General features: G+C 31.2%; 2 protein-coding genes across 4 annotated transcripts; one reads left to right on the top strand and one right to left on the bottom strand.

Moving 5' to 3' along the window:
- Positions 1-977: 977 nt before the first annotated feature.
- On the bottom strand, positions 978-14333 carry LOC145311879 (uncharacterized). Of its 2 annotated transcripts, XM_080150901.1 has the most exons (9): positions 14126-14316; positions 13120-13211; positions 6223-6301; positions 4725-4778; positions 4638-4694; positions 4402-4416; positions 4062-4144; positions 3604-3676; positions 978-2053 (listed from the first exon to the last, which is right to left on the bottom strand). In XM_080150901.1, exons 2-9 carry the CDS (start codon positions 13164-13166, stop codon positions 1913-1915), a joined length of 549 nt encoding a protein of 182 aa, XP_080007027.1. In that variant the 5' UTR covers positions 13167-13211; positions 14126-14316; the 3' UTR covers positions 978-1912. The 2 variants fall into 2 exon arrangements, with proteins under 2 accessions (XP_080007027.1, XP_080007026.1); XM_080150900.1 differs by having other exon boundaries at positions 4638-4778; positions 14126-14333.
- Positions 14334-34277: 19944 nt separating this feature from the next.
- LOC145312807 (uncharacterized) lies at positions 34278-62700 on the top strand. Of its 2 annotated transcripts, none has more exons than XM_080152045.1 (8): positions 34278-34324; positions 34934-35026; positions 44082-44133; positions 47128-47166; positions 57621-57648; positions 58397-58480; positions 59432-59493; positions 62532-62700. In XM_080152045.1, exons 1-8 carry the CDS (start codon positions 34287-34289, stop codon positions 62538-62540), a joined length of 405 nt encoding a protein of 134 aa, XP_080008171.1. In that variant the 5' UTR covers positions 34278-34286; the 3' UTR covers positions 62541-62700. The 2 variants fall into 2 exon arrangements, with proteins under 2 accessions (XP_080008171.1, XP_080008170.1); XM_080152044.1 differs by having other exon boundaries at positions 62547-62698.
- Positions 62701-72089: the final 9389 nt, after the last annotated feature.

Genomic DNA, 72089 nt, shown 5'->3' with positions numbered 1-72089 from the left:
TTATTTTACAGATATAAGGTTCAAACAAAAAACTTTGCTTTCATACAATGCAAAAATTGATTTATTAATGATTAATTTATGTCTTTAATTGAGGATGTGCTGATAGGTAATATATGTAGTTACAGGGAAGCTTTGTATTGAAAACAATAACAATAAACATGCTATATTTACCATCAATTTAGGCAAATCAATTATTTAGGCGAAGCCAATGGAGACTAGAGGCAAAGTACAAAGTAGTCAGGTTTTTTTAAAGGATTTCGGCAAACAATTGGTGGTTAAAATTGGCAATTCAGGGAAGTTTAGATAGCCCCTGGGGTTGTTTTAGGCAAATGGCCACGCAATAGATAAGCCCCTAGAGGCTACAGGTGCACCATTGCATTAAAAGACAGACTAATTATGCTTATCTGTTGCAGTTTCACAAAAGTAAACCTTGACAATTTTAGGTCATTTTTTATCATAATCTATAAACACATGGCAATGGATTTATTTTTACTTGGATCTTACACCAGATTATCATGTACTTTAGAAATTGAAACTTGTAGCAGGCTACATCCACTTCATAACCCGCCTTTACCCAATTCCCTCCCCTCCTAATGGATAAACGAACTGATCAATAAATGAGATGGGAAATTTCAACCTAAATTGGCGACAATTTTTCCCCTGTCATAATATCCATGTATATTTTGCATCCATTCATACGGGTGACTTACATATCAGGGATATACGTATAGGACAATAGACGATAGAGTAACCTCATTTAAGGTTCCATGTGTAATATTCTGCCTTTGGTAACAAATAAATATTTGGGGAGGAAGAGGGGTCGTAGATTTATTTTAGTAGACACTCTCGACTCTCCCTCCATGCTTGTAAATTTAATTTCACTTTCTTGTGAAATTCACAAATTTGTTAAAGAAAATATACACACATAAAAATATAATTTGTACTTTTAAACTTAAAAATAAAAAATATACAATGTATTATAGAAAATGTCTTTATTTAAAATTATTAAACATACTTATTATTACATTTAATAAAAAAAATTGTTACATTACAAATATAAATAATATCAATATTTAACCTAAGATTCATTTATTCAAAAACAATTTTTAAATGCTAAACTTTAACGAACTTAAACTTTTTTGGTGAAAACTATTTTGTGTTAAGAGAAAAAAAAAATTTTACTTTAGTTTGAATAGATGTAATTTTGACATCACGATTTGATTAAGGGTGACCATATTAATGTCGAGATCTCGTAACCAAAGTATTTAGTGACTTTAGAAACACCTTAGAAACCTTGAAATTCAAATATAGCTTCAATTATCAGGTGTTGGAAAATTCCATTAAAATTAATATTGAAAAAAGACTCTAATATTGATTTTTGTCTGAAATTATATTGACAATCAAGATTTATATCTAGTTTCTTAGTTCAATTGGCTTTATAATAAATGTTTATTGAAAGCTTTTTTAGCTTATTATGATGTTTCTAAATATACAAGGTACTATGATTACGAGATGTTCAAAATAACCATGTCACGTATTTACCTTTGTTTACAATAATGAATAAATAAATAATTGTACAATAAACAAGGTTGACAAAATCCATAAAAGCAAAGCTCTAGAACAAAATTTTAGGACAAACGACTAGAACACTTGTAAAGTGTCAAAACTTAAAGGCAGAATATTAATTTATAAGTCTTAATAAAAGTGTATGAATATTTGTTGAAAATTGCTTAAACGCAGAATATTGTTTGATAATTGTTCTTAATTGTACCTTACTGTTACAAGAATCATCATACAAAGTTTGAAATCGATCGGACAATTCTAACATGCTTAAGTTAAAGAAACCCATCACGTACAAACGGACGGACGTACATATCGTCTTTAATTATAGAAAAGCTTCGCTTTTAGAAATTTAACAATCTTGTTCACAGAAGGTCATAAGGTCTTCTTCATTAATCCTAATTCTTTTCTCGTGGATTTGTTGAGTTCCATTTTGGGTGGTGAGGAGCCCAACTCTCTCCTGGATGATTAACCACTCGCCCATGCGGGAAACCTAAAAAAGGTTAGGTTGTATATTTGATTTGTATTTTAGATAAATAAGCATAAGAATGTAGTCTTAATATCATTTGAATATTATTATATAAACTAGCGGCTACGCCCCTAGAGGCCTCTAGGGGCACTTGAGGAGGAGAGAGTCGAATTTAATGATTCAATTTCTTATTTTAGATTTAAAAAAAAAAAGTAAAAAAAATTAACAAAAAAAATTTGGGGGGGGGGTTGGGGGTGTCCCACCCCCCAAGAAAATAGTTATAAACCTCTCCGGGACCTATGATAAGCTACCCTGTTAAGGAGAACCCGATCGGTTCAGCGGTTAGCGAGATCCTTCGGTACAAACATACAAACACACAAACATCCTGTTACTTTATTATAAGGACTAGCGGATGCGGCCCTAGGATCTAGGGGATCTTTATTCATTATAGACCTAAAGAATATAAGAGGGCTGAAGAATATCATAAAACCATACCTAGACTTATTTATGCAAATAGAATAGCCTAAAACCATCTCAGGGCTAATACGAAGCTTCCCTTTGAAGGAGAACCATATCGGTTCAGCAGTTAGCGAGATCCTTCGCTACAAACAAAAAAGCTTAGTGCTTTATATAATAGGATAATACACATATCCCCTTTTCTTAGGAACTGTATAGATGCCACTAGCGGCTGCGCTCCTAGCATCTAGGACCTCTGGATTCGAAGAAGTAATGAATGTAGGATAATAGCCTCAAACCAAACTATAGAAATGAAATTTACATAGCCTAAAACCACTCAGGGACCTAAAAAAAGCTTCCATAAAACGAAGAACTTAATCAGTTAAGTAGTCATCGAAATCTTAAGCTACAGAAAAAAAATTACTACTTCATAGAATAGGATAAATATTATATCCAACCTGTAAAAGCTATTATTTATCATTAATCTCATAACATTTTTTATTAAGCCTAATGTATCTTACCCTATTTTGGATGACATTTAATATGCAATTAATACATGATAATCAAGGAAAGGGACAATTAATCCTTTAATTGAATGATTCTTGACTGATGTTCCAAACTCAGCAGCAGTAAGTATAAATTTTAACGTCTTTAGTTATGACCGGATTAGGGCCGAGATTCGAAATCTACACCTTCTCGACGACGAGTTGATATGGTACGTGTTACGCTACACGAAGGTTTCTAAGTTTGTCTAAATCATTATTATCCTACAAAATCATGCCTGTCTCTGTAAGTGGTAACAAGGATGACAACATCCATAAAAGCGAAGCTCTGAAACGGTAGGACAACCGAACATTACATAAAAATTTGTTGTTAAAAAGTTAAAAGTCATTATGTTTAAAATGAATGTACGGACATTCCGGTAACTATTATAGAGTTCCTACACTCTCTAAATCATAGCTAATTACTACAGGAATAAACACGCAAAGTTTGAAAAAGAGTTGATAATTCAAGCATGCCCAAAAAACGGAAAAAAGCTATCCTTTCCAGACGTACGGACGGACCTACCCTAATTATAGAAAAGCTCCGCTTTCAAAGGATACAAAATGTAATTGAACCTTTCTTGATGATTTCCTCATGGCCATTCTGACGAGCTCTTCCTCCCTCTCCAGTTTACTTTGCTTTCTTACTCTGAATCAGAAATAATCTTTGTACAAATAAATCCATTTTTCAATGTTTTATCAATGTCATTTTATCCTCTTTTCCGCATTTCAGGCCTATTGTAACTTTTATCTATTTAAAAATCTAAATTTTGTATAAAAAAAACACGCATTCTAGTCTGACAGTGTATTATTCAGCTGATTCATTTTTCCTATATTACAATTTAAAAATCTTTCTGTCTTTTATTGGCTTTTATTATTTATCAGCAGCTGAAAAATGGCAGCTCCGGCCCGAAGTTAAAAATTCGTTTCTTTTGATCAGACGCTTCAACGGACTTCAGCTCAAGCGATAAAAGCAGATTGAGCCTCGGCTACAGCTGCATATAGCTAGTATCTATGAAAAGTGTATAATATACCTAGAATCTGTATCCATCTCAGCAACGCTCTTTCTCTTCAGCCTGTCCTCTTCATTGTTCTTTTCACTTAAAGATTTGGGCTGATGAACAAGAGAGGGCATATTCATAAGATAAAAAAAATTATGGATTTTGTGAGATAAAGGTCATTAGAACCTAAATCCATTAAATCCCTTCATTTTTCTTTATAATTACAAGTTATTAAAGGCAAAAAGTTATAAAGGGTTTTAGTGCGAAAAAAAATTGGTTTATAAAAATACATTGATTGTGGGGGGAAGGCAATTGTTCTCGTGGGTAAGGGAGAAGCCATTGCTTTATTTCTAAAGAATATGCTTTTTTCCTGCATTGAATGTTTTCTACAATTATTTACCAATAGAATTTAATTCAAATGACAAAAATTACGTTGAATTTTTTTGTTATTGTTGTAGAATAATTAAATATATATCAAAAAAGTTCTTTTCCTTAGAGGCAAAAAGAATATCCCAAACGTTGAAGCTGGTATAGAGATATTAGTTGACAGACATCTATTTACTGAGTATAACAAAATACAAATAAGGTAAATTTTCTTGGTAAGTTCCTTTGTGTAGGTTCCACAATGCCAACAACCTTCTTTACTGGCTCTACAATGCCAACAGCTTTCTTAACTGGTTCAACAATGCCGACAGCCTTCTTTACAGGCTCAATTATACCAACTTTCTTCGTTGGTAATCCTTCATTCTCCTAAAAAAACGTTTATTGACAAACTTAAATTAAGTTAAATCTTTAAAATAAGTAACTTAATTTTTTTTATTAATCTTGGTCAAATTAAATATCCTGTTACTTAAATTATTATTTCTATAAACACAAAATAATTTTTCTCATTTTTATTTATGGAGTTTTTGTCTGTAGCTTAAGATTTCTTTAATTACTGAACCGATTGAGTTCTCTATTTAAGGGAAGTTTCATATAGGTCCCCAGATGATTTTAATAGAGTTGATTTTTAGTTATAAAACTTGTGATAGTTTTAAGCTATTTTTGTCCTAGCTATTTATAATATAAAATTACTTATACATATGTAGAGCATGTGTATATTAGTATACATAATATAGAGAAAATTATCATTAAGGAGCACAATTAAGTATAGAACATCGATGGCGGTAGGACCTCTTTTTAGCAGGTTTTAGGCTATTTTTGTATTTTTCACATTTTTCTCCATATGTTCATTGTTTATGATGCGATTTTCAAAATCTATTCAGTTATAGATATCAAAATCAAATTTCCAGTCGTTTAAAGAAAACAACTATGACGGTCAGACTGCCTTTAAGCAGGTTTTAGGCTATTTTTGTATTTTCACATTTTTCTCCATATCTTTGGTGTTTATGGTCCGATTTCCAAAATTTTTTTAGTTTTAGATATCAAAATTAAATTTCCTGTCCTTTCAAGGAAACAACTATGACGGTCAGACTGTCTTTCAGCAGGTTTTAGGCTATTTTTGTATTTTTCACATTTTTCTCCATATCTTTGGTGTTTATGGTACGATTTCCAATTTTTTTTCAGTTATACATATCAAAATTAAATTTCCGGTTGTTTAAAGAAAACAACCATGACGGTCAGACTTCCCTTTTGCAGGATTTTGGCTATTTTTTGAAAAATTTTCCATATCTCTGATGTATATAGTCCGATTTTCCAAATTTTTAAGTTAAGGATTTAAAAATTAAATTTCCTGTCGTTTTAAGAAAACAGGCATGGCGGTCAGACTGCCTTCTAGCAGGTTTTTGATTTTTTTTATATGTTTTACATATTTTCCCATAACTTTGGTGTTTTTGGTCCAAATTTAAAACCTTTTTTTGGATAGGTATCAGTATCAAAATAATTTTTCCCATTGTTATGAGCATCTTTTATGTAATTTACTTTGACCATCATCATTATACAAAATAAAACAGGGTTTTGTGTTTATTTTCTCCGATAAATCAATTAATAAATACACTTTAAATCTACTTTTACGTTTTACCATCGATGATTTTATTTTTTGTGCTTCGCTACTTATGGATGTTGTCATACTTGTTTATATTTAGAGGGTTAGTAATAAAAATCAGATAATCCTAGAATTACCGATAAACAGAGAGAAATACAGACTGACAGACAAAAACACTACAGCCTTCCTACTACAAATGAAATTATTTACCTTTTCTGCCAGTGACTGGTGAATGTCTACTTTGATATTCCATGTCAACTGTCTTATGGATGGACTTTCTGTACCAGCCCTAAAATAATTACAATTTTATATGGACGTTCGTCGTACATAACCTTGAGATTTTGGGACTATTAAGCTTATCATCATTGTAACAATAATGACAACATCCATAAAATTGAATATCATAAAATCAGACGGACTGCATGCCTAAATTCGCGATCTGAGCCATGAGTTAATGAAGGACAGACCGACTCTATTTATAAAAAAAACAAGGATGACAACATCCATAAAAGCGAAGCTCTGAAACGGAAGGACAAACGGACATTAACACTTGTATAATGTCAGAACTTGTATAATCAGAATGCGAATGTATAATAGTCAGAGCAAAATTGTAAGTAAATTTGTTGAAAAATTGCTTGATACAGGATAATGATTATGGACATACTTACATTTTTAGGACTTGCTTATAGAGTTGCTTCGCTTATAATATTGTACTTTGTTGTCCCAGGAATCAGTATACCAAAAATCAGACCAATCGGATAATTAGGTCACATACAAATTTGTTGTTAAAAATGTAAAAAAATTAACATGTTTAAAATGGACGTACGGACATTCTGGTAATGATTATAGAGTTGCTACGCTTTCTAACTCGTACCTAACTATTACAGGAATCACCATGCAAAATTTGAAATCGATAGGACAATTCTAACATGCCTAAATTAACGAAAAAAGCTATTTAAAAAAGTAAAAAAATCAACATGTTTAAAATGGACGTACGGACATTTTGGTAATGATTATAGAGTTGCTACGCTTTCTAAATCGTACCTAACTACTAAAGGATTCACCATGCAAAATTTGAAATCGATAGGACAATTCTAACATGTCTAAATTAACGAAAAAAGCTATCCGTGACGGACGGACGTACGGACGGACGGACCGACCCTAATTATAGAAAAGCTTCGCTTTTAAAAACTTATCTAGTTGAATTCTTTTTTTGTGAAGCTAGTAAAAGTGGCTGACTCAGATTATAACGTCAAAAAAATTACCCAATGAGAGGCCAGTATACACTGTAATTGACCAATGGTAAAATTTCTAGTGGCCTCTCATTGGTTAATTTTTTGAGTCAGCCACTTTTACTAGCTTCTTTTTTTGTATTTAAGAATTCTAAATAACTAGCTCAAACAAAGATTTAAATTTTCAAAGAAATGCATTTACAAATTTTGTAAAATTGATAAGTTTAATCAGATCCTTGGAAAAAAGAAAATTATCTTGCAAATTAAATTTAAATTTGCAGAAAAAAAACTCTGTTTTCAGTCCTTAGTTTTTCTTCAATGTAGCAAATAATTAAATTCAAAACAGCCGCCTTACTTTAAATATTAGCACAGTTGCTACTGTTTATGAATTTCAATAAACCATAGTGTAGTTGATAGTAAATAATTCTTTCTAATTATATCTTAAAATTTTAATTCAATTTTAACTTCCATAGCAAAAACACCAGTTTCCAAGTCTCGCCAAATATATCAAGGGTGGAATCAGGACATTTTAAACACAGTTTCTTTTGCAATTTTTCTAACACGTGGAGAAGGGTTGGAAAATTCATGAGCAAAGCTACTTATAAGCTGAATTAACTGTTTATTTGTTAGAGCAAATGCTTATATATTCAATGAAATCCTTGTAATAAAGTAACAGGATGTTTGTTTGTTTGTACCCAAGGATCTCACTCACCGTTGAATCGATATGGTTCTTCTTTTCTTACTACTGTAAATGCCATGCAAGTTTTACTGCCGCCATAATATAATGTTAAAAATAATAAAATTAATAAAACAAGTTCAATAATCAAAATTAATATTTTAAAAATGACATCATTATTAATATAAAGCCTATATATTTGGCATTTAAGTTTACACCAGGGCTCGGCAGCCGAAAGAGCCTCCGTGAAATAATCGATTTATAACTTTAAAATTCAGCTGGATGTCTTAATCTGTTTTTAAACAGACATTTAAGACAATCCAACTTTTCGGAGTTTCTTTTTTTGCACACAAGCGGATTTTAATTTGAGGATTATGCGCGGCCGAGACGCGACTGCCGAGCCCTAGTTTTCACTGTCAACAGGTCTAAATAATATCTAAATATAAACTCCAACTCATGTGCTCTGTTTAATTTCAAGGTCGACAACTTAGGCCGGCTTTTGTTTTCATCAGTATTTTAGTTTCAAAATAAGCAACATAATATCTATAATAAAAACTAGAACTATGTCTGTTTGTCCGCCTCAAACTGAAGATCTTAAAAACCGCTGAACTGATTGGATTCTACTCTTCAATGAAATATAGCTACTAGTCCTGCAGTTGTTTTAAGCTATTTTCCTGTGAGGGTTGGCTCCCCCTCCATAAAAGAAAAAGTTCCTCCCTTCCCCTCGAATTTCAGAGGGGGGGATGCTACCATTCCCCACCTTTTTTCTATGAACTTCAGAATTCTTTTTTTCATTCTTCAATCAAATGAAATGTAGGGTGGACTTTTCTAATTTTTAAAGATTTTCATTTTTTAAAAGACTAGGAATATGCTATCAATTGTTAATAAAAACTTAATTATTCTGTCTAAATATAGAAAAAAAAGATAATTTTCCTGTTGCAGTTAAGAAATTAAGTAAGTTTTTGTTTTGGGTCAACCTTTTCTTTGCTTGACAAATAAATAAAAAAGTCCGTATTGAAGAATGTATTTACAATATTTTCTCAGTACAATTAAAAAGAGTCAGGGAAAATATAACAAAATGTTGCTAAAAAATACTTTAATTAATATTCATATTTTAATCTATGTATATAATTTTTATGAATTACATTTATGCAAGAATGCTATTTAAAACCAGGGATCGGAAGCCTCACGTAAGCCGCGCATAAGCCTCAGTTTTAAACCTGCTTGTGAGCAGAAAAAAAAAATTTCAGAAAGAAGGATTGTCTGCTAAAGAGCCGTTTTATACATCCAGCTGAATTTTATAGTGATAAAATCACGATTTCACTGAGGCTTACACGCGGCTTACGTGAGGCTTCCGATCCCTGTTTAAAACTTTTATTTAATTGATTTGAAATGCAGTTACAGTTTTATTGACATAGCGTCAGCCGCGTGTAAGCCTCAGTGAAAACGTCATATTATAATTTTTAAATTCAGCTGGACGTCTAAACCTGTTCCTGAACAGACAATCCATATCTTTAAAATTTGTTTGTCATACTAGCGGGTTTAAATTTGAGGCTTTCTATCGGCTGCAAACTCTATGTCCTATGAACAACAGCTACGAGTTAAAATAGAGATTGATTACTTTAAAAATATAATAATTATGTATCGCATCGTAGTATAGACAGCTTTCTGCAGATATTAAAATAAAAAATATAAGATTAAAACCAGCTTTGTTAGGTTGATAATTTTATCAGTATAGCTGAGGGCTGGTTTTAATCCAGCACATTCGGTGTCGAAGCCATAATAAAATATATGTTATTGAATATCCTTATGTCCCTGAAGCGTACTTGTCAAAAGCCGGCTTTTTGTGCTTTTAAAAAGAAATTAGTCTTTTATTGTGAAAGGGTAAACTTTGTTTATTTTTACAACGAAAATAGGTGAAAGGAAAGAATATCTTTCAACGTCTGAATAAATTGCTGGCAATTCCCCTTAAAAGGACTCTCCACAGAAAAATCAACTTTGGATTTTTGAAAATCTAACCTGAAACTATTATTCTCTGTTCAATTTTAGGCATTTTTTGTTTTTGTGGCATTGCGATCGAAGCCCTTTGAAATTTTTGACCGCCTTTAAGTGAATCCTCCCGCCATTAAATTTGTGCTGCTTAGTGATTTTTAGCTTCTATGTTGCCGCATTCATCGCCCTTCTCCGCCGCTACTCCGCTATTCATTGCTGTATGTCGCGGTTCAATACATGCTCCCCTCTCCCTTGTTCAGAAATTAAATGGAGGCTGGGGGTGTTGTGTAGAGCGACGTAAGCAATGTATAGCGGAGTAGCGGCGGAGAAGGGCGATGAATGCGGCAACTGCGGCAAAAGATGGTTATATTTGGCGGAGGCGAACACAAAATGGAGGCGGCAGGATTGTCCAGTCAAGGAAGAGGATAAATCGTAGAGCGGCCGGTTGCAATGGAGCAAATGTTCTTTAGCGGCGAACATATATTGAGTGGAGGTGAAGTGTTGTACATAATGTTATAGTGGCAGTACAAATAGGCGGCGGACAAAATTTTCAAAGGGCTTCGATCGCGATGCCACAAAAACAAAAAATGCCTAAAATTGAACAGAGAATAATAGTTTCAGGTTAGATTTTCAAAAATCCAAAGTTGATTTTTCTGTGGAGAGTCCTTTTAAATTGTATATGGGAGAAAAAAGTACCCCATCACCCAATATTTATTTTTTTATTTTTGAAGAAGACAAAAACTTTTTGTGATGCCTATAAAAAGTTAGGTAAAGAAAGGTTATATCCCCCTAGAAAAATTTCTTTTCAATGTTAAAATAAAATGTGAAGGTGGGATTGTTTGCTTCATTTATTGAAAGTGGAATTTGCCAATTCTTTTGAATAAAATTTATTGTAGTAATAACATAAATACTTTTATAGGGCCAGGTACAAGGCGATTGAATTGTGTAAAAATTTATTTTTCACTGTACCTTATTAGACATCGGATAAGGGTAGAATCTGAAAAATTTTATTCTTTAACGTGCACAATGATTCACCTTGGGGGGGGGGGGGGAGCATGGCCTTCATAATTTTAATTTTAAGGAGGTGCTCAAATCCTACAACCCCACGCCAATGGTTTAATTTCATAACACTTCATAGTTTTATGCGATGTCTATGGGTTTATTGTTTGTATGGGTTTGTCTTTTGATTGCATGACAAACTGAAAAATAATAAGTTGCGTATGCTTATGAGCCAAGACATGCATTTCAAGCGCCGAACATAGAATCATGGGGAACCCATTTTTAATTTTCTGATAATAAACAGTTTTTCCGAGTTTTTACCATATAAGTCGTTATCCCGACTTCAACATTTGATTTGACAGCAACCGACAATTTTGACACATCCTTGCAATGTTTTTTGGGGGGGTAACTTAATACCTTGACACGCTCCTAGACTGTTTTAAGGGGGTGTATAAACCAACCTTCTGGTCGATGCAGTTCATAAAGACGTATTAACGCCAAAAGTTAACAAAAACACCAATGATTTGTAATTTATGTAAATGTTTAAATTACTGTCAAGCCTCTATTACAAAAGCCTCGCTTTAGAATATAAAAATGAAATGATTTAAATTTTACTATTATGAGTTTAGCTTCATTAAAATTGGTTATGGGAACATTAGTGAAACACTTTAGTCGTCATGGCATGTTAATATCAACTAGATTAGTTTTGCAGATAAAGGAAAAGTTAAATATACTCTTTTTTATGTAATTAGCGTTTGCGACCGTCCCATCTATTTTTAGGAGTAAGGATGAGGGGGGCATGCAAATAACCAAAATCCTTCGCACGGCAAATGTAAAGCTTTACAAAATGGAAAACTCAATCGGGTCAGTCGCAATTAAAATGTTAAGCTGCAGACTATTTTACATAATAAGATAGATCAGCACTAAATATTTTTTGAGCGAAGCAAACTTTTAAGCCTTGTGTATTTGTCTTATGGTTTTATTGTAAGTTAAAGAAAGGAATAGAAAACCCCATTCAATACTTTTGCATCCAACTTTTTCGTTTATGAGTTTCCTTGTGCGCTAAATTTCTAAATTTCTTAGAATTATTATTTTTACATTTCCATTGGGCTTACAATGTTGAATTTAAGTTTTTTCAAAGTATAGTCATACAATGAATTACAATAAATTTACCTATCTTTCAGCTATGTCTTATTAAATTACACTATTTTCATTTAAATGTTTGTTAAACAGAGATTAATGTCTTTTACACCTCTAACATTCTTTTATTTTAATTCGTGGCCTAGTTTTCTTATTGTCAAATTTATTAAGATTTTGGCGGTTTCCCTCAAAGTGTCTAGTTAAAGGAAGGAGAGATGGAAAATTTCATTATTATTTTAGGTCGGGTTAGGTTAGGTTATACTGGGATTAGGGTCCGCCAGCAGGTGTAGGCAAAAGGAAAAAAATAAATTACTTTATATATTTTTTTTATAGGGGAGCGTGGGGAATTGCATTGAGGAAAAGCAAAAAATTTTGTTTTTAAACAAAAAGTGGTAATTTAATGTTATTAAAAGACAAAGCCGAACCGAAAACATTTCTTTCATCATATCTCTCTTTTAAGTTTGTATAAATCTTTTTTTAAAAGTATACCCTAATATCTATACAGCCTAAATTTGATTACTCATGACACATGGAAAAAAATTATAGATGACGCATGCTATATGTCTTCTAAATTCTAAATTTCTAATTTGCTGTGTTATTCATATTTAAACAAGAAAAATTATATCCATAAATACATTAAAAATAACAAAATAACAACATTTCTGAAAGATGATTAAAGTCCCACCACAGATTATGACATCATACGATAAAATAACCAATGAGAGGCCAGCATAAATCTAACCATTTGTTAATTACAGTGTATACTGGCCTCTCATTGGCTATTCTATCGTATAACGTCATAATCTGTGGAGGGACTTTAATCATCTTCACATTTCTGAATAATTTTCTGTAATTTGTAACCTAAACCGGATGATATTTCTAGCCCTTAATGGGAGGTCGGATATAATAGGTTGTCTTCTTACTTAACCTAACTCATAACTTATACATCAAATAAAATTTAACCCCAGAAAAATCCGTAAGGACGGGAAATACTTTCAATTCACATAGTTGCAGACTTGCGAAATGAAAGAGAAGCTTCGCTACACAAAATAAGAAAAGTATATTCACCTATCATACTTTTTACAGTCAGTCTCCACTTCTACTGAAAACTTCATTTTTATGAACAGCTATGTTGTCTCACTAAGTACTTCTAATGACTCCTAAATAATAGATAAAAATATTATTTACATTAGTTTTATAGTAGCACACTATGTTCGAGCGTAAATTCGTTTGTACCTTGGTGTTTAATAATTGTTAAGAAAGACCATTCTACTATTATATCATACATTATAGAAAAAATGTATTCAAAAAAGCTACATTTGACAATTTCTACGCAGTCTAACTCTTATGAAATATTGTCAACTTTAATATTGTGATTATATCTTATCCTTTTATACAATGTTGGTAAGTTTTTATTTTATGTCTCGCCACTCGTTTTTTATGAAGCTACACTTTGGTTATGGAATGGTTTCAGGTTTCTAGATTCGAATAATGGGTTGGTACTTGGTTTTAAGCTATTTTCTGCCTCTTTTTTCCTTATTAAATGTAGATAAACTAGGTGCTAGCGCAGGAACTAGTATGCGCATCTAATAAACACGTACATATATTCTTTTCAACAGCCTTTTTCACTTGCTTTAATTAATCTAATTTCAATGAAAAATGAACGTTAACAGTTACGTCTTGAGAAACAACATATAACCCATCTCTTTCAGTGTTCTAATTTACATTGAACGTATAGCCGACCAACCAACTGTCAAACACTTAAGTTTAACGGAGTAGCCACATTTATATTAAAACTATATATTAAGCTAGTGTTATATTATATATCTATAACTATAACCTTGTTTTAATGTCAAAATAATCATTGTTCATTTTTGCTTGTACTAAAATTTTCCAAGATAATAAATATTATTTGAGGGGCAGATAATATTAAATCAATTCTACTGAGTGTTGCCTCCCTACGGCAAATGAAAATCACGTATAGTTTTCGTGATTTTTTTCAAATTAATTCAATGTTGGTATAAGCTAAAAATTTCCATGCTTACTAAAATAATATAATAAATAATAAACTTACTAATGTTTATGTCATTTATTGCCACTTGATGGTTCAAGACAATATGTTCTTACTATCTTTCTTTTCTGAAATATTTTCACTTTATTATAGAATGTATAAAGAATTTTTTTCTTGTAAAAGAAATTCAAAATCACTTTGAGGCTTTACGTTAAAAATTTACTGCATCACTTGAAAAATGCTACTTTCCGACTGACTACAACACTTCGTCCTTACTACATTCTTCCCCACACGCACATAGCGCATTTTCTCCCACTTAAAAATACGCCGTGCGCTTCAAAAGTGCTTTCTCGTAAGAAAACCTTCACATCCTTCGGAGGGGACAAAAAATTGAAAGGCGATAGCACTTTTGCGGCTTTGTTTCTAATTAGGGCGTGTCACTTTCTAGAAAAACTCTTGCAAATATTGTTTTTATAAAAAAAATTAATGTCCTTTTATGTAAAGTAGTAAGGATTTGGATGGCTAACAACTGGCCGTTTGATGCCATATTAGATAAGTTTCACTATAGGTTCAACGGTTGTTTAAGACTAGAATGGATGTAGAATGTATGTGGATATTATGACAAAGTGGAATTTAGTCGTCAATTTCGGTTGCCATTTCTCCTGTCATTTATCGGTCAAATCTTTCATCCAGTAGAAGGGGAGGAAGTAAAGGGCGAAGTTAGGGGGGGGGGGTCGTCAATCGTCATACATTTTTCACTTTATTAGAGTACATGATAATCTGTTGTAAGATCCAAGTAATAATAAATCCATTATTCTACAGCCTTCCCTTCTTTAGAGTGAAGCTAGTTGTGTATATTTACCTGTTTAAGATAGAGTTTGCGTTATTTAATAACAGTTTGACTTTAGGAAAAGGTTTGATAGAAATTAAATAATTACTAAATCATATTTTATATTATTACCTATTACCTCTTTGGGGCGGGATTCTCCTTTGATTTCAAGTTATCTTAAAGGGAACCCAGATCTTCCGCTGGTAATGAGATGCAATACACTAACGCCCACTATTGAATATTAGGTTAAATAACATCCAACAGACAACCAAACCTTTGAGAGCACGACCTTCTTGTCTAAGAAGTCCTTATTGTGCATGCTAATGAGTTGAGCCTATTTAAGGGCCAAGGTATTCTCCCTACTCTAAACATGTCGCGCACCTGATATAGCTGCAGTAAGAACCCTGTTTAATGTCTTTAGTTATGACGCGGTATCTTAATTAACTGTATAGTTAAAAATTTTCCTCTCTGTAAGCATTAATAACAAAATATAACCTAAAAGGAAAATTCAAATAAAGGATAAAATTACTGAACATCTAACGCAGTTTCTGGCATTAACTTGCTCTTAATTTATACATTTTCACATTACAGTAGTGATTAGATTGTTGTCAATGATCAAACTTCTTTTAAAAATGTTAAAAGATTGTAAATTCAAACGCACAGTCAAACGTAATGTCTCAAAAATGTTTGACATTTCCATTTGTTTCGACCCACTTTCACACTTTAGAGAAAAAATGGCATTGAAAATACAAGGATAAGAATATTAAATGTTCAATTGCTGTACAACATAGCAAGTATTAGTTTTTTTGTCTTTTTTGTTTGAAGTATTTAAGATCTCTAAAACAGCTAGAATGATTTATCTGCTATATTTTGATATATTTGAAATGGTCTTAGGCAGATTTTTGGTATTTTTTTTTTCAAGGAGTTAGTTAAACCTTCTCAATAATAAAACCTTTAAAATAAACCATAAGCTAGTTAGATTTATATTGGGTATCTATTGATAGTATTAAACAGTATAAGATTATTGATTAAGAATAATAAATTATTATGGTTAATTGTAAGGTAGCTGTGCAATAGTTTACAAAAATCAACACAGGCTAGGCTACATTTTACTCGGTACAACTTTTCAAAATAATCAAAATATGCCTCTCCTCCTTTTGTCACTTGATTAAATAAACATGAATAAAAAAACCGCTTGATAAATTATTTCGGATCAACTGCAGTTCACGGTAAAATATTTCTGGTAACGAATATTTCGAAAAATGAATGAATTTTAGAGGCTGCTAGCTGTCAAACGGCTGAACGTACAGATCATGCCTGCACATTGGTTAAAGCGGCATAAGAAGGCCTACAAATAATCTGGAATAGTCATTAATCAATAATGCATAAACATCTCGCAGTGCAGAGAAATGCGCGAAAAAGACCTATTTTACACGTTTTTTCTTCAGTGAAGCTTTCCCTGTGCATCTTTGGATCTTGGCTATTCCTGATTATTTGTAGGCCTTCTTATGCTGCTTAAAATGGTGTGCGGGTATAATCTGTACGTTCAGCCGTTTGGCAGCTAGCAGCCTTTAAAATTCATAGATTTTTGGAAATATTCGTTACCAGAAATATTTTACCGTGAAGTGCAGTTGATCCATTATTTCTACATGTAAAGCAACGATTTAGAGCTGGAACCCAAGCTTGAGCCTGGAGCCGTCCGTATTCGCCCTAAACGCTGGGTAAAAGAGTGAGTCTTTAAGTTCATCAGGCTTTCAAAATCTCAATTAAATTTATGTGTCCTTTTATACTGTTCTTTTTCAATGATTTATTAAGAATTTTGTGGAGAGGTCTTATTTTCACACCCCTTGACGTCACCCCTTGTGTATACAGTATAAAGCAGACTGAAACTGTCAATGCTCTAAATTCCACTAGCAAATTAGAAAATAGTTCTACAGTGTAGCTTATGAAACTAGTATTGATATAACAGATATTAATATAAATTTCACTACAAAATTTCAAAATAGTTCTTCAGTGTAGCTTATGAGACTAGTATCAATATAACAGAGAATAATCTAAATTCTACTAGCAAATTAGAAAATAGTTCTACAGTGCAGCTTATAAGACTTGTATTAGTATAATAGAGAATAACATAAATTGCACTAGCAAATTAGAAAATAGTTCTACAGTGTAGCTTATGATACTAATATTAGTAAAGTAAAGAATAATATAAATTCCACTACTAAATTAGAAAATAGTTCTACAGTGTAGCTTATGAGGCTAGTATTAGTATAATAGAGAATAATATAAATTCCACTACTAAATTAGAAAATAGTTCTACAGTGTAGCTTATGAGACTAGTATTAATATGATAGAGAATAATATAAATTCCACTAGCAAATTAGAAAATAGTTCTACAGTGTAGCTTATGAGACTAGTATTAATATAATAGAGAATAATATAAATTCCACTAGCAAATTAGAAAATAGTTCTACAGTGTAGCTTATGTGACTAGTATTAGTATAATAGAGAATAATATAAATTCCACTAGCAAATTAGAAAATAGTTCTACAGTGTAGCTTATGTGACTAGTATTAGTATAATGGAGATTAACATAAATTGCACTAGCAAATTAGAAAATAGTTCTACAGTGTAGCTTATGAGACTAGTATTAATATAATAGAGAATAATATTAATTCCACTAGTAAATTAGAAAATTGCTTTACAGTGTAGCTTATGATACTAGTATTAGTATAATAGAGATTAATATAAATTACACTAGCAAATTAGAATAAAGTTATACAATGTAGCTTATGAGACTAGTATTAGCATAATAGAGAATAATATAAATTCCACTAGCAAGTTAGAATAATGTTTTACAGTGTAGCTTATGAGGCTAGTATTAGTATAATAGAAAATGATATTAATTCCACTAACAAATTAGAAAATAGTTTTATAGTGTAGCTTATAAGACTAGTATTAGTATAATAGAGAATAATATTAATTCCACTAGCAAATTAGAAAATAGTTCTACAGAATTGCTTAAGACTAAGAGACTCTTATTAATAGAATAGATGAAAAATAAGAAAAACATACAAAAAAAATACTATCAAAATGTACTATAACACAATTTTCCTAAACCAAACTCGAATCTGTATGTAGTGATATATGTTTGTATTTGTCGATACAACTGCAGTTCATTGTAATAACCTATACAGTTTGAATGTCACAGTAACCCACCCCTTAAAAGTATAAGCTTTAGTATGAAATAAAATTTAAGTTTTATCTTAATTGTTAAATTAGATATTATAAAGTTAATAATTAAAACTTAACATTTAGTTAATTCTGGTGGCTCGGAAGCCGCGCCTCAGTCGCCTGTAAGCCTCAGGGAATAAACTGTTTCCAATTGATTAAATCATCTGAGAGTCTAAACCTGACCCTGACTTCAAATATTTTATCAAAGTATTTAAGCGGGTTTTAATTTGAGGCTTAGTCGCGGCTGCCGAGCCATGGTTAATACATTGTCAAGAATAATAAGAAGTATCTTAATTAAAAGGCTGCAAATTGAAACAATTATTTTTAATGGCTTGATATTTTTTTGTAAAGTTTGCTTAATTCACAAATGATAAAAATTCAGCGTTTAGTAGGTAAAAATAAAGGAACTAATTCGAATCATGTATGGGTCAGCCGTTCTGTGCGTGTACTTGGTAGTCACGCGTTAAATTAGAATACATTTCTCCGCCTATTTTTATCTGTCTAATATTGTAAAATCATCATTTTCCCTGTGTTTCAATGCAAATTAAAGTTGTTAAGTAACACCTACTCCTCATTCTATTTTCAGGTTTCAGGTTATGTAATAACTCTTTGTTAAATGACATTACATAATTGCATTTCTTGAGTCTAAAGAAATCTATGAAAGTTTAAACTAGGAAGATTATGTCCCAAAGAAACGAAGCAATATCATGGTACACAATTTTGAACAAGGGTATAACTCTAGATTAGCTTTTGAATTCATAAACTTATCCCTGATATTTTTTTATATATTTCCAGATATTTTCAATTATGATTTATTTTCAGCTATCTTCTCGGTTGTGCTTCGCAAACCTCCCTGGCGAAACCCTATGCACGCCACTGTTATAGACCATGATGCTTGATGTCAAATTGTTAAATGCTCTTTTTGTATTTGCATTTAATTGCAATTTGCAAAATTTTGTCAATCTTGATTTTAATTGAAAATAGTGGATTTCATCTTATTACGTTTTAAATACCTTCAATTTTTTAAGCCTTTTAAATCAGGAACTTGTTATTATAAAGAATATCATAAAATAAATCTAAAATATATCTGCACCTTTAACGTAAAATGTTGTTAGACATTAAAAGTTTTCTATTGAATAGCATTATAGACAGCTTTTCGGGCCTAACAAAACTGGTATCAATTTTATGATTTTTATTTTATTATACATGAAAAATTTTCTGCAATACGATGCTTACATGATTTTTTTAGTGTGGCTGAAAAATGGTTCTGATCCAGCAGATATTAATCGGCTTCAAATCCATACAACAAAAATATTAGTTTTTCTAGTAAAATAAATCAATATTTTAACTTTAAGAATGAATTGACTTTGAATGACGTATAACTTCTTGACAAAGGTAATGCAATCAAATTCGTATTCGTGACGTCAAACGGTTGTTATTTTATCATAAATATTATCTATATATTTTCAAAAGTGAATTATCATTTTCTCAACCCTAGAACTTATAAAGCCATTGGTTCTAAACTTTAAGCAATTTAAAAGCAAATAAAAAAATTCAGAATTATTTTTTGATCATTTTACTTTTCCATTTATCTGAAGAGTATAGACAAGATGGATTCCCTAAATTTTTACAAATAATTTGATGACATATAAAGACTAAAAAGTAAAACTAAATTTGAAAAATTCTTTTTATCCTGAAGTCATGAAGTTGTTGAATTAAGATAAAAATCTTATCAAGACGCAAAATAAGAAATAACATAGCACTTTAAAAGTGAACAAAAAATGCAAATCAATAGAATACTTAAATCTAACTTTAGATATTTGACAGCTTTCAAAAATTGTCTCTTAATATGTATGATACTATTTGAAGCACATGTGATTAGCTTAAAGTGCAAATATAGAGAATAGATTGTTTGTATAGATTGTTTTCTTGTGGGAAGTTGCATTATTAAAAATGTCTAAATATCCTTCTTTTTTAGACCATCAAATTTACTTTTTAATAAAGTTTGGAATAAAAGAAGACTAGCTGCGCGCCTTAAAATATTCAATCCGCATTCCTAGCCAGGTGATATATGATTAATATTTATACGTAACATATTGCCCAATAATCACTTCACATTTAGATACCATACATGATAGCAAGCTTAACAAACATTATTTATGTAAAGGATCATTTTTCACATGGAGCATAACATCCATAAGTAGCGCAATATTTAAAGTAAATATAAATCCAAAAAGGAAAGGACATAACACAGGGAGACAAAGTGTTAGATAGAAAAGATACATTGGACTGTAAATTAAAATGGTTTCCAAAGTTTATAAAATCGATTTTAGTTTTAGTAACTAAATTTTGATTGGTTTGTAAAAACTAGCAGTTTCCAAACTTTTCTATACTTTCAACTATAGAAAAGGTAATTTCGTAATTGGGAGTGTACATAAATGTATTATCCATTGTCCTATTCCTTTAGATCCCCTAGAAGATTAGGGAGTTAGAAAGAATCTTTGTTTAGTGTGCTTGCTGCTTAGGTTATGCTCTTTATTTGTCGCCGGTGCTCCGCGTGCATCGTAAAGTGTGTGTGTATTGCCCAGAATCTATTTTAACGATTATGGTTGAGGTTGATTACTTTTGCAGATTGAATGAAGGACAACCCGTCCGGAAACAACCAAATTAGTGAAATCCTGCACTTTTAAAAAATAACTATAAGATTAAAAAAAGATTTTATATAAACAAAAAAAGACTTATTAAAATCTTATGTGAAATTTAGTTTTTATATTTGAAATACAAGAATAATAATATTCATTAATAATAACTATAGCCAATATAAAAATATGAAGGTCTTCACACTTTAAAAATATTTCCTTCAATGACAATTTAGTCTTTACATTAGAAACTTCTAGATTGTTAAAAATTAGATAGTAACGAAAGAAAAAAAGAACTATAAAATAACTAACAGCTTAATTGAACTAATAGCAAGATTGTGAGAATACCCTGGGTGTATTTAAGCCCCGCTCCTAGCAGAATGTAACCATTAATATACTTCAAAATATTGCCAGCATCAGCAGTTCTTCGTATCCAGGGATCTTAAGGAATCCCCAATGATGATACACAAAATTACATCAATTTTAGATTACAATTAGTGGTTGAAACGTTTGGACACTCAACCTAATATACCGATCAATCAAAATTCAATTAAAGTCCCAAAAGTTGTTAAGCCAACGAAAAAAACACGTTATTATTAAACTTTAGGGACTATTGTAATAAACATCCCAATGTCGCTCCCTCCCTGCTTCTTATTACCTTTGCCATGAACTTAAGCACCTACACTTTTCCATATAATGCAAGGAGACTTTCCTTAACTACCCCCCTGCCCCCTCCTCAAGTTATAAAATTTTCTAATTTCAAGGGAAAAATTTGAAGAAATACAAAATTTGGTGGTTACAAATGGAAAGTGCCCCCAAGGAATTAAAATGAGTTTATAATAACAAGTATTTTTTTTATTTTAATTCCTAGAACGATTGGGTACAATGTTATAAGCCAATCACCTCTGTAATCAAGTGTTAAAATGTATAAGTATGTTCGTACTAAAAACATCCTGTATATAAGTAATTTTAAGGTAAAGGGATAGTTTCACGAAAGGCATTTGAACTTAATTTAGTGAACTGCATATCTTTTCCTGGTTAATTGGTTTAACTACATTTATATGGCATATATTTGAAAGAATTTTAATTTTTTACCACGTAGTTTTTAAAATATCAAGACTTGAAAATCGTTTTTTTTTAAATTACATATATCACAAAAAGACGATTTTCAAGTCTTGATATTTTCAAAACTACCTGAGCTTGATCTTTAAATCGTTTAAAGGTGATTTAAACCGGGGCGATTCATTCAGCGCACCATCAAATTATTAAATACCAATCTTTAAATCGAATTTGCATGGGCGATTTGGATCGGGCAGTGGCGCGGTACCGGCGCGCCAATGCCACTCACCGAGTGGCATTGCCGGTTCAAATCAGGGTGAATCATATGTAATAAATGGATATTTTTTTAATTACTTTAATATTTTATTGCAAAACTATCGAGAAAACATTTTTATAGTTATTTTTAAAATAAATTATATATTAATGTTTTATATAAAATACCATACTGACACGGCATTTTATATAAAATACCTTACTGACACGCCTTAAGTAATAAAGTTGTACTGGCGCGGATCGATATTTTAGTGAGTGCGCAAGCGATCTAAAAACACCGCACCGAAAATCTTTTAAAAATCAATGTTTTATAGGTGCGCTGTTGCTCACCACCAGCGCACCTACGGTTCACCTCTGAATCGCCCCGATTCAGCGCACCATAAAAACGATTTAAAGATCCAGCTCTGGTAGAAAATTGAAATTCTTTCAAATATATGCCTTATAAACATAGTTAAACCCATTAACTAGCAAAAAATATGCGGTTCACTAAATTAAGTTCAAATGCATTTCGTGAAACTACCCCTTTGAATTATAATGGTTAATATGATATGCGTTATTAAGTTCTTTTAAAGATTTATAAACTGACCAATACATATTAGCAACCTAAAATATTTCCAAGTTATAATATAACGATTTCTATTTACAATTTTGGAACAAAAGGAAAAAAATATTTATTTTTTGTCAAACAAAAGTAAACATTTGAGTTGCTGCTTCTTTTTTTATTGTCTGACATTAACTTAATTTACCATACATTAATCCACAAGGAAACAGGTTTGACAGTATCCATAGGTGACCTCTTTAATATTAATCAGTGTAAATAAAGCCATACGTCGGCAGCCAAGCATTAGCGAACTGTAATCCTAAAATTGAAGTTTTAATATGACCCAAATATGTAGGTGTCAATTTGAGGCTCAGTAGCTGCTGACGCGTGGCTGCTAAGCACTGATTTAATTCTTTAAGATTTTTCTATTTAAATATTCGAGGGTTAGGTTATTGAAAGGGGTAGGGGTTAAATCCATTATATTTTCAAAAATTTCTACCACTATTAATGTATTAGAGGAGTTATCCCTTGGTCGTTCTTCGCGTACAGATAGACCTAAGTGAAGGACTGTTATGGTGAATCATAGTATAGCTTTAATTCCTAAATCCTAGTAAATAAATAAATAAACACAATAAAACTGAATAAGTAGAATTAATTACATGTAATGTTGAGCGCATAAAGATTAAGGTAATATCTTGTTGAGTTGTTTTGGGGGGTCTAACTTTCCTACTTTTCTGGAGCTGAATGACGTCATATTAGAATAGTCCATTATTCTAATATGACGTAATTCGTGATTTTTCAGCTAAAAGTTTTTTTAGTAACTATAAAAAGGTATATTTTAAAAAACTTCCGAAAAACATCGTATTAAAGTGATGAACTATTTTGATATGACGTCATTTTCTATAGTTACTACATTACTACTATCCTAATTGGGAGTGGGGTAGATCAATAACTAAAAAAATAATTTATTGTGATATATTTACTAACTAATGTTATTTTTTCCTTTCTCTAACATCAAATTTGAAATGTTGGAGCAATCTACACCCTTTTGTTCACCTTATATTTACAATCTAATTATATTATGATTCTAAAAGTCTGGATATTACTCTTAAATTCTTTTGCTAAAGAAGTCACTTGTCAAATGTAAACTTTTGTGAAAGCCTGTTGGTAAGCATTCTGCGTCTTAAAAAATATGCTATCAAGGGTAGCTTAGGCTAATAGCGGTTACAAAAAGCTGCGGCTTTCTCCAGTAGTCGAACCAGCTATTATACTAATAAGAACATTGGCCTTTTGGGTATAAAAAGATAAATGTTTGTGGGTGCAAATAAACCCTAAAGGAAAACTTCAGATTTTCAGCATCATTAACTTATATTAAGAAAGACTAATGATTCCCAGAGCAGAGAACAAAGAAAAATATTTCATAACATAACAGAATCATTAATAATAAACAGAATACCAATTAAATAAAAAAATAACTTATCTATATTTAAAAATACCATTAAAATAAAAAAAATAATTTATCTACATTTAATATGTGCCCGTTCGTGTCCAAAAACAATACACGAGATACTCCAGTGCTTTTACCCCCCCGGGCCCCCCCTTCCTTGTACATTCTTACACTGTTATAACAGTATTATCTTTTTTTAGATAGATTCCTTTAGCAATCAGATATAATGTTATTTAGTGTCTGTATTGTCTTAAATTTTAATCACATTAGAACAAATAAGCTGCCCTTTCAAGAAAGCGTTGCAACAATGTTATTGTTAACGTTATAAGTTAACTTGTCTCATTTTTAAACTTTTGATGGAATATGCTTCTTTTAAATTGACATTCAATTAATAATTTCATTAGTAATATGACAAAATAACATCAACATTATATCCAACTTAATAAGAACAATATGTTAATTTATAGAGTTCAATGAGCCATCAAAAAGGAAAGCTTCTACTATTAAGAAATATTTGTACTAAAAATTTCAGCATATTTTTGACGATTTCTGTTGTTTAAATATTTTCTACAATTTCCCTAAATCATACAGCTAGGTCTTACATAATAAGCCGATGACCTTTTAAGATTATAAAGTATTTTGTACAGTTTTGGCGAAAACAACAAAACGATTTTTAGCATAACTTTTAAAGAAAATTTAAAAACGGATCGCATCTTTATTAAACCAGGAAAACAATTGTATAAACAAATAGACATAATATATCTAGATGGTCCATCTGACCCCAAAATTATTCAAACTTAAAAAAGGATTCCATAGCAGACAAACACCTCTGTTTTTTATGCATTCGAGATTAGGGACGTTTTTTCGAGGATATGATTTCTATAAAGCTAACTTTATCCTAAGGAATTCTACTATGCATTGCTAACTTATTATAGGTTTTGTCATGCGATTAACGCTTTACTAGGAATTAAATTATTACTCGATATAATTTACCCAAGAAAAGCGTTATCTTTAGAAATGCGACTATTTATAGCTTACTCATTATGCGAACAAAATAAACGAATGTGCTCTTTTTTCTACCAAAATCTGTACATAATTTCAACTAATGGCATGTCTGGAAAGTACCTCAACTCTTCTTTTATTGGCTGGTTTAGATAATATGTCCCTAGATTATCTCTATTTCCAAACACAAAGAGTACACTCAAAAATCTCTTTACCTCAACTTGTACTTAAAAAGTAGGTGAGATATTAAACAAGGAAAACAATATCCATACATCTGTATGAATTCAGCAAAATTATTACAGATAATACAGGGAAAATTCATGTAAAAAGTTAAAGATAGCGCGAAGCGTCACTTAAAATATCAGTTCTCTCATGCTACAGAATCAAAGGTTATTTACTTATGGTAAAATCAAAATACAAGACAGAGACTTATAGATTTTTTGCCAACTAACCTAACTTACACCCATGAAAAGTTTTTTATAAACAAGGATGACAACATCCATAAAAGCGAAGCTCTGAAACGGTAGGACAAACGGACATTAACACTTGTATAATGTCAGAACTGAATAATTAGAATGCGAATGTATAAGAGTCAAAGCAAAATTGTAAGAAAATTTGTTGAAAAACTGCTTGATACAGGATAATGATTATAGACATACTTACATTTTAGGACTTGATTATAGAGTTGCTTCGCTTATAATATTGTGCTTTGTTGTCCCGGGAATCAGTATACAAAAATCAGACCAATCGGATAATTAGGTCACATACAAATTTGTTGTTAAAAATGTAAAAAAATCAACATGTTTAAAATGGACGTACGGACATTCTGGTAATGGTTATATAGTTGCTACGCTTTCTAACTCGTACCTAACTATTACAGGAATCACCATGCAAAATTCGATTCGATAGGACAATTCTAACATGCCTAAATTAACGAATAAAAGCTATCTATCTCGGACGGACGGACGGACCGACCCTAATTATAGAAAAGCTTCGCTTTTAATAAGGAACATCGCGTCGCTGCAAAATAAGTAATAAGTAATTGTTGATTTGATGCTTTTAAAAGATGGAATTATTTTTAATAGGTAGCGAAGCACAAATAAACAATGGTTGAACAAACGGACGGACTTCTAGAGCAGATGTTTAGTGATATTTAAAAAAGATCAAGAGAGAGAATATGATACGAATCATAGAAATCACGAAAACTTGATAAAAAAATTAGTGTACATTTTTTAAAGCATTACTGACTAACAGACAGACGAATTTAATAAATTCTATTTTGGATGGTCATTGATACAAGGAATCTCCATCAAAAATTGCATCTGTCTATCTTAGATGATCGTCGGGAAAATCATAGAGTTACTGATGAAATGTTAGACTGACGGACGGACGGACAGACAAAAAGTGAATTCTAGAGTAGCTTTGCATTTATAAATCCATTTCACACCCCAAATGTACTAACTTATTGTTGATAAGTACAACGGGGACAAATCTGGTATGAATCATCAACATTGAGGTTGGGATCTATCGGAGTATGGTTGTATATTTATTCCGTCACAGGAGAGGTTTCTCCGTCAGTTTATCTCCGTCTAGTTTCCTATTATATACTCTCAACAAAACACTCAACGGTGTTCCAATATAGCTAACAAATTAAAGGAATAGCAAGTTGGTTTTGTCTCAATGTTAACCAATAAATACTGATTTATAGTTTAAAAACTAAGAAAATTTGTCTTTTAATATTACAGCTATCCAAAATTAGATGTAATAGCTTGATGTCAGAGATACGCTAAAAGCAAAATATTTTATCTCTAGCATAATATAAGTTTGGATATTTTTATTTAGGCAAAGAATATAATTTTTTTACTTTCTTTTACTTAAAGCTGCACTGATTTTGATAATTTAAGAATAGTGGTAAAATATTTTTCAATGTCCTTCATTTTTTTTATTTTGTTGTAATGTGGAAGAACTTTACACACCTCTGAAAGAAAGAGTGAACTAAGGTGGAACCATGCAATAAACTTTAGTATTTTTAAGGCAGACGCCCTTGCAAAATATGTGGTGAAAACATTTTTTTTTAGTTTAGAATCACATAAACCATGCTGACATTAAATTTTTTTTCTTTATTAAATTTACTATTGTTAGTTCTTAAAGTATCAATGGTTAAGGTTTTGACTTGTAAAATTAAAATTATAAGATATGGGCTGTTAAAACAGTGATTCTTTTCAGAAAAAAAATTCAAATTTTTTTTTACTACTTCTTTAAGTTCTATAAATGTTTATAGTAATAAAGAGTTTAAATTTTGAAGAATTGAAATAGATTTGGTGATTGAATAAACTTTAAAACCTTAAAAAATGTATCTTTTATCAAAAAAATATTTTAAAACTTAGGTTTCAATTCTTTTGTTGGATTTTATGTAGATTATATTGTTTTTAGATTTTGTATTTAAAGTCAAATAATGACAAAAAAATAATGCAGTCACTTTAAGCAGCAAGTGCGTACATTAAAAAAAATAAATATAGAAGTTCTAGATGAACAATCTTTTAATTGGACCTTTAGTAACACAGTGTAGAAAAAAATCCTTCAGACGGTGTAGGAAATTTTCTATTTTTATATGCAAAGCCAGTTATTTCTTTTCTATTGCCATAAAATTGCAAAATTAAAATTTAAATCATATAAGACTAGATATAAACAGAAATATTTTTGCTTAAAGTTGGATGGATTATTGTGTATTATTGACCAACCAGGATAATAAATCTATTTAGGTATTGCAAGCAAGTGTGAATATTAGCGATAATTGCATCTATAGTTAAGTAATCGTTTTACAAGCGAACTCTGCAAAACTTATGCAAATTTTGTTTGTTTTGTAATTTGCTTAAAACATTGGATGATTTAACTAATGGAAAAATACACAGTTAGTGCAAGCTGTATCTTGATTGTAGGATTTGGACTGATATTTGGGCTTAACTGTTTCAAATCCGAAAAAGTTGAATTTAAACCTGTTGAGGAATTTCAGCATCTGGCTTAGCAGCATTAGTTACCCTTTTTTAACGTCTCTATTATGACGTCATGTGATCAGTGATCAACTTTGAACCTCTCGGACAGCATTCAGATACGTTATTAATTACGCTAATGCCATTGGTTGGTTTTCTATTAAGATAGATATTTTCCTTAGTTTTTATTGTCTGTAGCTTAAGATTTCGATAATTGCTGAACGATTGAGTTCTCTAATTTAGGAAATCTTTACATAGGCCTCGAGATGGTGTTAGTCTTTTTTTTAAATTTAAATCTTAGGATGGTTTTAGATATTTTTCATTCCTACAATATCACTTTTAATACAGAGCCCCTAGATGCTGGGGCGCATCCTCTAGTGTATAAATGATATAGAAATCACTATTATAATTAATTATTATAATTAATTGATACATATCCACGGTTATTAAGATAATTTTTGTTAACTATAGTTCTAATTAACCCGAATGCATAAAACTATCAATCTCATTCGCTTTTCAATTGTCAAAATTTTTAAGCAATTTTCAACGCTAAGAAAATCATTTTGAAATATGTACATCAAAAGCGGAAACGCCCATAGAAGAATCTGGAGAGGAGGAAAGGGAGTTCGTCAACCTATACCTATTTTCAATTTCAGTGTTTATGGGGGGGGGGGGAGAGTTTGATTTCTTTATAGGGCGATTTCTCTTGGGAGGGTTGTTGAACCTTCCTTCAAAATTAGTTATAAACCTTCTCTGGAACCATGCTGAGCTTAATAGCTGTTTAGTGGTTAGCGAGTTCATTCGGTACAGACAGACAGACAAACAGATAGACATCCTGTTAATTTTTATAATAGCATTAGCAGTATTTAGGTTTACATAAAATCAGAAAAAAGGCATATCTGTTATGAACTTGCTGAAAATGAATTTATGGAAAAAGGTTCGACCTTAATAAATCCCTATTATATTTATGTTGAATAGAATCATATTCTTCACAAGAGATTTATATTTAGACTTTTAAATAACAGGGTGACTCAATAAAATTATGGAAACAGAATTAAATAAAAAGTTTTATTAATAGGTTATTATATCTTTAAATTACAGAGTGATCTGAATTTTTAAATAGACTTTGAATTTTTTTATCAAAAGAAAAAAATCTATTAATATATCATGAAAAATTTATTTCTATGTGACAAATATAAAAAAAAGTTCTGGTTAGGAGGGTTAAACCATTTTTATAAAAGCAGAAATATAGTCTATGATTACTGTTTTGTCCCTCAAAAAAATATCCCCCTCTCCTTATAATGTTATCATCTTGGCCGATATGCTTTTTGAAATTTTTGTTATGAATATCATGAACTTATAATAATGTATGTCTAAATTTTATGTGAATCACCCTGTTATGAATATTTGTGAAACCTCACAAGACTGGGATCTAGACACTGTTTGTCTTTTATGTCAATATTATGGATTTTAAACCATTCACATTCTCCTTTTCATTTATTTTACCATCCTTTGTGTATTAGCTTATGCAAACATCAAATTTTTATCTTTTAATTTTTTAAAGCAAAATTTTTCTACGTATAGGGTCGTTGCGGGATGCTCTGGTCGGCTATTTAAGCATGTTATCCCATGCTATAATGTAATGTAAGTAAGTTCATATTAAGCATTCTGTATTTTAAATATATATCGGACAGATTTATATTTGTAAGTTGAATATTTACTTTCAATTTTTAGTTTTAAAAAGAAAAGGATAGAGAGTGTTTATATTTTTTTTTACGGGTGATTTCTCTTGGGAGGGTGGAGATACCCTCCCCCAAACAGTTATAAATCTTCCCTTGACCTATAAGAAGATTCGTTGTAAAGGAGAACCATATCGGTTCAAAAGTTTGCGATAACCTTTGCTACAAATAAAAAATCTTACAACTTTATATATAGGATATTTATTTCCTGCAAGCGTTAGTGTATAATTGTTATGATCATATTTGTAGTAAAACGTTTCACAAAACTATGAAATCTTAATTGTTTTTTATTCTAAGGAGCTTTTTGTTTTATTTTGGTCGTAAGTAATCATATCCTATTATATAAAGTAGTAAGCATTTTTGGTCTATAGCGAAGGATCTCGCTAACCGCTGAACCAATCAGGTTCTCCTTAACAGGGTAGCTTCTCATAGGTCTCGGGAAGGTTTATAACTATTTTGGGGGAGTGTACCACTACCCACCCAAGAGAAATCACAAAAAAAACAAAAAAAAATTACGTAGTGACTTGAACGCAATATAGACATGTCATTAAAAACATTTAAAGTGCCCCTAGAGGCCTCTAGGGGCGTAGCCACTAGTACAAACATAAAGTAGTAAGGTTTTTTTCTTTGTTTGTTAAGATCTCGTTAATCACTAAACCAATTGATTTCTCTATTTAAGGAAAGCTTCATAAAGGTCCCAGAATGGTTTTAGGATATTTATGTGGTAATCTAAATCTGGCAATGTTTACTGCTTTTCATCATTACCCTAGAAGCTAGGGTCACATCAACTTGTATATCCAAATTTACATAAAATTAGAATTTTTATAAGTTGATAATAAGCTTGACATCCTTTATGGTTAGTAATCTTCAAATATATGGATTTGTTATCCTGTAAACCAATCTGGTAAACTTTCATTTGCTGGTGGTTCCCTACCTAGTCGAAATCAAACAGTTTGTGTATGCTTGCTGGGTTTGTAATTCAATTCAATTTGTATTTAGATTGATTATGTATTGGTAAATATAAAGGAAAATTTAGATTAGAGTCATATCTACATGAGTTGATGCTATTAAAATTTTAATATTTAAAAATATAATAGTTAAATTAAATAGCTACAAGAATGGATCAGTATATTAGTAGAATAAATTGACAACAGATTATAAGGGTAAGGAAGGGAGACTTGTAAGGGAATTAAGCTACAAAATAATTAAATTATACCCTAGTTATAAAGTAGATGCGCTACTTACAAGGAGTCTATTTTAATATGTCTATCATTTGTTTAACTCTGCATGCACCTAAGGAAAACAAACTTTGTTATTAAAAACGATGCTGTTTTACATTTAGAGTGTGTCCGTCCATCTGTCCGAAGACAGCTGATTGTGATACATGGCATGTTAAACTTTTCTATAATAAAATTCTTTTATCAAAAACATATGATATAAGAGGCTATAGGCATAGAACTTTGTTGAAATACCAAAACAATCAGTTCACAAAAATTGCCTAAAAGAAACTTTTTATAAGGGGTTGATTACCTACCTCCCCTCTAAAAAGTAATTTGGGGGTTAAGTTTTACTTTTTGGGTTTAAAATTTCAAAAATTTAGCTGAATTTAAAAGTGTAGTATCACTATATTTTTTATTGAAACTTTTATTAATATATTAATGAAATAAGGAAATAAGTTTCGAAACATTAAGAATAAATCCTCAAAGTAAAACTGAAACAAATCTTCAAACAAAAACCAACAATTACAGGAAAGAAATCCAAAATGTAAACACACATATGCACGCAGAAATAGTAATAACTATGAATGTAAAAGTTTATCTGTAAAATTCATGCCTACTTCAAACCTAGAAAATATGAATGTTAAGAAATAAAGGTTGTTTACAAAATATAGATTGGTTAGCTACCCCAAAACAATAAGTTAAAATAAGGCTCAAGTAATTTGACATAAGGAAGAAAAAAACATTTTCCATTATAATTTGCAAACCTTTAAATATCTTCTGATTTGAAATTGGCCGAACAATTCTAACATGCCTAAATTACAGAGGGGCATCTTTCCCCAAATTATATCAGAAGCATTATGGAGTTGCATAGATACTAAAAAAACTTAATTTCTTTATAAATATACAAAGATTCACATACATTTCATATACCTTAATTTAAACAGACAGACACTACACATGCAAAAACATACTCACACCAAAAGTTTTAAGCTAACGAAAGATGAATTAAAATTACTTTTTAAAATGAGACGTATTTGTATAAGATGAATTATAACGTTTAAAATAAATAGCATAGCTTTCTATAATTAGGGTCTATCCATGCATCCGACCATCATTGACGGATACCTTCTTTACTACTTTACAAATATTGTGTTCGTTTGTCCATCGTAATATTTTACAGTTTCGCCTTTTTGGGGTTGCTTTCTTCCTCGTTATTTAAATATCAACACCAAAAATAGCAAAATCATTCACAGACAAAATAAATTTTATATTATGGGACTGTAATCGAAATAATGTCGAATTTAAGTGTTAGGATTCATTAATAAGTTCTTTTCTTTTATATTTTCCCTTTTCACAACTTCAGTAGTACCCGAACAAGCCTGAACACCAAGAATCTAAGGAATTCGGTATTGGGCGATTGATAATTGTACATCTCCAATAATGATAGACCAAATTAACCCTTCTGTACATAAAAATTATTGGTTGAAAAGTTTAGACACGTATAGTTTAAAAATATTTAAAAAGTACCCAAGTGTTTAAGCCAACGAGTGCAAAAACTGAAATAAAAACTCTGAGTACCAGTACAATATAGTTTTCAATATCCCCTCCCTCCCTGCTAAACACACTTACACACACACACACACACTCCCACACACACATGCCTTGAATTGAAGATGAAACTGTAATGATAATATTCATGTATTTGTGTAAGGTGCATTTATACAAACAAGAACATACTCATGCTCTTTCATTCGCAGCTGTAAACCATAAATATTGGATTATAAAATAAAGTAACACAAAAACTGAATTACAGACGTAAACCTTTACCTAATTTGGTCTATATAATCAAATTTCCCTTTTTCCTAATAAATCTTTCCTTACTTTTCTACAGGACTGAGTTATTCATTATAGTTGAAATAAAAATTGAGATTTTGTTATAAATACAGGATAGGCTGCCTGAAACTTTATTTAGAGTTCTGTGTTTGTCAGTTTACATTTCTTGGCTCTAAAATGAAAAGGGGTTCCCTCAAATTTCCTATCGAGCACTGAAACTACGCTCTTAAATAAAGTTTATTAAAAGAAGGAGGTAGGAAAAGATTTTTATGCGTAACCCCGACTGGAGCGAAACCTTGCTGGGACTAAACCTGAGGTTCCTTAACTATTATCTAACCTAATCTGACCTAAAGTTAGAAACAAATACAAAGCTACCTCATCCTTTTTTCAATTCTTTATGAAAAATTGTCTAAAAAAAGTTTAGTTTAATAAAATCTAGAATTGATGTCTAGGACAAACGGACATTGAGATGGTTAATTAGTAGCTTCGGCTTGTAAAATGCACTTTCCTGATCAGCCTTTGATGAAGAAATCAATGGAACTCTTTAACATTTTCCTTTTTACTTAAACTTCTCCCTCTCTAACCCTCTCAGCAAGCTTTGCTTAAGCTTTTACTTCATTCTTTATGTTTTTTTTCGTAGTAAAATTTTGCGATATCAACTTAACATTAACCACGAAACATTTTAATTATTTCTTTATTAAAGTTGCGGAATCTATTTTTAATTGTCTTCCTGAAAGTACCTAATGATATTTCTATCCGCTGGACTGTTATGGCTTTTCTTTTAGTCATTAATGGCTTAGCCGCTAGTAGATAGATAAATAAAGAATAACAAGTATTATTGCAAGATGTATTAATTGAAAAACTTTAAACGTTTCTTATGAATAAAATAGGAAATTATTTCAACTTTTCTTGAAAAGCAGTACGTAGATGTTGTTATTTTTGGAAAGTAAAGCATTTTAGGGACAATGCTCATGAGCATAAAAACTTTTCATGATAAAATATCAAATTTTGAAAAGACTTGACATATTCTTTTTCATAAACTTTATATGTAAAGCACTTATCCGTTTGTTATATAAATGTTATGTTTCAAACCTGAAGCGTGCACATGGGGGTGCAAGAATGCACCCGAATATTTTGATACCTCCTTAAACCAAATTGAGGAGGTTATATTATTTCAATATCAGGGATTAGTAAACCCACCTAGATCCCACCTCCCCCATCCCCTACATGATCAACACCCAACTTAAATTAAAGTAAATATAACAATTTTAAAAATTCAAAGTCTAAATATTGTTACAACGTTTTTTCCAAATTTATTCATGCTTATTATTGTTTGCTTATTATCTTAGCTGTATTTTATTAACTTTTAATTAACAAATTTTAAACTAAAGTATAACAATTCTATTTATTTAAGAAGTATGGCGGCTATTATAGCACAGCTAACTAGATCTGCTAGGTAAATGAGAGTGTAATTTTTTTTCCGCAGAATTCCGTAAATTTGGGTGCAAGCTACCAGTCAAATGTGCTTATTAGGTCAAACAATTCTTAATTACGAGTTTATTTATACAATGCGCTTGGTCATAGTTAAGAATAGCTTGACCTAATAAGCGCATTTGGAAGCTTGCACACAACTTTACGTAATTCTGAAAAAAAAGGACGCTTTTTGTCAATTTGCGTTGTTACTCTACAAGTCTTGTATACAAATGTGTTGGTTTAAAATATTTAAATCTATTCCAGTATCTCTTCGAAACTGATAAATATCCGGTGGATTAGAACAAGTTCCCATATAGAAAAATTATGTATAGCATCGTATTATAAATAGCTTTCCATGGATAAAAAAATGTATTTTTATATCCCTGGAAAGCTGATTATAATACGATGCGATAAATAAGTAATGTACACAAATTTCAAATTCGTTATTCAGCAGGCACAGCTTCAATAATCCACACTTTTTTTTCAAATTAACTTCAGTCGCTCAAAAAACATTTTGTTCACAAAAAGCTCATTTCTAAAAACCCGTCAGCAAATCTTTCTAGCAATTCAGTCACATTTCATGTATTTTCAGATTACGACGAGAGAGAAAAAATTACGGAACAAATAAATGTTTATACACACTCAAACCTTTTGATAAAACATTTGATCCTTTAGTGCATAACAGGTTAGATATGTTTTTTTATCAAATAAATATCTAAAAATTTTATATGAATTTCATGTGTTGTTCAGATTTCAATCTGGCCGTTTGTTAGTTTATAAGAATGCTGTTATTTGAAATAGGATTCTCAAATATATTTAAAGGATAACCTATTCATTTAGTATACAACTCTCTTACTTTATAATTGTTTCGGTATGTATTTCTTGTATTCCCTGGCAAGTTCGAACCCATTAATCCCTGTTTCCTTACACCAGAATTCCCCAGAGAATGAGTGTGTTACGCGGCATTCCGAACTATCTCCGCGCGGCGCGTGGCTTGTAAACGAACAAAAGAGACGCGCACTTTTTCCTTTGATAAGTCCCACGTGAGGAGCTACGTGAATGAAAATAATGTATTGCTTGAATATACATGTGCTCTGATGTGTGGAATATCTCAAATAAGCCTTCCTGCTTAGTTTGACATCATATGTGGTAAGAATTTATCTTTTAATTCTTGAAAATAAGCATAGAATGGTACAATTTTATGAAGAAATTTAAATCATTAATTTTTCAACAAATAGACCATTTAACTGCTAAGTTTTGATATACGAATATTTACTTTTATATTCTTGATTATTTTATTCTAAAATTATCAATTTCTGATGCGATTTAATATGATTCGTGCCAATTTTAAGTTTTTTAGAAAATTCATATTTTTTATTAAATCAAAATCACGCAACCTCGATGCTAAAAAATAATAACAATTAATTTTATGTAATTAATTCTTATATTTTTGTTTTAGACTTACTGTTTTCATGGTAATAAATACACATTCGTAAACTTCACTATGTTGGTCATTCGGAGGGCTTCGAGATAAGATTTCGAGAACGGCTAGGCATTGCGTTCCGAAACAATGAAAACAAGACAGAACAGATGCAACTAAGAAGAATCTGTGAAGTTTTGTGAATGTGTTGGTTGTGATACCTTAACACACATTATTATAGTCGTAATCAGTACAGTTAACTTTAGTGACAATCATGGGTCCTAAAAAGAATAAAGGTGATCAATTGAGTAAGCGGCTGCGTCCAGCCGTTGATGCCCTAACCAGTGAGCTAAGTAGAGTAATGAAGTTGGTCAGTGATACTTCAGAACTTGATGTTAGACATCTCACTAAGGAGTCAATCCTTGTCCACGACAAGTTCGAAACGTTCGACAGCATCATGGGCGGTTTTAGCAAGCTTGGTTTGAGAATCCAAGAGCTTGATGAATTTAGTGACATTTATTCTGATATAGTTACTGTGCAAAAAGACTATAGTGCCTTGAAGGATGCTCTTGATGCTATAGAAGAGCTTAGTGACATTCAAAGTGTTGTTGATGTAGTTGGTGATAATTTGCCTAACCATCAGGCTGAACTATATGATCGATGCTTGAAGATGGAGCAGCTGACTAAAGATGATGAAGATGATGAGGTTACCACCAGCCAGTGGTTGACCGTGATCCTTCTGGAGATGTTATCCAAGAAGTTACCCCGAGATTTTCAAGATAAGCTTAATTTGGCATTGGGCTCAATGGACGTCCCAAATTTGCCAAAGTTGATGCAGATTATCGAGGAACAGAGGGGCGCTATTTTAATGCGGTGCTCGACTGATATGGACACCCCCTCTAAGAAGAAAGGTAATCCTGCGACAGCAGCTACCGCCGTAGGTAAACCTGGTAAATCTAAGATGAAGCAGTCATGTTTTGTTAATGGCTGTAATGATATGCACTTACTTTACAAGTGCCCAAAATTTCATGACCTGTCAGTGCCAGACAGGAAGAGTATTGTGGAGAGTGCTGGATGCTGTTGGCTTTGTTTGCAGAAAGGGCATAAATCTGTGGATTGCCCGAAGGCAGATGTAATAGGCGGATGCAAAGTGGATAATTGTGGTCAGACCCATAACAACCTTCTGCATGAGAGTGTTGATATGGCTGCCGCCGTCTATGAAGCACATACTTCCCCTGAGGCGAACCTAATGTTAATGTTACAACAATTAGACGTCGTTGATATTAATCGCCAGAAGGTCCCAGTCTCCGCCATGTGGGACACTGGTTCAACCATCTCAATGGTAACCCAGTCACTTGTTAATAAACTTCAGTTACCTTTTACTGGACGTTCAGCAAGAATTTCTCTAGCTGATGGTGAAGTTAAATGTCTCCCGACGGTCAAGCTATGTTTAGTTGATCGACACAAGAATTATCACATGTTAGAACCTGTGGTAGTGCCTCTCATTGGTCCTAAAGAGGCGATCTGCTCCATGAATCCTGTGGAGGCAGCTGTTTTGTTTGATATGAAACCTGAAGATTTTACTTTGGTTAATGGGCAGGTGGATTTGCTCATTGGGCACCTGCGCCCGTCGATGTTTCCCTACTCTGAACGCTCAGTAGGAGAAACCATGCTTTACTCCAGCCTGTTTGGATCTGGATATTTTGCTGTTAGTGCTTATGGATTAGCAAAGAGTAGGTATGTTGTCTGCTCAGATTTCGAGTTGGATAGTGAAGCTATAGGGTTTTTAAAACCAGAAAGCTCAGATGTTCAGCCGCAGCCGACTGTTGGTGCTGCTTGTGATGCTATTGATGAACCTGTTGGTTCTGCTTGTAACGCTGCTGATGAACCTTTTGGTTCTGCTAGTGCTGCAGCCGTTGACAACATGGCTACGGCGGGTGTTGCCGTGGCTATTACTGATAATGATGTTAGTTGTGCTGCAGTTAATCCTGATGATATTGGTGACGATACTGTAGCCGTTGATAATATTGTTACGGCGGGTGTTGAGCCAATGAATGATTCGGTTCCAGCCGGACAAGAGCCGACTGGAGTTTCGGTTCCGGTTGGACAAGAGCCGATCAGAGTTTTGGTTCCAGATGGACAAGAGCCGACGGGAGTTTCGGTTCCAGCTGGGCAAGAGCCGATAAGAAATTCGGTCCCGGCCGGACAAGAGCCGATGGGAGTTTCGGTTCCGGCCGGACAAAAGCCGGTAGATGATTCTAAGTTTTATGACAGCCACACTTTTTCAATTACATGCCTAGGTGCTGTTGTGAATCAAGAATTGGCTTGGTTGCTGCCAAGCTTGCCGCCCGACACAGGGTAAGAGGCCTGCAATATGGCAGGTGGAAATATGGCGGGTGTTGCCGCCAGAAAGTCATTGAAAATTTTCAAACCACACATATCTAATCTACAACATAAACTATTTATGTGCGAAAATGATCTTTAAAGAAAATATTACAAGTTATATGTTCAGCTTGTGAAAGGAACCTAAATTGGTTCTGTAAAGAATAAGTATTCATTATTCAACTAATTTTATTGTTCATACCTAAGCACAAAAATTCTACAAAACTGTTTAGACTTTTAAAGCAGATTTTAAAAGATTTTGTTTCTTTAAGTATGATTTTGAAAAGCAAAAGTTCGTGAAATGATTTTTGCAGAATTTAAGTCGAGAAAAATAGATTTTTGTACAAATTATTTTTCGAGGTATTTTTTTTATGGTTCACGTTTACTAAAAAATGTTATTTCTCAGATTCTCATATGAAATAATGCATTAAAGTAAAGAACACAACATGTAATATTATTATGATAATGTTTAAAATATTCCTCATTATTATTTTAAAAGATTATCGCAAAAATCAAGATATTTGTTTAAATTTGTAAGCAAATCAAAGATTTTCTTTCATTCCGGAGGCAGAGATTTTTAACAATTCATGTACAAAAGTTTTTCTTTCACTCCGGGAGCTGGGATTCCTATTAATCCACGCGTAAAGATTTTTTCATTCCGAGAGCAGAGATTCGTAGTAATATACATACCTAGCGATTTCGGACAATTTTAAACCTTGAGAAAATACTTTTAGCAATTATTTTCCTAGGTACATATATTTTTCGTTCATGTTTAAGCATTTATAATAATGAACACGATGTATGGTATTATTAAAATATTGATTATTATTTTATATGAATATCACAGAATTAATTTAAGATAAACTATGCATATTTCAAATTAACTCTACCTTCATTTTTATCGCATATATTAAAATTGAAGCAGTATTTTTTTAAAAAAAGAAATTACCCATTTCTTAAGATTTATAAGTAACGCAAATTTTCATACAATTTCGTTTAAACTTTCAAATCGATGCAAGATTTTTTTCATTTGAAATGCAAACTTAAGTTTTTATACGTTTTCGCAAGTTCTTTCAATGATTTAAGTCTTTCCGAGACCTGGGATTTTTTCGAGGAAAATTTCCTAGGTACCTATACAGATATAAACATTTTTATCCTTGTTGGATTGAAATTTGATATGATAAGAAATTAACAAAATGAGATTTTACATCATTTAAATATTTCTTTATGATTATTACAATCACATAAATAATTTAATATTACATGCATATTAAAATTATTACTATTTACCTTTGAACTGATGTATCTAAAGAAAAAATGTAGATTTTTTTCACGATGAATTAAGTAGATTCTTTGATTTTCGTAGAATTTAGCTTAATAAGACCGCTTTACGACGTACCTAAGCTCTGTTTCCTCGGCCAGGCCCGACGCAAAACGGCAAAACTAAAGCATAAAATATTTTATTTTGATTTGAATTGCTTTGATTGATGAATTTAAAAGTTTCTTTGAATTATTTCATGATTCTTTTTATTTTGTTTTGAATTAAACATCACTAATTATGTTTGTTTCAGTTGATGCAGCCCTGCGCCAGAAATCCTGTTGGAAATTATGCAGTATCAAAAGATGTGATGGAAAGTCATAACGTCCGACAGGATAGCTGGAACAAGGCATTTATTATTATTTGATGGATATTGTTAGTTTGTATCTTGAGGGATTCATTCTAACTGAGGCCCAAATTGCCTTTAATTATGACTGTATGAATATGTATATGTTGCTTTCTTCTTAAAACAGAGAGAAATTGGAGATTCAGCATTTTTAGAAAAGTTCTTTTCTTACATTGAGCTTTTGTTTTATTTTAGTAAATTTAATTTGCATATTTCAATTGCAATTTTAATTTTACGCAATTTTGATTCACGAAGATTTAAAATTATGAAATTTTAATTTTCCGAAGTTTGATGATTTTTTTACAGTCATATTTTATTTAGATTTAAGTATCTATTTTATTAAAACATGTTTAGATTTAAGGATCTTACTTATCTTATCTGAAAAATGTTTAGATGTAAGCACAATTATTTTTCTGTCGAAGAAAAATTCTAATTATTGAGAAGTTTTTATGCAATTTTACTTTTCTTTTCTAGCAAAAAGATTTAGTAGAAGAAATGTTATTATTTAGTCTTTCTTTCTTTTGATGAAAAAAGTTTGAGTTGATTATTTAATTATCGATGCGATTTTTAGTATAAAAATCACTTACCTATTTTATTATGTAGGTACCTATTATAAGTTTAGGTACTAATGATTATTAATTCATGTATTCGCAATTACATGGTCTGTAATTCTAATTTTATTTGAGATTATGAGGCCATGATATAATGAGATGTGTGAGTGGTAAATGTGCATTTCATGAATGTTGAATGCTTTTCCCATTCCTTATTCCTGTCCTTATGTGGTAGCTGAGGCGGTTTGAGTTATTGTGGTATTCGTAAGTTACCATAACCAATTTTAGGCCTTATGGCCATGACATTTTAAACTCTTGTGGTTTATGTGTTGTGAGATTGTGATTTCGTGGACACTGTCTGCACGCATATTGCAAAGATGAGGTATTGTGTTCGATTCCCAGTGAATAGACGGGTGTGTTTCGGTATGTATTTCTTGTATTCCCTGGCAAGTTCGAACCCATTAATCCCTGTTTCCTTACACCAGAATTCCCCAGAGAATGAGTGTGTTACGCGGCATTCCGAACTATCTCCGCGCGGCGCGTGGCTTGTAAACGGACAAAAGAGACGCGCACTTTTTCCTTTGATAAGTCCCACGTGAGGAGCTACGTGAATGAAAATAATGTATTGCTTGAATATACATGTGCTCTGATGTGTGGAATATCTCAAATAAGCCTTCCTGCTTAGTTTGACATCATATGTGGTAAGAATTTATCTTTTAATTCTTGAAAATAAGCATAGAATGGTACAATTTTATGAAGAAATTTAAATCATTAATTTTTCAACAAATAGACCATTTAACTGCTAAGTTTTGATATACGAATATTTACTTTTATATTCTTGATTATTTTATTCTAAAATTATCAATTTCTGATGCGATTTAATATGATTCGTGCCAATTTTAAGTTTTTTAGAAAATTCATATTTTTTATTAAATCAAAATCACGCAACCTCGATGCTAAAAAATAATAACAATTAATTTTATGTAATTAATTCTTATATTTTTGTTTTAGACTTACTGTTTTCATGGTAATAAATACACATTCGTAAACTTCACTATGTTGGTCATTCGGAGGGCTTCGAGATAAGATTTCGAGAACGGCTAGGCATTGCGTTCCGAAACAATAATATCTTCAATAATAACTCCTTAATCGCTTTTAAATTAACTGAAAGCAAATTTTACATTGTTTGTAGATTTTAACTTAAAAAAATTATTAACTGTAAACATTACTTAACTTTGTTTGCTTGTTTGTCTGTTTAAGGTTTAATTATGATTATAATTTTTGAGATTAAACGTTGCATTGCCTATTTTACTTTACTAACTATTATTAATTGGTGCATTATAATTTTTGACTCCTGCTTCATTGCATTATTTGTAAGAGATAAACAATGCATAAATTTCCCTACTGTCCGTTTAAAATCTCAATTCTTGGTTTTGAAGTGATTCAATTGTTTCTTCATATAATATCCCGAGAAGCATCACAACAACATACAGAAATCTTGCAAAACCATTTCAAGTAATAAATTTTGTTTGCTTTGAACTGTGGCCAAATTGGATTGGTATTCGTTCATTACAACAAAAATAATTATCTCAAATATTTATCTATATAGAATACTTTAAATGTCATTATAATTGAATTTATCCAACCATATTTTTTTTTATAATAAAAATGCCTTGCATAATTTATTTCATTATATTTTTAAGCACTTTTGGGTAGGTTTTCTTTTCGACAACCCCCACCCCCCCTAACCTCATTATACATACTTGTTATCACAGTTTTAGCATCAGGCATTTTTACCCAAAATGTACCTATCAGTACAGCCGCATTTTTAAGGAATCGAAAAACACGTTAAGTAAATGTTATGTACATTTTTACAGAGAATATGGGCCTATAATTATTTTTTTTCATGCTCCTTCTGGTTGATTCCCAAAACTGGAAACCTCAGTTCTTTTTAGACACATTGTATATATTTGTAACGTTTCATCTTTTCCCTCCCCCCTATACATTTTAGATATACCTTACACAAACAATACAGCTTTGCTAAATAGACCGATTTATTTTGTTTGCTAAATTTTACGTGTAATCCTCATTTTGTGAAGTCTAAATTGGATATCCTGTTTTGATTAGGGGAAACAATGGGAATATTTGATCAAACATTCTTTAGTTCAACTCTTAAACTTACACATACACACACAAACATACTTACACACACACACATACTTACACAAACACACACACTTACACACACACGCCAACACACACACTAAAATTGCACACAAACTATGCATCCATTTACCCACAAATATACTCCTACACACACAATTTATTTTCCAACGTTTCAGCCTTTAAAAGTTTAGGATCTATTTGTCAATACTTGAAAATCAATTTCTCTCAATTTTTCCTTCCTTTTCCTCTTTCATTCTCTATTCCTATCTTTCCCCATTTTCTCTCTCTGTTTTCATAATTGATAAACAAATAGAATTGAAAATTTACTTTAAAATGTTAAATTCATCTTGGGATCATTGAGTTTAAACTAGCTTTAATGTAAAACTAATTTTATATTTCTAATGATTTACTGAAGTCAAAGTGTACAAATTACAGCTTTTAATTAAAAATATAAATACACTTACAATATTATTTCATTTTAGATCTAAATAGATTTTTTTTATAATATGTAGTTTTTATAGCAAAGCTACTCTTTAATTGGTTTTGTCTGTCCATCAGTCCGTCCGTAACGCTTTGGGGGAAATGCGGTCTCTTCTCTCTATATAATTCATTTTGTCGGTTGGTCCTTCCATGAATTTTGAGTGCTTCGCTACTTATGGATGTTGTCATATTTGTTAAAAATCTTAACAATTTAGAAAGATATCTTTAACATTGATGCGATACTAAACTATTTTTCTTACTGCAGAAAAAATATAGTGTTAGTTTATTATTGCTGCACTACTTATAGACAAAATCATCCTTGTTTCTGTATTGTTTAAAATTTTATTCAAGTTTCAATACTTTGGTTTTTGCAGAGCAGAGTATGTTTGTAAGACATAAAAATAAATATCTGTAATATAGATACATTCTCTAGTTTACTAGTAACAGGAGTAAGGTATTCAGTATTCAATACAAGGACATAAATTTCATAAATTTTTCTGCAATCTATATGTTCCTTTTAATGATACTTTTGGGAAAGGCCCTTTCGTGGCAACGCCCCTTATGGGGCGATTCGTCGTATTTTTAAAATGACTTTTTATAGGTTATTTTAGGTTAGGTTAGGTTATATTGGGTTAGGTGATTGCCCCAAGGTTTTAGACAATTGGCCCCGCAGGGTTAGAGCCCCCCGCAGGGGCTAGAAATAGGAGCAAAGCTACTGAGAAAAATACAAATAATCGCCCCTTAATGAGCGTTGCCACGAAAAGGACTATAACCATACTTTTCAGTTAAGGTTGCATTGTACGTATCGACTTGTTCTGGCTATATAGTTTTTAATAAAGTAGTTTGCTATAACATATCGAGTACATTGGGTACAGAATTCCCCCCACAGAGTTAGGCACCGCAGGTATTAGCCCCATGGGGTTAGGGCACCCCGCAGGATTAAGAATTCAGAAAAATACTATCCATTATATTCTACTTCTTTTTTAAAAGCGAAGAGAGTGCTTGCCAAGCACTTTGAGGGATATTTATGTAATTTTAGTTTTAACTCCAAATAATATCCGTTATATCCCTGTTCAGATACATTTTGGAGAAAACAAGATGGGAAGCTCAGGTCTCCAGAGTGGAAAAGGTAAACACAAAAATATTTTTCTAACCACCAATGTTAGGATTTGATGTGTGACTGGTTTTAATATTGTACTGTACATCTCTTCAACAAGAGTTGTAGCTTTGCCTATACCTTTAAAAAATAACGCCATACTGGTATACCATTAGTCAATTATAATGGGCTGCCATTGGTATTTTAGTTTGTGTATTGGCATATCAATGGTAATTTGTATTGTATGGCGTCATTTTTTATCTATAATACAAAGAAGATTGATGTCTGTCCGTCCCTTAAGATCTCGGTAACCACTGAAGAGATCGGATTCTACTCTTCAGAGAATATACCTACTGGTCCTGTTGTGGTTTAAGGCTATTTTCTTGGGGGTGGGAAACCCCCAACCACCCCAAAAATAAAAATTCCCTCCCCAATTTTTTTTTTTATTTACATAGGTACCTATTTTCTACTTAAATTTTTTTGTTTATGGGGAAGTTAGTTCACATAAAACTACTGGCGGCAGCACCAGTAGTACTTAATTATATTTTTTGTTAATTACCTCTTGGGGCAAAGCCCCTAGAGGCTAGGGGCGAAGCCGCTAGTAGGGATATAAAGAGCTTCTCAAGAATTACTTTTGTTGCTAATGGTATCATTTTTAACTACATATTGTTATTAATTTCCAACATCTCACATTTTTTTAAGACCTAAACCTTCAATGATAATAAAATGTCGTTTAATATGTATACAACGTAGTACAAAAAGAAAGCCCTTTTTTCAATAACCAAATGCCTTCAGATATAAATACAAATGTACTTAACACATATTGGTGGCAAAAACATTGCAGAGTTTTTAAAATAGACAATAAAGAACTAGAATAAACTTTTTCTTGAAGCAACTATAAAATTGGCCCGGTACTGTTTTAATTTCCTAGTTTTGTCCTGAAAAAGATAATTGGTCACTAAATTCTTTTTTTTTGTGATTACTTTTCCATGAAAAAATTATTAAGGCAATATATTTCAAAACTGAACAGTGAACATCGGTAATTTGTAACTTAGGAGACTGTTATACAGTTTGTGAATAGCTTCAAATTAAGATTCCCTTTTATTTTTCTCTTAAAATGATACAGCTTTCTTATGATCTATCTAAACGAACTCTATAGATTTACTTGGTGAAGCAAACATTTGATATTTCAACACAATAACACTTTTATCACTTTTCTGTACAAACTGAACAAGATTTAAATCTGAAATATTACTTTAATTTTAAAAAGGCTTTTTACGCTTTAAGAAAAAAGAAATATGAAGCTTAGGATTAGTTACCAGTGACGAAGCCCAAAATACATAACTTTTGCACCACGTCGTCTTCCTGTGACATCATAAAATGGGGGAGATGAGAGGAGAAGTGGGGAAAGAAAATCCCTAAAAAAGAGATAGGGAATATGACGTCACAGGAATACGACGTGGTGCAAAAGTAATATATTTTGGGCTTCGTCATTACCAGTACCCGTTAATTGTATCTTGAAATTTTATAATTCTTTTAATTATTTGTTCATTTTATGCTGAAATCAATTTAAATAATATTCAATACATTTAATTTGCTACATGAATAGAATATTTTGTAAGGGCTCGGCAGCCACGAGTCAACATTCTGTAAGCATTCTGGTTAAAGTTTGAGGCTGCCGAGCCCTGTAATGATTTTGTGTAATTAGGTAAATATTCTTATGTAAGGCTCATAGGAACTTGTCAAGAACCAAACCACTTTAACTTTAAATCTTACATTTAATTTACATTTATTAATCAGAGCCTGTTTATTTAACTAAATTTATTTAACCTTCTAGTGCCGAAGAAAAGAGATGGGGGGGGGAAGAACCCACACTTTAAAGTTTAGTTTTAAGAAAAGAAAATTAAAAAATTTGGGATGGGGGGACAATATTTTATTGGACGTTTTCTATTGTGAGGGATGAGATATTCTGATTCCAACATAGTTAAAAACCTGTGACCTTTACGGAGATCTTTCGGCACAGACATACAGAAATACAAACACAGAGACACACGGACATCATACCTTTTTTATAAAATAATTACAGACAAGGAGGACACTTCATGTTCTTTTGATGTTGTTTATTAGTTTGTATTTATACTCCAGAGCAACAAATTAATAAATTAATTTAATTAATTTTGTTTACCCTTTCATCTTTAACTATCTTTTATCTTGAAATGTGACAGTTTGGCTAATAAAAGTCAAATACTTAAATATTTAACATTACTTTTTAAAACACTTAAACATTTAAATTTCTTTTTATTCTTTTTTTCATTCTTTTTGATTAAGATCAGTTATAACAAACCATTTTAATTAATATTATATAGTGAGGCAAATGTAATATTATAATTAGTTTGAAGTATGTATTGCTAATATTTTCTCAAAACTAGACTCTACTTTCTCAATTATACTTTCATAGGCTAAGTTGTTTTAGATTATAAATTGCAAACTTTTTCGGGAGATTTGTAACATAATTCAACATAAAATAATCATAATTTAATAGCATAATTCAATTATCTTAATACCTAGTTAAACAGATTATAGACAGATAATTCAGGATATTTATAATTTCTGTAATCAAATATAATACAGGAAAAAAGAAAGCTAGTTCTAGAATATATCCCTAACATGAACATTGAACAATCTTATTCTTGTTTTAGAATGAATATTTTGCTGAGCTATTAACTAAACTAGCGTTAACGCGCCTAGAGGCCTCTACTTAAGGGAGTTATTTCAAGGGCCGAATTCTCTTGGAAGGATGGTGGTACTCTCAACCAAATAGTTGCAAATCTTTTCGGGACATATAAGAAGCTCTACTGTACAGGAGAACAGAGATCTTAAGCCTCAGACAAATAGACAGAAACACATCCTATTAATTCAATAAAATGATTTTCTTAGGTAGCTCTGAAAATATTAACACAAATTTATCTGATTGATAAAAATATGTCAATAAAATCAAGATTTGAATATTATTTCTTTTTCTTTTAGGAAGATGAGTTGATTTTGAAAGCATATCGTGAATATAAGGTAACAATTTTAGTAGTACAGGTACTCTGTAATCAAGACTATGAGAATTCTAAGCTTCCTTTCTTATTTTAGAATAAAATTTTAGGTGCTTGCTTACATGTGAAGACCGGAGCACCGAAACCCCCCCCCCCCCCGCTTAGTTTTGACAAAAATCAAAAATAAGGGGGGGGGGTAGTTTTTTAACCCCCCGCTTAGTTTTGACAAAAATAAGGGGGGGGGTAGTTTTTAACCCCCCCCCCCCCTTAATTTTGAAGAAAATCAAAAATAAGGGGGGGGTAGTTTTTTCACTGTACAACACGCCAGAAAGTTGAGTGAGGTAAATCAAGTAAATCCAGTATACCAGAGGGGAAACCTTATTACAGGGATATTCATGTTTTGGGGTATAATTTCCTTATTTATTGACTGATTTTAGTAATTGATGTATCCCTGAACAGAAAATAAGGAGGAGGGGAGGGGGGCCAGTAAAAGGTTTTAATTTTGTGCGCTGTTGAGTCTGAATAAGTTTGAATTTGAGGAACTCATTTCATTTAACGTTTCCACCAATCATGTTGTGTGTTTAAAAAGTTTAAATATAGGTAGTGTAATGATCATTGTGACTTTTTTTTGCGCGCGCTGTTGATGAGAGATGTTTATTGTCGGGTGGGTACTCAAATTTTCAAAATTTCAAAAAACTTTTAGGTTAGGTAAGGTTAGGTTATAGGCTAGGGAGCTGAGCGCTGCGGCCACGGATGTTCATTGTGAGGGGTATCCTAATTTTCATAATTTCAAAAAACTATTTTAGGTTAGGTTATAGGCTAGGTAGCCAACTGCTGCTACCACAGATGTTCGTTTTCAGGGGAACTTCTCAATTTTGAAAATATTTTTATTTCCTAAATAGGATAATTGAGATATTCATTTAAATTTAATACTGTTGGTATCATGGATGGGCTTCCCGACTATAGCTTTGGTAAACATCTCGGCGCAAATGTTAGAAAACTCTTCGGTTTTAAATGTGAAACCTTAATATTTAAATGTTTTCTGTGTGTACTCTCTGAAATCCCGCACTCTTTCGTGCGGCCACTTTAATTTTCCCCCCCATACCCTGATATAGTGAAGTGAGTCAAAAGAGAGTTTTCATTGTTGAGATTCTTTACTACAGACAAAAAAGCTTACTTTATATAATAGGATGTTTGGTATTTTCCTCTTAGCAAGTGATTTTGTAATTTTGATAATTTGATTACCTCCCTTCCCCGACTACAAAATAATATTTCCTGTAAAATGTTATTATGTTAGACAGGAAGGAAGGGTTTGGAGGGAGGGTAAGTGTAGGGAGACATAAGCCTCGGCCCTCAATAGTCTAGCGTGGCAACCGGTACAACAGAAACACAGTTCTGGACCAAAAGCTTTGCACGACTAAAGATATTCTGTCCACTCAGCCTTTTTATATTCACTTGAAGAAAAAAATCTGCTTTGCTATTGGCTATTGGGGGGAAAGGAGATTATGGTATTGGCTAAAAAAATGCAATCAATGAAAACTCTCTTTTGACTCACTTCACTATGTCAGGGTATGGGGGGGGGAAAATTGGAGTGGCTGCACAAAAGAGCGCGGGATTTCAGATAACGAACATATGTGGCTGCAGTGCTCAGCTCCCTAGCCTATAAATTAACCTTACCTAACCTAAAAGTTTTTTGAAATTTTTCTGCAGGGCAAGGCAAAGACTAAGATTGAATTCAAACTCTGCCTTGCCTATAATGTCTGGAAAACAGCAAGGAGGAAAAGTTCAGGGCAAGGCAAAGACTTAGATTGAATTCAATCTCTGCCTTGCCTATAATGTCTGGAAAACGACAAGGAGGAAAAGTGCAGGGCAAGGCAAAGATTGAATTCAAACTCTGTAGGGGGGCGGGGGGTTACCAAAATTTTTAAGATTGATCAAAATTTTCCTAAGAGGATAACGCCAGATTTTTTCTTTCATTTGCCTTAGGCCTGTTTCTATTGTTTGTCACTTTTAGAAAAATCTAGCCTTTGTTGTATTCTAGCGTTTGTCATATCTAGCTTATATTGTGTCTAGTGTTTGTCTAATTAGCAATTGTTCATCTACTGTTTGATGTATCTAGGGTTTGTCATAATACCTCAAAAATATATTGATCATTAAATTTGGACAATAAATAACAAGTCTATGGTGAAAAGTAAAGAAATTGTCCCCTTCCTTCCCTTTTTTCCCCCTTTCCCCTCTCCCCCTTCCCTATATAAAGGCTTCTAATGTATTCCCCTAAAGATTACCTTTCCAAAAACACATCAATCACTAAATTTGGACAATAAATAACAAGTCTATGGTGAAAAGTAAAGAAATAGTCCCCTTCCCTCCCTTTTTCCCCTTTCCCCCATTCCCCCATCCCTATAAAAAGACTTCTAATGTATTCCCCTAAAGATTACCTTTCCAAAAACACATCAATCACTAAATTTGGACAATAAATAACAAGTCTATGGTGAAAAGTAAAGAAATTGTCCCCTTCCTTCCCTTTTTCCCCATTTCCCCCTCAGTCCCCATGAAAACACTTCTGATATATTCTCCTTAAGACTACCTGTTCAGGGATACATCAATTACTAAAATCAGTCAATAAATAAGGAAATTATGCCCCAAAACATGAATATCCCTGTAATAAGGTTTCCCCTCTGGTATACTGGATTTACTTGATTTACCTCACTCAACTTTCTGGCGTGTTGTACAGTGAAAAAACTACCCCCCCCTTATTTTTGATTTTCTTCAAAATTAAGGGGGGGGTTTTGAACAAAAAGTCTTTGCCTTGCCCTGAACTTTTCCTCCTTGCCCTTTTCCAGACATTAAAAAACTACCCTCCCTTATTTTTGATTTTTGTCAAAACTAAGCGGGGGGGGGGGGGTTTCGGTGCTCCAGTCTACCACATGTAAGTAAGTACCAAATTTTAATATAAACGGTATTCTTTGCTTTTTGAAGAATCTTAAAGTTTTTTTTTGGCAATATAGACAAAAATAATAATTTTTTTTATTGCTTTGTTACTTTTAAATATTTCATTCTTTTCAAGCTATTTTCACTTAATCTCAATTAAATAATTATAATTATTTACATAATGACAAAATTAAATTGTAGGTTACCTAACTGAAAACTGCATACAATTTCAAAGTTATGCTAAAAGTTAATTTTGACACTCTTCTGTTACATAAAACTCATTTGGTAGGGTTATAAATAGTTTTAACCTAGGTTTAACCTGATTTTAGAACTTTAGTTCTAAATGAAACTTAAAGTTGATTCTGAACTGTTTGTAAGAAAAGAAATTATAGGTATAGTCCTACTGAAATAGACACAGTTAAAACATTATAATTATAAGATAATTTGAAGGAGAAAACGTACCCTGATCAATACGTTTTAGCATTAAGTTCGTAGAGGCTATGGGTGAAGATATCAACAAACCACAAACTATATTAAGTTCATTGTTTTTAGTAGCGAAGCTACTCTATAATTCGAAATGTCCGTCCGTCTGTCCGTCTGTCCGTCTGTCCGTCTGTCCGTCCGTCTGTCCGTCTGAGACAAAGTGGGGGAAACGTGATTTTCTCGGCTATCATCCTTGTTTAGTTATGAAGCGTGCTATAGACTAAGAATTCAGAAGTATTGGTATTATGCTAATATAGTTTAGATTTAATTTTCACAAGGATACTAGGGTAAGTGAATGGTGTTTGAGATTGGTAATGGGTTTGAATCCCAGTCAGAATGTGTCATGCATATACTTAGAAACTTACCTACTTTTAAATGGACGTACGGACATTCTTATAACGATAATAGAGTTGCTACGATTTCTAAATCTTATCTAACTGTTATAGAAATCATCATGAAAAGTTTGAAATCGATAGGACAATTCTAACATGCCTAAATTAATGAATAAAGCTACCCTAATTAAAGGAAAGCTTCGATTTAGAAAGGAAATATCTTAATCCCAGGTAAAGGTCATAAAATCAAATGGTTGTTTGTTATTGTTGAAATAGATAGAACCTAAGAAACTAGTGAAGGTCCATAATAGTCCTAAGCCAAGGACTAAGGTATCAGCTTATAGTGCCTAAAAAAATGACGTCATACAATAAATATGATCAATGTTGGGCCAGTAAACATTTTAATTGACCAATGATGAAAGGAATACTAGCCTATCATAGAAAAATTTTATTGTATGACGTAATTTATTTATAGGCACTAAAGCTGCTTCTCAAGTAAGTTATTCCGTTATTGCTCGTTGTAAAAATAAAATGTATTTGGAAAGCGTTTATGCAGAAATAGTTGGTCGTTGTTCAATTATAAAAACACAAATTTTGGCAATGGTTACAGTTTCAATACGGGCTAAGAATACAAAATATAATAGAGTGCCGAATATTAGTTTATTCTAAAGTTTAAAGTTTTGAATAGTTATTTGTCGCATCGTATTAGACAGCTTTCCGTGGATATTAAAATGAAAAATTATAAAACCTGGGTTAACAAACCTGGTATTGATCATTTGATTTTTATTTCAATATTTATGCAAAATTGTCTGAACTACGATGCCATACACGTTTTTTAAGTATTTCTGAGAACCGGTTCTAAACCAGCGGATTAATCGGTTTCGAAGCCATACTGGAAAAGAAAAGAACATATGTAATAACACAACGTAGCTACTCTATATTTTAGTATAACTGTACATACTTAATGTAAACTATATGTAATTTTATTTGGCAAATTTTAATAATAAACACCAAATACATTATTAGTTCCACTAAAAGTCCTTACTGTTCAAAAATTTCATTTTACAGAATTATAGAAGCGATATCTGGACGTTATATATCTGACCCTATGCATCTATACTAATAACTCTATTGGTCTAAAAAAGTTTGGCATAAGGTTTGAATGGACATAAATATCAAGTCTAATCTTCAAACCCATCCAAATAGAAAGCCAAGCTATAGTTATGTGGCAGTGTTTATACAAAACTGAGATTTTGCTTTCAAAAATTACAATAATTCTCTTTAATTTACTTCATTGGTTACCTTGTTTACAAATCATTTTACAAAAGGCCTTTTTTCTCAGTTTTTATTAGTGAAGCTGCTCCATAAGCGTTTGTCCTTCTGTCTGATGTATCTATTTAAGCACAACACTTTTTCTATGTTTCTTTTTGTATTGTTATACCGAGCATTACAGGTAACTGTGCTTCTCTTTTTAATAATATTAGCAGGGATCTACAGGGATAAGACAATGGCCGATATAAGTGCACATCCCCAGTCATGATACAAAAATAACCATTTTTGTAGATTAAAATTAGTGGTTGAAAGTTTGAACACTCATCTTAATAAACCAACCAATTCAAAATTCACTGAAGTCCATAAAAAGTTGTTAAGCCAACGAATAAGAAAATGTTATTACTAGTTATTACGGGGACTGGTGTGATATTCAGCCAATTGACCTCTTTCTATCTGAATGTTTTATTAGCTGCTTTTAAAATATTCTTTTAAATAATGTTTGTTTGGCTTATATGTAAGAAAGTTTACTACATTATACTACTTTGTAAAACATTCATTTTCAATATTCCCCCCTGTGTCTCGTGAAAGAAAATTTAGATTTAAATACAACACAAATTTGAAAACAAATGCTAATTTTGTTTGTAGCAAATCGTATTAAACAAATTAGTTAAATATAGGACAATGGATTTACAATAGAAAATAGGAGCTGAGAAAAAAAAGATTTGGCAAAATATATAAAAAATATAATAGTAGCTGAAAACTTGCTAAAAGCAATCTGACTGCCAGAGATGTTTTATACTTAATTAAGCTCCATATTATTAGGAATGTTGACAAGAAGTTTCAGCCGTCAATCCTCCCCCCCCCCCCCCCCCCGAGTAGCTATGAGTGAAGCAATTAATAATCTTGAAAGCAAGGAAGTAAACCTTGAAAATGCGAAATCTATAATGAAGTTGCACAGAGAGGCAATTATATGGTGTTTTCACATCATAAACAAACTTTTTTGTAGCAGCATTTTCAAGCGACCCTAGATTGTTCTGTTGTATAGATTCTACAACATGGTTCTTTCAAAATCATTCAAGTAAAAAATTAAAAGGCTAGTCTAAATTTTAAAAAATCATAGATTATTTTTTATATTTATTTACATCGAAATAATGTACCAATAATAAACCTAATGAAGCAGCTTATAGTGCCCATAAAATAATGACGTTTTACAACACAAATGACCAATGAAAGGCCAGTATATTTTTTTCCATTAGTCAATTAAAATGTATTCTGAATTATTATTGGCAGGGATTATTGGTCATTTGTATTGTAAAACGTCATTGTTTTATATACACTTTAAGCTGCTTCAACCTAATGTTTAGGCTATCTTAATACTAATACAATATGTTTTTGTAAAAACTTCCAATTCCATTTTTGCATCCCCGGATGGATGAATCTAGATCTTTTCTACGAAGACAAATGATGTAAACTAGTTAAGGTTTTATATACAGGAAACAATTTAAAGCAACATAAGAAAAACACTTATATATAGGAGTTCGGTAGCCGCATAATATTAGGCTGGTTAAATATATAAGCATCGAAAGATCAGCTACGAATCATCAAAACATTTGTAAGTTAAGGACGAAGCCCAATCTGTCCCACTTTTGAGCAAAACGATTCCCTTTTCTCCCATCTCTTTTGAAGAGATTTTCTTACCCCCCCCCCCCCTCCTTCCCATTTTCTTTTCCCTTTATATGACGTCATATAGGAATCGTCTTGCTCAAAAGTGGGACAGATTGGGTTGCAATTTCAAATTTAAAAACAATAATAATTTGACAAATCTGAGACTACATGTTCATACAGAAGTTAAATAAACCTGAAATAACTCTCAATGGCCAGATAGATCTCTCTATTTTTTTAATACTGACGTTGTTAACTTACTGTTAAAAATGGAGTTGGCAGGCGTGGTTGCAAATATGACAATATTAGAACCAAGTACTAAAAATGCGGCTGGTAACCCACAAAATAAAATTTTTCATTGTATTGTTTTTATATTAGAGTAAAACAATAGAGGGGGAAGGGGTTAAATAACTGCCCCCATTTCATGGACTCTTTTCCGACTTTCAATTGGATCTTTTCAGCCAATAGCATCATAAATATCAACACAGCAAAGTCGCTAAAAAAAAAAAGAAATTTTCTAGCAGACAAGAAAGGTCTCCAAGACTGGGGTAAGGTAGTTGTCTCAGTTATATATCTAAACAAATTACATTTATTGTTTTATATTTTTCTGTTTTTGCCTTTTAAATATCAGGAAATGCGCGAGAGTTTTAACTCTACCTTTCTACAAAACCATGAATAAGTTGGCGTTGCAAGTTTTATGACCATTTTCGTATTAATTACTTCTATTTTTAGAGGAGTAGAAAGTGTACTTTAGAATTTACATAGTGATATTAAAATTTTAGTGAACTGCCCTTATATTATGTTTGTGGTACATTATATTTTTGGTTAAAATCTCTTTTTTGGAGGGAGGACCAGAGGGTTTATTGTATGTATTCCACTCCGCCCCTTTCTCCTCCAAAAAAGTTGGCTAAAATCTAACCAGGACCAATGCTAAAATGTGGTGTAGAGATTTTATTGGACTTGATAAAATGAAATTTTTCTTGGAATAAAATAAAAGTTTAATATGGAAGGTATTAAAGTGATTTTACGTTTCCAAACTATTATGCAAATTATCAGTTTTATTTGCTTATACTGTTTCAAAAAGAAAAAAGGTATAATTTGAACAAAAACAGTCTAAAAGATCAAAGAAATAGTAGGAACCATATTGTTCTATCCTTATACTAAAGTAACAGGATGTCTGTGTGTTTGTGTGTTTGTACCGAAAGATCTCGCTAACCGCTGAACCGATCGGGTTCTCCTTAACAGGGTAGCTTCTCATAGGTCCTGGGAAGGTTTATAACTATTTTCTTGGGGGGTGGGACACCCCCAACCCCCCCCCCCAAAAAAAATGAAAAATCCCCACCCCAAAACAATTTTTTTTTTCATTTTTTTAACTAAAACTAAAAATGAGGGGGGGGGGAACCCCCCCCAAAAAAATTTTTTTTACTTTTTCTTTTAAAATATAAAATAAGAAATTTAATTATTTAATTCGACTCTCTCCTCCTCAAGTGCCTCAGAGGCCTCTAGGGGCGTAGCCGCTAGTTATTAATAATTTAGTATTTTGTTACAAAAGATCTCAAATTCTTTTAAAAAATAAACTTTGAAAATGCATTGTAAGGATTTTTCCAGTATTGCTTCGAATCCGATTAATATCCGCTGGATTAGAACCGGTTTTAACCATTCTGAAAAATCATCGTGGCATCGTATTACAGATAATTTTCCAAATCATAATTTTAATACCAGTTTTAATCTTATTATTTATTATTTTAATTTCCGCGGAAAGCTGTCTATAGTACAATGCGATAAATAATTATTATTAATCTTAACTAAGATTTCAATCAATCAGTCCAATCTTTCTCTTGATACCACTAAAAAAATTATTACATTATTCATAACTTTTATAAAAAAAATTCACAACAATGCAATGAAAGTATTATAAATCGCATCCAGTGAGTTAATGTGAAGCTATGTTACGACAGAACTAGAAAGAAAAAAAAGATGAAAATCCCATTCGTGAAATGCATCAAACCTTGCAATTTCCAATAGATCGTGTGTCCCACAAATAGCAAGACATTTACTAAGACTTGAATTTAAAGAAAATTCCCGATTTTTAAAGAATAAGAGTTTTGAATCATGGTACGAAAAGCGATGTTGTTGAGAAGTTTGAAAGTTTTTAGCGGATAATACCACCTCCCCCCCCCTTCCGCCCGTTACAATTTATGTTAAGTCGTGGTTTAATACATGTATAAAAATTTTACAAACGAAGCATTAAGATTTTATAGCAAGTTTCAATGTTTAGGCAGGAAAAATTTGCATTAAATTTAAACAAAAAAATCTTGCTCGTTTAACGCCACATATAATTTTTGCCTGGTATAGAATGTGTTATTGGATGAAGGGTGAAAAGAGGGAGAAAAGTAAGGAATAAAAGGGGAGTAAATAAAGGGCATTTCTTATGGGCCGTCCGTTTTGAAAAAAAAAGGTTAAGGAAAAAGGTAGAAGAGGTAAAATGATGTATGAAAAAGGTTGTTTCATAAAATCACAAATTGCCATTCATGATACAAAAGTATTAGCATCTATTTCAATAGGATACTTTTTGTTTCTTAAGCAAATCTTCTCTACCTATGTGTATGACCAGGAAACCAGCCTTAAACCATCCCAAACAAATGATATTTCTCAGCTCTTATTTAAGATAAACAGCTATTTTTGTTGTAAGATTACAAAAACAAATGTGCATCCAGTATATAACTTACTTTTGCTGCTAGGTTATTAATGCTACAGAAGATGAATACTCTCTGTCTTTTAAAAGTATAAACACAATTCAATAACATACTTTGTTTGTTTGTCTATCCGTGATTTTAATAGTACTTCACTACTTTTTTTGGATCTTGTCTTCATTGTTAAAGCACTATATGCATATTATTTTTTACGAATATTTGTGACTTGTTATTGCTGATATGTTTTATTGTCATTGCTTTTTGGAAATTTAAGCTATATGAAGAAAACACATGTAAACAAGGATGACAACATTGATAAAAGCGAAGCTCTGAAACGGCAGGACAAACGAACATTAACACTTAGGTAGAGTGTCAGAATTGAATAAGAAGAATAACAAGCAAAAGTCTAACTAAACAAAATTTTAAGTAAAACTATTTCTTAAAAACAGGATACTGTTTAAGGACATACTTACATTTTTAGAACTTGATTATAGAGATGCTTCGCTTTTAACATTGTACCTATGTTGTCATAAAAGTATAATTTAGTATGTTTTAAAGTTTGCAAAGTTCGAAATCGATAGAACAATTCTAAAACGGAAAGTGTTAACTGTCCAGGACGGACGGACGAACCGACCCTAATTATAGATAAGCTTCGCTTTTAAAAAATGCACTGTACCAAAGGCTGCTGCCTGGCCAAACTAAAAATGCCTAATTTACCACCTGTCACAATAAAATTTCATTATTTTTCTGCATTTTTTGCTAAACCAATTTCTATCCTTCTCTGTTTCAATAAACAAGGATGCAAATAAAAGTTTACATTTTATGGCCAAAAAAACAAGAAAGGTTGTATCCATAAATAGCGAAAGAAATGGAAAATAAAAAATCGCTAAATTTCATGGTTTTTTGTAAAAAAAAATTTAGAATAACGCTCTCCTAACAACTTCTTATCTGAAAGGATTATTCTTAGAACAAAAAAACATATATATCTAGGTTTTTGGATTTCATTAAAAATCAGTATGATTTCTTATTAAGAGTGACAGTCGGACAGACTTGAACTAGTCACAGAGTGGCCTGGCTAAAAAAATAAACATTTTCTTTTATTTTAGATGAAGAAGAAGATGTCAAAAGCTGGAGGTAATTTTGAAGCAATGAAAAGTTTCATGTGTGACGTCATAAAAATAGTCTTAATCTATCTCTTTTTTCCTTTTCTACTTCACATACCATCCTTTTTTGGCGTATTTCTATGACGTTAAACATGACACTTTCCAGCGAATCATTAATTTTTATTTTCTTTAATCAAATATTAATTATTAAATGCTTTGTTAAAATCAAACTTACATTAATTAGAATTAAATTTATGTCATTTATCAAAGAGGACTATCACGAAATATTTAAATAATCAATAAGTAAGACAGCTATGTGCACAATCTTTTCTACTATTTTTTATTAGAAAAAATACAGTAATGAATAATTTGTAATATTTAAGGCATAACTTTTACTTAAAAGACACTTACAATAGAACCATGATATCAGTAGCCATGATTCAGCAAATTAATTCCTTTTGATATTGCTGAAAATTTAGATTTTTTTGTGGCGTAATTAGTCGTAGAGCTTGTTTGTACTGTAACTAAAGGAAAATGGGAAAGAAGGGTGGAAAAAAAGGAAGTGGGTTGTGGGAAAATTTTCACTTACAATTATTTTTCAGACCCCCTGTATTCATATTAATTCTGGTGCAAGTTCTAGTGCGCTGCAGTGTCTATTATTTAATGTCTAGAAAAGATTCTTAGACTCTGTATGCCCTTTACCATTTATCAGTAACGAAATGTCCAACGAATGGTTTTAGCAAATGCACTAAATATTAATTTAATTTTTTTTCTTTTAGTTGATCACACATGGTCTCATGTAACAGAATCTATAGTTTTGATATTTCTTCTCCTTGCTCTACCTGGTACCTACCTTGCTATAGGAAAAATATTTAACTTTCTTTAGTTACATAAGTAGTAATATGAGCATAACATGAAACAAGGATCACAACATTCATAAGTAGCGAGCACAAAAAATGGAATTTTAGCTTTACATTTTAAATAACAACCAAGAAAATAACATTTCCTCCAAATAATTACGTACGGACGGGCGGGCAGACAAAAACCGTAGCACCTTTGTCTGCCAAACATTTAACTTTCTAATGCAGATATAAACACTTTGATTAGATATATACACCTTGAACTCACAAACCCACGTTGATATAGTAAATATAATTAAACTTTTTGTAATATTTCTAAAGTTGTGGATCTACCTTTTTCTAATGTTACATGGTTGTAGGTGTTTCTTTATCAAGTTTGGAGATACAGTCAATTATCAAGATGTATTGTAAGTACTGCAAAAGTTAGTGCATTATTTTGGAATATTTTCATCGATTTCATGGAAGTTTTCATCCTAGTTTTCCTTTGATTTAGTATTATCTAAAGTCCCTGATATAACAACAAAGTTGGGATATGTTAATTTTCAAATTCAAATACAGATATACTTTATTAAAGTTTAGAAATTATATTTGAATAATATTTCTACCTCAAATCAAGCAAAGTTTCCTTACATTTAGGTTGAGCTCAAATTTTAAGTATTTCAGTTAAAATCATCCTTTTGATTTCAAACTTTGTATAAAGATTTCTAAAAAAATAGGTTTTGTTTTATCTAGAATTTATACGTAGTTCTTAAACATTATCAGAAAGTTATAAGACTATTTTAACACCTTTTACCTGATTAATTTTAAATGTTGATTCTTTTAACAATAAGGCACAATGTCAAATATTAGGAGTCTTGATCATTTTTTCCTTTGTTTGATTTGTTGCGCTTTAATTTCATTGTGTAGTCATCCATGTTTCTTAAAAGAAAGTTATTTATTTTGAAACTGTATTAGAATTGATATTTATGTATGGCACGGCAAGAATACCACCGGATCTGTTGGAAGCAATTATGAAGGTAATTTTATTTGACAAACGTTTAATCTGTAGGAAGCTCTTTATAGTGCCTATAAAAATGACGTCATACAATGCAATTGACCAATGATAGGCCAATACACAGACTAAATTACCAATGACAGTCTAGTGTACTAATTAATTGACCAATGCGAGACCAGTATGTCATCATTTTTTATAAGAAGGCATTATAAAAAGATTCAATCTTTAGCCACAGGGCAACGACTGAGATTAATTTTGTATTGTGTCTCTGGGTAAATTGAAATTAGTGACTGTGGCTTTCTTACAGCTACGCCGGCTGAGAGCAGCTGTATCTAAGGGCTAGAAGACATGAAGCTTCTGCAAACAGCTGCGAATAATTTAGATTTGGCTGCTGCCTCACTTTTGTTTTTAAACATTTTTACTTTTTTTTCTCTATAAATTTTAAGACAAAATCATTTTCTAAATGATTAGCAATTCTGATGGAATAGGGGACAAAGAATGTGAAAGATTACATGTCTCTAATAAATATTTTTCTTAGATTTAATATCAACCAAAAATCAAATCAATTAAATTTTAAATTGCTTGTCCCGGCATTTTAAGAAAATGTTTATTATACATTTTATTAAAATATTGTGTTTCCTTGTGTAAATGGCTAGTTTAGATGATGGATAGGATTGGAAAAGTAATCTTATAATATTACATCACATTGTAAAAATACAACATACAATTTTGGAAAGAAAAATATTGTGCATTTTTATATAAACGATTTGAAATCGTTTTTACAAACAAGTTCTGATGTTTTAGCATTTTAAAAACATATTTTTTTTAATTGAAGATATTTTTGAAGGCATTCCTAAAAATGATTAGCTAATTTAAAGTTTTTATTGCTGTATTGATGTTTTTTTTAATGTTTTAGAGTATTAAAATAATTAAAGAGAACTTTATTATCTAAAGTTTTGGTTGAGAATCTACTTAGTCTTTGTATATATAAAATGTTTATTAAGTATGTGTTTTTTAAAAGATGGTTTTCCTTTGGTGTGTAGAACTTATAAAAGTGGATATTGTCAATCTTAGAAAGTTAGAGTACAAATTTTATCATGAAATCATTTTCATTTTCAATAAAATTTACACCTTTTCTCATGAAATATTTAAAAAAGGGAAAAAAATTTCATGTGAAATCTAGCACATTAATATATTAATGTTTTGCCAATACTGCACAGGTGTTCTTTGTAATAATTTTCTCAAAATTTATACATTATACATTTTTTTTATTGATTTATGATAATTTTATAAAAAGTATGGATAATAATGGAAAGTTAACAAAGCCGGTAGATTTTATGACTAAACCTTTTTTTTGTATCAGGTTATTCTTTGAGATTTATCGTAAAAGTAATAGACAGACCGGCAGTTTTCCCTGAAATGCTAAATTGTGCACAGAACCTCTCAAAAATATTTGAAAAAAAAGGGGAAAGGATAGTTTTTGGAGGTGGAGGGGGGGGAATTGTATATTCTTTGCTCGCAAGGCACTTTGAGGGAAATCACCGTCAGACAAACAATTATGATGTAAAGGATAGTAAAAGGGGATAGTTCCCTTAAATGAAGTGTTTTCTGTTATATTTAGTTTTAAATAGTTGTAGGTTTATCCCTTTTTGGATAGATTAGGTCTCTATCTAGATGTAGTGTAGATAATTATTCGTTTCTAACCATTCCTTTTCGTATCTGATATTTCAGAGCACTAAATTACAAGCATTTCTGATGCCTATTCCCTTTATTCTGTGTAATTTTAGAAATACCGTTTACTAATATTTTGTATGCTTATTCCCTTTAGACTGTGTAATTTCAGGAGTATGATTTACTAGTATTTCTGATGCCTATTCCCTTTAGTCTATGTAATTTTAGGAGTATCATTTACTAATATTGTTTATGCCTCCTCCCTTTAATGTTATTTCAGGAGTATGAATTACTAATATTTAATTCTGATGCCTATTCCCTTTAGACTGTGTAATTTAAGGAGTATGATTTACTTATATTTCTGATGCCTATTCCCTTTAGACTGTGTAAGTTCAGGGGTATGATTTACTAATATTTCTGATGCCTATTCCTTGTAGACTGTGTAATTTCAAGAGTATGATTTACTAATATTTCTGATGCCTATTCCCTTTAGACTGTGTAATTTCAGGAGTATGATTTACTAATATTTCTAATGCCTATTCCCTTTAGACTGTGTAACTTCAGGAGTATGATTTACTAATATTTCTGATGCCTATTCCCTTTAGTCTATGTAATTTCAGGAGTATGATTCACTAATGTTTCTAATGCCTATTCCCTTTAGACTGTGTAACTTCAGGAGTATGATTTACTAATATTTCTGATGCCTATTCCCTTTAGTCTATGTAATTTTAGGAGTATCATTTACTAATATTGTTTATGCCTCCTCCCTTTAATGTTATTTCAGGAGTATGAATTACTAATATTTAATCCTGATGCCTATTCCCTTTAGACTGTGTAATTTAAGGAGTATGATTTACTTATATTTCTGATGCCTATTCCCTTTAGACTGTGTAAGTTCAGGGGTATGATTTACTAATATTTCTGATGCCTATTCCTTGTAGACTGTGTAATTTCAAGAGTATGATTTACTAATATTTCTGATGCCTATTCCCTTTAGACTGTGTAATTTCAGGAGTATGATTTACTAATATTTCTAATGCCTATTCCCTTTAGACTGTGTAACTTCAGGAGTATGATTTACTAATATTTCTGATGCCTATTCCCTTTAGACTGTGTAACTTCAGGAGTATGATTTACTAATATTTCTGATGCCTATTCCCTTTAGACTGTGTAACTTCAGGAGTATGATTTACTAATATTTCTGATGCCTATTCCCTTTAGTCTATGTAATTTCAGGAGTATGATTCACTAATATTTCTAATGCCTATTCCCTTTAGACTGTGTAACTTCAGGAGTATGATTTACTAATATTTCTGATGCCTATTCCCTTTAGACTGTGTAACTTCAGGAGTATGATTTACTAATATTTCTGATGCCTATTCCCTTTAGACTGTGTAATTTCAGGAGGATGATGCCAGTTTTATCCAATTTTTTCCAAACTCCACAACGTCAAGTTGAACTATTCATATCAGAAAATAATATTTATTAACAACTTCTATTATTCTTTTTTTGACAATAAAAATACATATTTTTTTTATTTTTTTTAAATGCCTTTGTTCATAAGAATAAAATATTTGAATTAAAACTAAATCTTTCCATATTTGTAACTAAATTTTTCGCCATTTAAATTGAAAATTGTTAAAGTATGAAAATTTGTTGTTGGAAAAATTATCATTAATTTATTTTAAATGTGTAAATATTTTATACCATAAGAATATAATAATAAATATAATATTTTGTCACCTTATTTATTCATTGTTTGTCGTAAATATGAAATAATGTAAAACAAACATTTACTTAATGTAACAAAGGAGTGAGTTTTTAAGCTTTTCTTTAAAAATTTCTACAAAGAGAAAAATTTCCATTGCTACTATATAAGGTGAATATATAAATAGGATCTAGTTAAAAGTATTTAATGTTCAAATAGGGAAAAATTAATATTTTGTTATTAGGACGTTTATAGTTTTTTAATTTCTTTAAGTCTGTTATGATAGAATAATTATGATTATGTTCTATCTTACAATTGTTGGCAAGGTTGTTATAAATAGATTTATATTCAAGTGTTTAAGCCTGTCATTTTGACAAAGATATTCAAACGCGCTAAAGTAGCTGAAATATCTAAAAATGGACCATTTTATAAAAATCATATAAAACATATATTTTCAGCGAAATATTTTCTTTCGTAATATTCCCCTATCTAAAAAACATTACTTTTGTACAGAAATAATTTCAGCAACAAGAATAAAAAGTACCCAAAGAGACCCAATCTCTTCAGCTAAAAACTAATTCAATGTAATAGATGTATTAAAAGCCTCTTAATTGTGTGTAGATAAGCTTTGACAAAGCCAGAGATTTTAAGTAATAAGACATTGGACGATAATTGATGAATACCTCTTCGTAGATTTGATTAATTGGTTTAAAACTAATGGTATCAAAATAGATCAAGATTTCCTGAACTTTTAAAAAAGTGTAGAATTGGTCCATGGTAGTTTTTAGGCTGTTCTAAAGAGATATGGCTAAATTTTTTTAAAATTATCTCACAGAATTATCAAATCTTTTTATCTTTTTTGAAAACAAGAAAAACACAATATGAGGAAAAGTACAGATAGACAAAAACATAGATAAGCTACATATTTAATAATTTCCTGAAAAAGTTTGAGGAATTGTGTCAGGGGGGAAATGAGTAATTGTTCCAGCAGATTAAATTATATTTTCCCGTCTGATACAGGACAAAAATTATTAATTTCATAATTGTTTCAGTTCACAAGTAAAGTAATAAAAAAATAAATGAATATATGAAATGAGTGACATCTTGCCAGTATAAAACAAGCGAACATTACATTATAATTAAAAAATACTATTTTGTTAAAAACTTTAAAATTTCGGATCAATTAAAAATTTGTAAAATTGTAAGTTTTGAAACCTATTTTTTCAAAATGAAAATTAGACGATAAATAAAATGAATTTAAAGGAATAAAAAATAAACTATATAATCTAATTTTTTTATCTCTACTGCCTTATTTTTAACATTTTCTCAAATTTTACAAATATTTGTAATGGTTTAATTTGTAAATATGTTCTAAGCAAAGAGAGTTTTGAAACCAAAACTAGTTACTTGTACTTTTAAAACTTGCGTGTATATTATCAGACGACTGGGTTTCTGTCACCTTGATTATCTTGTAGATACATTGTCCAGATATTTTAATGACCTTTTTAGTTTGCCTAATTAGAAGGTGTGTCTTGTGTCAACAGTCAAATAAAAATATTTCAAGATTTTATCTTTATTAAAGGTTAGAAATAGATACAAAGTATAAAGCATAGTCAAATAAAATCAAACTACGTTCATTTACGTTTTGATATAATCTACTTTTCTTTAAAATCCTTAACAATCTTTTAAAAGAAAAAATACTCTTTAAAAACTTTGTACCTATCTCAATACATCTTAGAAATGGTTTACAAAGTCTATTAAAGGCTTTTCTTGCGCAAAAAAAGTAATTCCCCTATAAAACAAGTGAATAAAAAGTATAGAAAGTACATCCAACTCATCAGGGAGGGAGGAGACATTTAACAACTTTGGGGGCTTTTTAAAACTTTGATTGGTTGGTTTCTTAAGTTGGGTGTCTAATCGTTTCAACCATTGATTGTAAACTACAGAAACGGGTAATTTTGTGTATCATCATTGGAAATGTACATCAATTTATCGGCCATTGTCTTATCCCCTTATATCCCTGAACTCCCAACTATTTGGTTCTTTGTTGTAATTCTGGCCCAGTAATTGTTGTAATTGGCAACTAACAAATCTCTGTTTGTTTCTTTATATTCCAGATTACAGTCAGGTAAAATATGTTAGGACTCGTGTAATAAAATTAAATAAAAATAAAACTTGATAATCAAAAATTCTTTACGCTAGGAAAAAAAGTTAAGTAGATTGATATATGTTTGGCATTTTACATTTTAATTAGAAGACTATAGAAGCAAATTGATTTTTAATCGAGCAAGGGGGGTAAAGGACAATCTATCCTTTTATAATGTTATAAAGTTTTTTTTTCTTAGAAGCTGAAGATCTCAAAAATTGCTGGTTCGAATTGGTTGTACTATTCAGGGAAACTTTTTAATGTCTTGTGATGGTTTTAGGCTATTTTTTTAAAATTCCAGCGTCCTTACCTAGAGGCTGGGGACTGAACAACTAATAATTCATAAATACATTGGACTTGTTTAAAATAATTTGGTAATACCATCTGAGCTATTAAAAAGAAATCTTCCAAATCAATTACCCTATTTTATGACATATGTGAACCTTATCATTGTAGAAATAACCATTCATTGTTGTCCCAATTTTTTATCTGTGTCCCAATTTGACCCTCCAAACTGTTTATACTTTTATCTAACTTTTGCCTCTGGTTTTCCTCTTCCTATAGACAAGGCCAGGAGTAAAGGTTGCATTAAATTGAGGACATTGGACTAATGGTACCCAAAGTCTTGATTGATTTATACAAACTAATAGTGAAAAGACTTTTTAAACAATAATTTTGATTTTCAGAATGTGTAATTTTGTTTATCGTAATAGGGTGGGTGTATCAATTTATGTATGGCTATTGTCTTATTTATTAAGATTGACTTATTACAGTGCGAATAGCTGATATTCTATTGTCAATGTGTTAAAGACAGCTTTCTGCGGATATTAAAATGAAAAATTATAAGATTAAAACCATTTTGTTAGCCCCGAGGGGCCAAAAGCCCGGGTCAACAAAACTGACATTATTTGTATGGTTTTTATTTTAATAATCGTGGAAAAGTCTTTCCTCTAAAACAAGATGTTGAACTCTAAATGAAACTTAAAAAATAGTATCCTATCTCCATGAAAACAAGATAAAGTGAAACAAGAAAATCTTTTTTTATTTGTTTGTATAAAGTTGATCGTTTATCGACCTCTTTCAGGAAGTGTTGAGCGTACAGAAACAAATTCTTTAAACTAAAGTAACAAGATGTCCGTCACTCTGTCTGTCTGTTTGTGTATCTAATAATTAGTAAGAAGTTTAAAATTTGTCCAAGGACGGTTTAGGCACTTTTCTCTTTCTTTTTTAATAAAAAATTTATTCCAAATCAAGTCAAAACAAGCTGTCTGCAGTAAAGAGAGTATCATTATGGTTCCTAAAAATTCATGAAATCTGTCTGTAAGGAATTTTGACTGAGCATTTAAAAATTAAACCCTTCTTATACAGTTATGCTCTTAACTTATTTAAGACTAAAATATCAATTTCAACAACAATTGACAATTTTTTTCTCTCTCAATATCGGCAAGAACAGACTTCCCGACGTACACACCGGACAAAGTTTGTTATTGAGTTGTTTTGCATCAATTTATATACCAATAACTTAAAAGAAAATAATACATATATACATTTTCTCAGGAGTTTGCACTAAATGTTCTAAATTTACTGTAGAGAAATCAGAGATAATGGGATAGGTCAATATAGAAAGATATAAATAAGTGGACAGAATCAGCTTATACCAATAACGAAATTAATTCGGGAAAAAATCACGAAACCTATACGTGTTTTTCAGCTGTCGTTGGGGGGCAACACATCGTAAAATTGACGACCTCTCAATTTGCCCCCCAAATATCATTTTAGATTTATTTCACTTGTTGGTTATACCTTATACCTGGGACAGAATGCATGGATATAAAGGGAAAGACAATGGTCTATAAATTTGATATATATCACCAATGATAATATTAATAACTACCTCTTAATGATTGAAACATTTAGTCACTCATCTACACGAACCAACCAATCAAAATTCAATAATAGTTCCCAAGGTTTTTAAGGCAACAAATAAGCAAACATTATTATAAGACAATGGGGACTAGTGTAATAAACAGCCTAATGTCAGCTCCCTCCCCGACATTATATGTATTATTGTAGGGGAGGGATTATTAAACCAATTTATCTATCTTTTACCTACCCCTACATCACTGTTGCAGAAGTGAAGAGAATTTACTGCTGATTACAAGTCAACTTTATTTCAAGATAAAATTCAAACCAACATTTTGATGATCAATATTCACCAACAGTGCAATTGATAAATGTATAAGTATAAATGTATAACCCAGAAAACCACCAGGCCCGAGTGATTGGGACATATTTCGTCTGGTAGTGAAAATGCGTTCTGCTCTTTTGTAGCGACATAACTGTGTTTATATTTCCGACGCTATTGGCCAATATTCAAAGATCCAATTGAAAGTCAATACAGAATCCCACCCAGGTAGAGTTACATATAGCTCCTCTATTATTTTACTTGAATTACTTGAAATTGAACCAAAAGAAGTCGTATAAGCTTTGAATCGCATCCTTAGCCGAATAAATATTAATTTTGTTCTAACGATGCATGGCATTAATATTAAAGTTAGGGATAAGTTTTTATGTATTTTTTAAATACACTAAATTATTGTATGGTATTGGTCATCGCATATTTTTTACTCGAACACTTCATACATGATTTAAAGTCTTCATAAGCTCTTCTATCAAACTTTGAAATAATCCCTCTTATGCAAAAAAAAATTAGAAAACTGAAAAATAATGTTAAAAAGAAAAATTTAAATGATTAATAGAATGTTAATGTATATAAAAAAAAACTGTTCATAACTAAATCAATATAGTGTCATAATTTTATCTTTTGTAATTTTTATTTTTAGAAGCCTCTAGGGGCCTTTAAGATGGGTGGAGGGGGGGTTCACATCCCCATTTTCAATCTAATTTTTAAAAAGAAAAAAGAAAAATATATAAAGGTGAACCACATTAGTTTTGCTACAGAAAAAAATTAAAGTATATTATATAAAAGTACTAGCGGCTTCGCCCCTAGCTTCTAGGGGCTTTGTTCCAAGAGGTATAATTACATCTTTTATTACCTGGAGATCCCCCACTCCACCACTATTTTAAATATTTTTTTTTAAATGCGGGGAAATTTTATTTTGGGGGGGGTTGGGGGTGTCCCACTCCCCAAGAAAATAGCTTAAAACCACCACAGGACCAGTAGGTATATTTCCTAAAGAGTAGAATCCAATGGTTCAGTGGTTCAGTCTCTTTTATCTGAATATTCACTAAACCGTTTGAATACTTCATATCAGGGAAGACAAATTAAGTTACCGAAAAGGTTTAAACATAAACATTTCTTCATCAATGATGAACCTAAACACTATGGATGCTCAGCCGCTAGTAGTTTTTAAAACGTATAGTAGTGACTGATAAATAAGAAAGAATATAGTCGATGAAAATTAAAACGAATTACAAACAAAAACATACAAATGACATGTAAAGTATCTTCGCTACTAAAAGAAATAACTCTATGGTAAATCTCTTTCCCATCAATCATCAAAAAAAAGGCTTAGTCAGGTTAATTAACAATATTATATATGTGTAGTGGTTTAGGTTAACAAAATACATTAGTCAATTATAAAAAGAAAACACTTTTTGGGTAGTTTTAGTATATACTTAAAGTGTTGAAGCTGCTCTAATACTCGTTTACTTGCATGCTCGTTGGTTTTCTGCAGTTTAGTACCTCAGTAATAGTCAGGAATTATTACAAATGTTACAATGTGCAGGATGTTTTTAGGTTCCATTTTCATGAAAACATAGATAAAAAACTGGATAGCAGGGATCTAAAGGGACAAGACAATGGCTGATAAATTGATGTACAACCCCAATGATGATACACAAAATTAACCTTTCTGTAGATTACAATTATTGGTTGAAACGTTTGGACACTCAACTAAATGAACAAACCATATTAAATTCAATAAAAGTCACTTAGGTTGTTAGACCAACAAGTAAGAAAACGTTACTATAAGACTTTGGGGACTATTGTAATAAACAGCTCAATGTCCCCTTCTATCCTGGAAAGGCATTTGAGGGAAAGCACCAAATTATCAATCCTGAATGAAAACTATATGAAAGAGGATTTCTCTTTATAGAATTGCAGAAATGTGATTATGAAGTGCAGATTATTTTATACACTTTTGGCCACAGATATGTTACTATGTAACTAATCATGGTTATCATACAAACCACTCAAATTTAGCTATGATACAACACTATTGTAAATGTTTTTTTTAACTTTTGGGTATAGAATTGTAACTAAAATAGTTATAAAATATAGTTACAATAGAATTCCTCCAGTAGTGTTATAGCGTGCAAAAGAATGAAACTCTAATTTGTTCTTAAAAAGTTGTAACTCTTTTTGGCTAACCCAGGCAAATTTTCAACACTGAACTCTTTTTAAAAATAGCAATGTTAATGTTCTTTTCTTTGTGTGTTGTATTTTTGTCACATTGTAAGACTTCCTCTTTGAAAATATGACTCTAACACAAAAAGATATATGCCAGATTTTAAACTTTGATTTAAGGCTGTATTTGACTATTAGTAGCATTGTATGATACCCTCTTGAAGAATGGCACTTTATATTGTATAAAAAGGTTGTAATTGGTGCCACTGCCAAGTTACAACCAAAGTAAAAACATTCAGATCATTTTATATAATACAATACAACAAAAATTTCCTTGGTTTAAGCCTTTTTCATGTAGATATCAAAGGTATGTTCATTTAAGGAATGTTTAAAGATCTAAATTGGAAAAAAAACTACCCTCCCCTCTTTTTCACTCCCTCAAAATTTATACACCCCCCCCCTCCCCCCAATAAAAAAAAACCATGTACACGCGACTGCTTTAAAGTGCATTAATTATTTTACTTTTATAGTAATAAAGAAATTTTTTTTTAAAAATAATGTCCAAAAGTAGCTTTCTGTCTCGAACATACAATAAAAATAAATTAGCTATAGAACCTTTTTTGTTTGCTGTTTTCTTTTTAAAAAATGGAATTTTTCTATTTTAACTTCTAGAAATAGACTTATTTCCTTACTTTATTATTATATTTATTACTGAGGGTACTTGATTGAAGCAGGGGGTTGGGGTGGAAAACCAAAGCTAGACCCTCTTCTTTCTGTTTTCATATTAAAAGAAAGAAAAATTTGGTGGGGGTAATTTTTTGTGAAAGAGAACCATATCGGCGATAAGCGAGATACCAAGCAGCAGACAGACACATATAAAGAGAGATAGATAGATAGACACCATGTTACTTTTCAAGGATAGTGTATCTTACTATATACAATGCAAATAGGAATAACTTTTTTAATTAAGACTATATTCTTAAATTTTTCTATTAGTTTCTTGCATTTGTCATGTAATTAAAATATATAATCTTTAGCAGAAAGTCTGCACGCCCATTTTAAACATGCTTTTTGTAATTTTTTTACCAAATTTTTTATTCATCTGATTTTTTAAATGCTGATTCATATGACAACAAGGTACAATATTCTAAGCGAATCATCTATATATTAAAGTCATAAAAATTCATTTTGCAACATACAATTTTGTTATACGTTTAAATTAATATTCTTCAAGTGTTAATGTTATATTTTTCTTACGTCAGATTTTAGAGTTTCACTTTTATGGATATTGTTATCTTTATTTTAAAAATTTATTCTGAAAAAACGCTTTTATAAATAGCATGTTTAAAAAGTTATTAAAGCTGTGAAGTAAGATTAGGAAAAGTAAACAAGAAGTGAAAAAGATCTGCGGAGAGAAAATTCTACAAAACAGGCCAAAATAGTGTTCTTCAAAAACACAGAAATTGTTTCCGAAAGAATAACTTTGTATGTAAGATGCTTAAAAATAATGTAAAGCTGTTGATTTTGTGTGTTTGTGAAATGGCTCAACAAAGAAAGTTTTTTTAAGGTGCTTTGATTTGTTCTGGAATAAGAAAAAGAGTGGATAACTTTTGGACTATAATCATATCACCTAGTATCGGCTATACTCCTAGAGGGCTTTACAGGCACTTGGGGGCAATTTAAATCTACCCTCCGCTTTCAATTCAGTTGAGGAAAGGCAGTCATCAGTTGAGGAAAGGCAGTCATAGAGAGAACATGTCTCTCTGTGCAAACATTAAAATAATTAAAAATGTGATACTAGTGCGTGACTAAGTTAAACACATTTCAAAATGAAACTAAATTTTTTTGCTAACAATTGTGGCAAGTTTTTTTTTCAAAAGTACTCAGATCAACTCACAAACACAAAAGGAAAAAAGACTTGTTATCATAAAATAAATTACTTTAAAAGACAAATTACTAAAAATACTAAAATACACTAAAAAAAACAAAAACCATATACAAATACCTAAACTACAAAAAATGACAAACATAAAAATAAACACTAAAAAAAAATACTTTACAAAAAAAATTACACTTTAAAAATACACTATAAAATAATACACTTTTAAAGTAAAAAATATGCAAAAATATAGACCTACATCAAAAAAAACTTGACTTAACTAAAAAATACTCTAACACAATAAAACAATGAAATTATCAGCAAAAGTAGGTTTATATCAGCCTTCCTTTTCTCATCTCATAGGAAGCCTGCTGGTTTTCTTAAGCTTGGTGTAGCTTTAAAGCACTTTAAACTGTAGCCCTGTAAATTCGAAACTGGTCAACTGTAAGACTCCACTGATTGAAGCATATCATAGGAGGGTGCTGACCATGGTCTGCATGTAATATAAATTATAAATTTTTATAAAATTGTAATCTTATTAAATGTAGATTCGAAAATATATATTCATTCATTCAATTCAAGTTTCAAAGGGAATAATATTAATTTTGCCCCACGAAATAGTTATCAGCCCTCTCTGAATCTATAAGAAGTTTCAATCATATATCGATTCAGCGGTTATAGAGATTTTTATAGACACGCCAAAGACAGACAGGCAAACATCTTGTTACTTTAATATAAGGAAGAATAAAAGTCTTTAAGTCATTATCACAGTAGGGATGCATATTTAAATAGGATTCAAGTAATGCTTGATATAATTTTAACGTAAATATTATACAAATTATCTT

This window comes from Acartia tonsa, chromosome 2, assembly GCF_053477335.1.
Source record: "Acartia tonsa isolate MP-2025a chromosome 2, ASM5347733v1, whole genome shotgun sequence".
Taxonomy (NCBI): Eukaryota; Metazoa; Arthropoda; class Copepoda; order Calanoida; family Acartiidae; genus Acartia; species Acartia tonsa.
The sequence above is the reverse complement of the archived record's forward strand: the minus strand, read 5'-3'. Positions and strand labels throughout refer to the sequence as shown.

Excerpts from the sequence above, each read along its gene's own strand:
- LOC145311879 (XM_080150900.1), bottom strand. The coding sequence starts at position 13,166 with ATGAAGTTTTCAGTAGAAGTGGAGACTGACTGTAAAAAGTATGATAG. Across the intron at positions 6,302-13,119 it reads GACTGTAAAAAGTATGATAG|GGCTGGTACAGAAAGTCCAT; the intron begins GTGAATATACTT and ends TAATTATTTTAG. Across the intron at positions 3,677-4,061 it reads GAGATGGATACAGATTCTAG|AGTAAGAAAGCAAAGTAAAC; the intron begins GTATATTATACA and ends TTTCTGATTCAG.
- LOC145312807 (XM_080152044.1), top strand. The coding sequence starts at position 34,287 with ATGGCGGCTATTATAGCACAGCTAACTAGATCTGCTAG. Across the intron at positions 35,027-44,081 it reads GATCCTTTAGTGCATAACAG|ATACATTTTGGAGAAAACAA; the intron begins GTTAGATATGTT and ends ATCCCTGTTCAG. Across the intron at positions 44,134-47,127 it reads AGGTCTCCAGAGTGGAAAAG|GAAGATGAGTTGATTTTGAA; the intron begins GTAAACACAAAA and ends TTTTTCTTTTAG.